This window comes from Anser anser (assembly GCF_964211835.1).
Source record: "Anser anser genome assembly, chromosome: 4".
Lineage (NCBI taxonomy): Eukaryota > Metazoa > Chordata > Aves > Anseriformes > Anatidae > Anser > Anser anser.
Window position 1 is genome coordinate 55665372 of NC_139724.1, and position 72089 is coordinate 55737460.

A 72089-nucleotide genomic window follows, 5' to 3' on the forward strand; every position below is an offset into this window, starting at 1 on the left:
CCAAATCATTTATAAAAACATTGAAGAGGACTGGCACTAAAATGGAGCCTTGAGGGACCCCACTAGTGACCGTCCGCCAGCCAGATGTGGCCCCATTTACCACAACCCTTTGAGCCCTGCCCATCAGCCAATTGCTCACCCATCATACGATGTTTTTGTTTAGCTGTATGCTGGACATTTTGTCCAGTAGGATCCTATGGGAAACCGTGTCAAAAGCTTTGCTGAAGTCCAAAAGGATCACATCAGCTGGTTTCCCTTGATTGACTAGGTGGGTGATCTTATCATAAAAGGAAATCAAATTTGTTAGGCAGGACCTACCCCTCATGAGCCCATGTTGGCTGGGACCAATGACTGCATTGTCCCCCAGGTGCGCTTCAATAACTTCAAGGATCATCCTCTCCATAATTTTACCAGGCACTGACGTGAGGCCTGTAATTGCTAGGGTCTTCTTTCTTACCCTTCTTGAAAATTGGCACATTTGCCAGCTTCCAGTCCAATGGGACCTCTCCAGATTCCCAAGATCACTGAAAAATAATTGAGAGAGAACCTATCTGTGTATTGAGAAATTATGTTCACTGAGCCCCATCCCTCTTTTGTGAGTTAGCCTCTGTTCAAAATGCAGCATCGTGTGTCCTGTATCTGGCACAGAATTAGTGCTCAGCCACATTCTTCTATTAGAACCAGCATTATTACAGGATGCTTATTCAATAAGAAATCTAATTCTTCAGCCTTCTCTTCATCCTAACTTTCAGTCCAGCTTTAGCAATACTGTTGCCTACCACAGATATACCTACACATAAACCATCATGCCCTCACTTGGCAGCAGCTCTCAGCCAACCCCTCTCAGTCTTGCAGAGCCCTACAATTAGAATAGCCAAACCCCAACTATTCAATTAATTTTACACATAAGCATGAGTGACCATGTATGTTTGAAGTAAAGTTGTTCTTACTTCAGTCTTAGCAGTGTACTTAAATGGTATGTGATCATATTTATGCTCATATTTACTATTGCATGTATGCTCACTGCCCTGCATAACCGATAAGGGGTGTGAACTAAGAGGCATATTCCAACTGCCTTCCCCTCGCTAGGCTTGGAAAATAAAGACATTATGGGCTAGTGTGGGTGAAAAGTCAGTAAAAAATGTAACAGATAGGTGATGAATATCTCCAAGTAGGGAGCCAGATATTGGTCAAAAAGGTATTAATCTTGGTGAAAGCCGCAGTTAAATAGATTACTCCTAAATGAAAAGCTTCACATGAGAAAGAATATGGAAGAATTTGAAATATTGCAGGATATCAAGCAATTTATTAAAGAGTAACTAAAATGTGACAATGATAATCGTGGATGTTATTTTTAAAGCCATTGTTCTGCTGGGAGGAAAGATGAAAAATAGAGATGATGTTGAGCTGACAACACTGGAACAACCTACTGAAAAATAAGACAGAAAGGGATAAAGAAAGATCTTTTAAGGTTAATATCACTTTAGGAAAGGATCAATAAGGACTTTACTTAAAGCTGAGGATTTTCTATGTTTTTCCACTGGCTCATTTGAATATAAGAAATGACTTTGCAGTTCTGTTGGAGAAATATTATCAAGAATGTCTGTGGTATGGCATTGAATAGATAGAATAATTAGTAATACAGTAGTAGGTGTAGATATTAATTGCCACTCTAGCAAAATTCACCTTTAAATGTCACTTAATCCAATGAGGAGAGAACATCACAGGATGGTATGAATATGATTATGACAACAAATTTGTTACATTGAAATGGTAAATGAAAGAAGATCTTTAAGTCTGCGGTACAAATTACTGTGGAGTAAAGTGGGAACTACAAAGTAGTAATTCGTACGTAAGGTCATACTGTTTGTTAGGTAGGATCAGTTTACTTTTCTTTCAGTGAAGGATTAGTCAGGTACAAGGGACTGCACAGGTGGTTACTGTGGAGCAGCTGACATGCTGGATTTCAGTGCGTAATTATCCATGTACTCATTCCATGAAGTTCTCAATTTCAAAAGGCAGCCTTTCGTTCATTAAGGGAACTAATTAGTAGAATTAACTAGATGAAGAAGCCCTGCAAGACTGTAAAAACTGGCAAAACTAAGAGGAATCTGCATCTCAAGCGAAAATAGTGTGGAGGGAACTTACATAACACCAGTCCAAACTAATGAATGAACATCTGTGAAGTGTCAAACAATTAAGCTGATAACATACATGGAACAGAAAAAAACATTTGATCAGAGAAAACATAATCTCTCTCAGAGGTCATATGTAAGGGTAATATGAGAATTGCCAAGATTCAAGGAGAACTGCATCTTGCCAAGATACCAAAATAAAGTAAAAAATAATTAATTTTAAAAAGGCTTTTCGTCTTTATATTAAAACAAATAGAAGCTGTTCACATCCAGTGCCAGAGTCCTATTCCTGCTACACACAGGAGTATCAAAATTGGCAAGGCTTATGTAGGACACAAAAAAATATGTCAAGTCAATATCCTAATATAACAGCTAGGGGTAGGGGAGCATCAACCTTATTGTGAAGCTGTAAAATCCTGGCTAAGGGTAGGGTTCAAAAGTCTTATTATCTGTGCTTTCTCCAGTGAACAGATTTAGTGCCTCAAATCTAGTTTTCAAAGAAAAAATCCAGGCATACAGTTACATGAGAACCAGCACATCCACAAAAGGAATAGCCTACACACCTGCTGCTGACCTTTGCTTATATGAACTCCCAGTCCATCTCCAAAAGACTTCTCTGATCCAATACAACAAAGAAATTGAGTAAATGGCATAATTTACAAGAACCCCTAGTGGCTGCTGCCATGGGAGCAGAGGAGCAAAGCAACATCAAATCTTGACCTCTTTAAAGGTCAGTAAGTAAATAGTAATATAGCATTGTCACAGAGCAGGTCATAAGGCACATTTTGTACTGAGTTTGGGTATTTTAATGTCTGATTCAGGGACTATCTGATGTCAAGCCTGGAAGCCTGGCCAAGTGTGCAGCTGGCAGGCAAGAAACTGAATAGACTGGTTGTGCTGTGGATAATAGGAAAGGCTATCACACACACACACACAACCAAACAAACGTAAATTCCTGAGAACGCAGGCACTTCCTACCCTATTCTGTCACATTGGTTCTGAATAATGGTCTTAACATTTCTACTGAGAATCCAGAACAGAAAAAGTAGAAGTGGACTAATGACTAATACTACTAAGAAAAGGGTGCTGCCAAGAAGGACTGGAGAAGACAGAAATAATACAACTGGGGAAATGCATACAGAATTTCAAAGTACAAAGTGGTGCACTGGCAGGTAGGAGAGGAGCAGCCGTGCCATCATGCTCTCCCAGCTAAACACAGCAGCTGGAAGCATCTCTGTGCACTAATTAGTCTTGGAGTGACTGCTGCTCAGATGCAGCTGTGAAAAAGAAGGCTTAGGTATTTCAGGTGAAGTATTTAGCAGTGCCAGGAATAATCTAATTAAAGTCAGGCAATTTTAAACAGTGTAGGCTTGATGAAATTTACTCAGGATATTTAAAGAATGGATGAAGTGCTTCTAATGCAGTTACAGGTCATTCATGAGGGGGGCTTTCCAGATTGAGATGTGTTTTGAAGACCAGTGAAGTCATAGCCTCACTAAAAATTAAATCTGGTGGATGGAAGAAATAGGGATGGTGTTTGAATTCATGCTGTTGAAAAATAACAAAATAACCAAATTGCATAAGCCTCTGGATTTCTGTAGGTAGCAGATCTGTATTATTTTTTCTAGAGAAAAGTTATGTTAATCTAGCTACTTTGTATGTCAGGCTGACAGGCTTACTGGACAACCAAATCAAGTAGCTTCTGGATATTTTCTACTCCAGGTAACAAATGTTGCTTTGGCAGTCTTTTAACAGTTTATCAAGCAAATCATATTTTCTCCTCCTATATGAAAGTTACTAGATATTCCAGCTTAAAGGAACTGATAATGTTGAGTCAGACATCAGTGTTCTTTGGGTCTAGGAAGACAAACCCTTGTCACTGTAGCTTCAAGTAGGCTTCTCTCGAAAAAGCACGCATTTCTATTTTCCCTGTGGGTTGACTTCTATCTTAGCTTATCAGCTGTGAGTCATGCCTCCCAGATGATTTCCAGCATCTGTGGACTGTTTGTTCATACAGCATAGCAGATGCTTGTTTAGATCCTTAGAAGTGTGCAGTTAGATGTGGTTTTGCCACACAATTTGAGTTAGAAATACTTCTCAAGTATCACATTTGTGCTTGCTCCTGGGAGAAATTCATCTATGGATGTGGTCCAGGCAGATGGTGTATGCATAGGACTGAAGCTCAAGATACCAGTTGATGAGTCTTGTGTTCATCTTCTGCTTGATCTCCAACAACTTTAAAGGAGAATGGTTAGTCACTTGAGAGAAAAGAACATTGGAAAGTTTGGATTAAATGCATTTAATTTCTTTTGTTGCAAAGCACTTCATTTCATTGTACTTCTGCTCTTGAAGGCTTTAGCTGCTACATAAAACACTGTGCATGCTGCTGTAGAAGTTCTTCCCCAAGGTTTTGTGCAGAGCATCTATAAACAATTCTTTTTCAAATCTAATTTTTAGACAACAAAGTATCATAAAGAATTTATTATAATTACTATTAATCTTGGCAAATGTGCTTGTGTAGGCAATTTAAATGTAATCCCTGTAAAATGGGGTTGGGAAGAAGGAAAGTATTGTGAAACTCAAAACACAGATATAAAACACTGGTAACATCTGAACTGAGAAGGAATTTATCTGGTTCTTGGTAGTGCCTTCTCTGCATTTTAATCTTTTTGCTTCATTTTAGTTCCTTAATTATTGTACGCCCTGTTTGGCATTAATCTGTTTCAAAAGTGATATCTGCTGCCTTAAGTGACTCAGGACTACTTGAGCCTGAGTCAACAGAGCTGTCAACAGCTGAGCTGTCTGTCAACACAAACAGAAATATGATCAAAACACACTGATATCTTCCTCCCCACCTTCCCCAGTGTATTAACTTAATTAAAATTATTACAACAGCAAGAATAAAACCGTAAGTAGGCTGCATCTTGTTGAAATAGCATTTGCATTTTGAAAAAAAATGAAACTACCACCACCAACAGCCTGTCAGAGGAGGTAAAAGCCTCCACCACAATTAGCAAGTTCCAGCATTAAGACTTAAGCACAAGCCAACAGTGAAAGTGTGCATTACAATATTGTTCTAAAATAATGCTTTCTATTTTTGTAATGTTCTTGTTCATAGTTCAGTTGTCTCTTAAGCAGCTATTCTATACTTTACATTGTTTATTCTTCAGTCTGTGATCCTATCCTTATCACATATTGTTCAACATCTGCATCAGACAGAGCTATTGGAGCTATTCATAACTTTGTTTTCTATGAATCGCTAGAGAATGTGTGTTTCTTGAATGATCACATAGAATGGTAAAGGAAGGAAGTATTTTACAGGTGTAAAATGCAAGACACAAAGGCATTAGTATTAAGTCTTCTTGGTGAAGGAATGCTTAGTTTGAGATATCTGGGACGTAATTTTCTTGGAGTATGTAGTAATTCAGTAAATCCAAAATGGAAATGTCTTTGGCTTCAGGTGCATTTCTAGCTTTCTGGGCAATCCTGTAAGCTTAACTATGGTTGTTATTCAAGCAGCATAAAATGAACACAGCCTAGAACAGCCTAATCTAAATAAACTGCTTAGCATCATTTGAGAACCACTCTGATGCAAACAGACTCTGAAATTGCCAGTAAAACACTTTAAACATTTACAGTTCATTCCAAGCTAACTCCTACTTCATAGGGGATCCCTCATACCTAATACTGCAACAAATATTTTATTTATTTAATGCCAGAAAAGCTCCAGTCTGTCCTTTGTCCTTAACACCTTTGACAACTTGCCTCACAGTGTCAATGTTCACAACTCAACTCTATAGTTTAATGTGGTATTACTGTGGCAGCTTAGAACCACTGAGCAATGTGGATGACATCTTCACTGCAGCTAAGCACACCCAGCTAAACTGGGTGATATGGGCCTGCTCTTGGGCTGTCTGTAGCTTTAAGCATTGAGTCCAGCTGCCACTTAACCACCCTGCCTGACTTCATTTCCCACGTTTTTTAGTACATGAGATTTCATAACGCATTACTGTTTCGGTTGAAACAGTATATATATATTTTTTGGTCCAAGACAGAACTGCAGACATCCAAGTTCTTTCCTCCAAAGCATAGTGCTTCAGCCATTTCAAAGAAAAGGTTATCTGAATTTGTTTTATTCTCTAAATTCTTCCAAATGGCAACTATTTTTTGCAACAACCAGGAACTCTCAGATAAGTTGGCCAGACAACATAGAATACCTTTGAACAACACTATCAGTGACAGATCTCTAACAAGCAGAATATTGTCTCATTCAGTTCTGGAGTATGGCAATTTTATAAATGAGGAAGGTTGGATAACCTTAATGATAAACAGTGGTATCAGTCCTAGATGTAACTATTCAACATGACTCCTTGTATTCGGATCCCACCTCCTAACGGGAGCACTTTCTACATTAGGACCTTTGATAAACAAATGTCACTTGAACTCAGCCTCTTGTATGTGGACCTAAACTTTCAATTTCTTACTTCTGTCATCAGTGTCATGACCTCAACAAAATACTGAAAAGATAAAAACAACAACAGACCAAAGAGTTGAAAAGAAGGAAAAGAAGGAAGGGAAGGAAGGAAAGGGAAGAAAAGGAAGAAAAGAAAGAAAAGAAATTCCTTTATAGGAGACAGGAAAAGCTTCATGCTGCAATTCCCATGCAATTGTTACCCAGATAAGCCGCCTATGCTAAAGATTGCAAAATGGCAGTAGAGCTGCTCACCTCTTTCTACAGCCTAAGCAAACATTTGTACAGGAAATCAGTGTTAGGGCCCTGAGGGATTTTTTTTCCTCTGACCTTCTTGGGGTTTTGGCCACCTGGGCTCAGGGCAAACATGGACAGAGTGCAGCTGATGGCTTTGAAATAAAGAACAAGCAAAAACCTCCTTCGAGGGGACCTCCATGCAGCTCTGCAGCTGGAGCTCCTTCCTCCTCTGCTTGGGGCTCCTGAAGCTCTTGTGGTTGGTCACTGCTTGAGCTGCTCTGTGGCAATGTTGTGCCTGTGCCTTGTTGATCCAGATCCTGACCTGCTGGCTCGATGTCCCTGCTGGAGCCAGGCCCTTGCCCTGCCACCCCAAACATGGGGTTGTGGGACAGGCCCTATCCTGCCAGTGCTGCTGCTTGACAATCTAAAAGTCAGGGAGACATTATACCTGTTGGTGCCAGTGCATGTGCACATCTCTGGGGGATTGTGCAGGAGGTAGGGGTGTTTCTCATGTTACAGAAAAGCCTTTGATATCGTGGACACCCAAAACCTCAGTGATTATAAAACTACCAAAACTGTAGATGTTGTACAACTTCAGTTTTAGAAGCTATACAACTTCAGTTTTATCGGCTCATGACAACATCAGCCTTGTGATAGATTTGCTTCCTAGCATGTTTTCATAATCTTGATTTATTATTATTATTATTATTATTATTATTATTTAGTATTCATATGGCTGGAAAATTCCACATCCATCTTTCAATGTTGTTTTCCACTCCACACATTGCCTTGTACTATGATTATATTTCCTAATTCATAGATAATAATTTTAATGCTTTAAGAAAGACCAAAGTGTTTGTATGAAAGAGTGTATTTGCCCACTTCCCCTCGAAAATAGATCCAGATTGTATTCATCGATACAGCTTGTGGACATCCTCAAGGATATCTCCCACAGGAAGAGGAATGTCTGAGAACTGCCATTACAGAGAAAAATAAACCATTAGCTCTGCTCTGTTCCAGGGAGTGAGCTGTGGTTAAACAGAATTAAAGTCTAATCATAAAGCTGTCTCTTCTACAAAACAAAATTAATATTCCCTTAAAGCAATGAATTTCCACAATACATCCATCACATCCAGCTCTTCCAAAATACAGATGTGGGTGTGCAGCTGCAAATCTTCTTTTCTACTGAGATATTTCAGCCCTTCAGGAGTGCTTGAAGGCAACAGGATACACTTCACATTTTCAGAAGGTCCCATTTCCTGTAATATCTGTGCTTTCCAGAGGTCAGGTTAGTAAAGAAAGAATTAGAATCCAGATTACTCGTATACATTGTGAAAATGAGAGTTGAAATCATCAGGAAGTTTTATTCCCTTTTCAACAGAAGAGAAATCTTTGAAGGCTATATACTACTGAAATCAAATATTGAAAAGTTCTTTTAAAACTGTTTTTAATTAGTAGTAAAATATTTGCATCCAAGGGTCTGGCATTACTTTGTAATTTAGAAATGCTTAACAAATTGTTAAGTTTCTCTAAGTTGTTCTGTATTTTGGTGATAAGTATGTCAGGTCTGTGTTTTTGGTGGTTTAGATATGTTAGTAGAAGACGGTGTCACAATCTAGAGGATCACCTGATCCACTGGTATATAAAGATCACAACTGTGGGTTTGTAGGATTCTGGAATACAAAAAGAAATGGAGGCTTTATTTTCTAGGGATTTCTGTTTATTCCAGATCACCACAAATCACTACTAGAAAGTATACTGTGATTAATAAGGCACACACATATATACATACAGATGCATAGAGAGAGACAATAAGCTATTACAGATGTTACTAGGAAGCAAACACTTGTAAAGACTTTTTTTTTCTTTCTCTGAATTTTTGTGTTCATCTGTAGTCAATTACACTGAAGAGCCGTATAAGCACTCTTTTAGCTTCTCAACTCATCTCCATCCTTTAAGATAAACAGACAAAGCTTCTTGAGGTTTTTCGTTGTTGTTATAATACATTTTATGTCTTTTACTGCTTTGAATAACTTTTAGTCACTCATTCAGTGCTTCTTTCATCTCTCATCCTTATAACTGTAGCTTACCCAGAATTAAAGATTTGAGCTCAGTTTAGTGCTATAGCAGCTTCTGCAGTTGGGCATGGGAGTACCACAACTGCATGCTTCTGGACTCTCAGCTTCATGGAACTGCCCTGCAGCATTGGTGGGTCACCTCTTTCCTTGACACTCGATATTGCATCCCCTTCTGTTATTGTAATCGGGAGTAGGGCCTGGGTGGGTTTCTGTTTACTGCTCTTGTGCACCGTGCATAGAGATCTCTGGAGAGTTACTCAGATGTTGAGGCTGATTTCAGAGAAGAGTCTGAGTTGTGCCCCCTTTACCTGTGAGTCCTGCATAGGGAATCTCAAATTCTTACTTTCATACTAAGAGTAACTTCCATCCACTCCTCCTGAATGCAGCTATTGCCATGTTGAGTTTTTCCTTCATTGATTGACCCTGCTTTCCTCGGTCACTCATTGAATCAACAGCAAACTAACAGCATTGACTGAACTACTTTTCTCCCCAACTGCGTAAAATATACACAAATGTAAAATCAATCCTTGAAAAGTGTGATGAAAAAAAAAAAGCCACTTGTCCATATTCCCTGTTTACATTACATGTTCATATATATTTGTTACTCAGCTTTTAATCCCAGTAGTATGTGCCTTGATGATTTTTATCAACTGAATTTATAATTTTGTAAAAAATTATATCAACTTAATTTGACAAGATCTATTTTCAGTGTACCCATGTTGATTAGCAGTAATTATATTATCTTCCTTTAGTTGCTTATTACTTGAATCCCATGTCAGTCTTTACATAATTACAACAATCTCTTAATAGTGGCAGCATGAGACCTTTTGCTGATGACACTTAGATTATCTTCCTCATGATAATGCAAGGGTTTTTTCTTTCCCCCTCTAAATATTCCAGATAGATGCTTAAACACCTATTTATCCTGTTTGCTAAAATATAAAGATAGTGTGAACATAATAATGAACTGCATAATATTCTTTCTGAAAGATTTGAGCAGAAGGTTCAGAGCTACTTTAGTCTGAGTTGTTACTTCCATGGAAACCTGGAGCTTTTCATATTCAAAAATCTGTCTACAAGATTTCCTTACATTATACATTTTTTTTCCTAACAAAAGAATAGATTCCAGGCCTTATCCTTTGCTCTTGAGGATTCTTACATTGTTGTACTGGAGGCTACAATCTGATAGTCAGCAACTAGATTTTTTGTAGTCTATATATTACCACATTTCACATAACGAAAAAAAGAGCCTCACTTGTGGTGCAAAGGCCAAAGGACCAAACTGTCCCTTCATGAATATTTTTCAGATGATTCTCCCAGAAGAAGCAGTTGGCCTTGATGTGAGCTGGGCCAGGAGTGAAATCTTGGGTATTTGTCACCTCCTTGTATCTTTTTATACTTAAGGTTTATTATACTTTCAATATTGAACTTCATATACAGTTGAATATCTTTATGCATTAAGTAGCTTGAACATACTTTGAAAGCTTGATTTTATTTATCTAAAAAGTGTCAGGTCCCCAGTACATGATGCCTACAAAATATAGTTCAGTGAATGTGTTTGCATCAGCTGTAAAACTGAAAAGAAGAAATCCTTATATTTTCATACCTAGATTAGATAGAAATATATTTTTATATATCTTTTTGTACGCAGACCCCCATTCCTGACATTCAAAATTCTGAAGACACACTTGTGTAAATAACACAATAAAGAACAAATATATAAATTAAAGAACAAGGTTGGTGGGACATTTTTATCCTCCATGTAATCGTCGAGATTAAGTTGGTCCAACAACTTTGTCATTTTGTTTCTAATTAGTAAATTGGTTTGCAATAGCCTAGGTCCTCAGATTACTGAAGAGCTCATGTTAAAGTGAATTTATATTTCTGCTTCTGATTTCGTTTTTCTTTGATTTTATTTTAATAATAAAATATGATTAATTTTGCTTTGTTTATCGCATTCCTTCATTAATTTTAATTAGTGAAGTCATAGCATTTTAATAGTAAGAAGCCTTTGAACACAGTGGAAAATCAGCATTGATAGGATAAATGAAAGGCTTTGCAAAGTTCAGAGGCTCTAATTAGAAGATTGAATCTAATACCTCTCTTTCCCTAAGTGATATTGGATTTTATACATGATTTATAAGATCTGAAAGACCAAAATAAATGTAAGACACTTACTATTGAAACTATAGATTCCCCTGACTTATGAGAAGACTATCTGAATTTATGTGAATATATATTAGCTTATCTGGACCTTTGCTGCTGTTTCTGGAATACTTTTTTTTTTTTTTTTTCTGAACAACTACTTTTTAAGGATGAAATATTGATGAATATTTAATATTCTTTTCTAAGTAGCTTCTCTCCTTTGGAAGATTCTCTTGAATAAGGATCTTTTTGCTGAGGAAGGTCTTAAGTATGTGATTAAAGGAATGAAAGGACATCCATACTCCTGTCATGAGGTTGTCACTGGCCAGGCTGGTACTGTTTTATTGATTATGACTTTCTCAAATGAAGTTTTTGGTACTTCTACCTGGGGAATGATATATCTGGAAGAAATGAATTTGATAATTTATACCACGTTTGCATTCACTGAGTAGGACTATAAACTTCTTTGTAACTTCTGCATTTCAGTGGAAAGATTATTTGGAAAGATTTTATTTTTCATGTAATTGTTTGAGAAGACAGTGGGAAGGGCATTAGTCTTTCTAAATTCTGAATCCAGACTAGCTCACCTATTCAGGGTGCTTCCAAAAGGGAAAAGGAAAATGTCTATGCATGCTAGAATGGTTAGTACAGAAAGTTATGTAGTAGTTAATATGTTCTTTTTCTCATTTTTTTCTCTGCTGTAAAACTTCTAAAGGGAAAATGAGTGGTAGGAACAAAGAAAATTGTTGATTAGAAAATTATTGAACTTTTGCAATATCTGTTGAAATCCAATACTTCAGTTCAAGCTGGACTGTCATTGAATAACCCATGAAGCATCTTAATAAGAAGCATCCTTCATATGTACATTGAACATCCCTTTAACAGTGTGGCAGAATTGGTGTATGGAGAGGATTCATACCATGCAATAGAACCCTATATAAAGATGCAAGGTACCTGTTGCTGACACAGAGGTTTACGCATACTGGAATAAAAAAGGGTTGAACTGGCAAAGGTACAGCATCATACCGTCAGAAAATATCTGTATGTCAACAATGATGTCAAACTTCCCCATGTATAGCATTACGCCAGTCTTGGCATAGAGGGTAATTGAGAGTGTTCAAAATGGAAATATTTGGTGTTTATACTGCAGCATAGTGGATAAACAGATCTCCAGACACAATCTTTAGTTTATACCCCTTAATTACCAGCGGTAGTAAGTTAAGAGCAACACTGTAGGAAGAGATGTTGTACCAGATGGGACTGATATTCAGAGAAGCCTTTTTCACTGAATTTTTTGGTAAAGATGCTACATGTTCAAAGAGAAAATTCTACAGGAAGAAAGACTTTGTTTCAGGGGCACAAAACTTGTACTCTACAGCAGTGTCATAAGATGACCTGCTTACAGTTGTCATCTGTGTGAACATATATGTTTAAATTAAGTTTTGAACTAGTTTTTGAGACTAGGTTGAATGAGAGAATTTGAAGATAAGATATAAAATTGGGCTGAAGTCATTATTACCATCAGAAAGTGGCAGAATTAGACTTCCTCGTGGAATTCTCCATAAAGCAAGTTCTTTTTCTACATTAACAAGGAAACATTACCTTAACTGCTTTGTTCATTTCTCTCAAAGGAGGAGACTTTTATTTTTGATTTACTCAGAATAAAAATGCAAAGAATTGCTTGCCTTAGATAAGATTTGAAATTTAAAATGCTTCCCTTCAACATTCAAAATTTAAAATGGCAAACACAAAAATATAGTTTTTAAAATGCTTATGCTTAATCATTTATTCTCCCATTCTTAAAGTTTTGCATTTTATTTTTTCCCAAACGTCATACTTCTATATTGAATTCCGTCATTGCTTTTCCAAGGCCATTTTTTGATTCTGTTGCTGTGCTTATAACCTTTCCAGTCTTGGTGTCATGTACTATTTTTAGAGCACATTCTTTATTATATATTTTACAACACTAATGAAAGTGTTTAATAAATTTGATCCTTGATTTTTTTCTGTTCTTGCTCTGGCACATTCCATTTGCGTTGTCATCTTCCTTTGTATTTATGCTCCTTGAGTTTCCTTCTTGCCTTAGGGATTTTTTCCAATCCTGTCATTATCCCCTAGGCAGTTCCTATTCTCCTGAGGATTTTCCTTCTTTTCTTCAGAGTCCTCCCGTCTAGCTTTATGTTAACACACTACAGTGGAAACTCTTTGCACTGTTTTCTTTAATGATAGTATTTTGTATATGATATACTTAGCATTTCATGACAAGCATTCAATCCAGAAGGTGACAAAGCTAAGGTTTTACAGACAGCCTTTGCTGTTTTCAAGCATATCCAGTATTATGCAATCCTGAGCAAGACCATACTGTTGTTTTTGTACTGGTTCTGTGAAGCGCAACGTGGGCAAAGTATTCAGCAAAGGAAAAAAAATAAATAAATCAGTGTAGATGACAAGGACCCAGCGATACAGGACAGACTTGATGATATGGCAGATACTATGCATTAGTTTATTCCATGAATAGTATCCCACTTCCCTGGGAGAAATGATGAACTGAAATGTATTTGCCTGGCTGTGCGAGACGTTGTACAAAATACAGTGGAATTCAGCTTTGTGTTTAGAATATTTGAATCTACAGGTTCGCTAAGTTTTTTGGACCTCAGAAATGTCAGACATACAATACAAGATCAACATCCTTCTGGTCTAATTTGATGTGGCCATAATCTGTTGCTTCAGGAAAACAGGCGAGAATTGGTTTAGCGGCAATGAAACGTATTTTCCTATTGCAAAGCCGTGAGTGGTATGGTTTATTCTTGGATGCGTGAAACCTGCCCATGTTCTGGTCTATGTTATTTTATCCTAATGTAACCTTGGATGTTCTTCTTATTCACGTGGACATCTTAGGCCTGTAAAGCTTCACTGTTGTTTATGGCAGAGTCCTATTTTGGCAGGAATAACTTAGTTTTTCTTCCATTTTTTCCCATCTTTCTATTAACAAAAAATACTCATCTTAAAATGTTGCCTTCTTACTACCAGTAGTGCTGTGAGTACATAAAAGAAATAAAACACCGGTTTACTTTGCAGGGGCTAAGTTTGCCAGGCTTCTAAGCAACATCATGGGAGTGTAAGCAAATATGATTCCAACTTGCACTAGCACATGGAGTTTGTCCAGGCATTGTAAGAGACTGAGATCATGTTCCACAGCATCGCCACTCACCTGTGACCATGAGGCTTGGGTGGACAAAGACTGACAAGAAAGGAACACTTGGTCTCTAAGTACCAAGTGTCTTCAGTGTATTGGAAAAATCAAATTCCATAACCTCTAAATCTCAAATTTCTTATGTGATACTGTGTTTTTTGTTTTTGTTTTTAAGTCCCACAACTGCTCTATCATCTTACAGCTTCAGTGCCATATCTACAAGACTTAGAATGGCTTTGTTATATTTGAGATCCATCAAATGCTGGTGCTTAAATTGCAAATATAGCTTACAAAGAGAAAGTCCATTGCAGAGAAATGAAGTTGGCTGCAATCCCATCTTGATTTTGAGTATAGTAAAAGAAGGAAGTCTGCAACAGATTTTGAAGCATCAACAGCGTCACTTATGAGAACAAAAAATAAGTCAAAATTGTACTTTAAGAGACTACAAAAATAATTGCAAGTATAAAAATTGCTAGAATAAGCCTTCCGCTGTGGTTTTTGAGCTCATTTGAAAGATTTTACTTGAACATCGTTGTCACTGAGATTATATGCTAGAATATAATTTTTTTTTTTTTTTTCCCCCTCAAGGAAAAGGGGAGAGTTGCATGCTTTGAGTCTTTTTCTTGATTTAAGTTCAAAATACTTCTGGAAGATAAATTCACCTTTCAAATCATACAGACCTTTGTGTCAATTTATTATACATCTGTGTTTTTTCCTGTTATAATTTATTTCGTAATAAGAATCCCTCCTGTTGCCTAAAGGTAGACTTAGAGGCTCACGGAGACTCAGTGTCTTAAAACCTCTTACTGCACTGTAATAATATAGTGACGAAGAGGAAAAAATAAATACTTGCCATCCCATTGCATGCTATCATTCTGTTTTTATTCTAAAACCATTATAACAACATATGTATATTTGAAGCATCTCACAAAACCATGTTGTTAAGACATTTTTTTCTGTTAATTTATAATCTCTAGTCTCCCTTACCCAAGAGAAGACTACTAAATTATCTGTGGAGGAGTTCTTGTTCCCATATCTATTTTTAGGTAACAGAATGTTACCTAAACTCTGAAATGGATCAATTCTTACATTAAACAGCTGAATTATCTAATCCAAACTAGATCACATTTCAGCAGGAGGCATATTCCCATTCCCTTTCGATGTACCAGTAGTAATACTTTTACTTTCTGCTCGTTACATTTCTAAACAGAACTGCTACAATTAGTTCATAAACACAGTTTTTGTATCTTTTATATCAGAGTTTGATCCTGGTAGTTACCCAGGTAACTATCAAATTAAAGGTTTGCTGGTAAATAATTATGTTCCAAGAGGTCCAATATAAATGCAGTGAAGAAGGCGTTGATGGAAAGGAGTAAATTGGCATGATGGTAGTTTGGGTTTCTATACTTATTGTTGATCGATAGTTCAAATGAATGTTAATGATTAAAGCAGCTGAAAGTAGAGAATCACTGGATGGAAGCATAAACAGCTACAAAAGGAGAAACAGAAGAAAAATATGCACATCAAATGTGGCCCAGCCTGTTCCGAAGGAGGTGAATATGTTTAGCTACCTTGAGTTTAAAAACAGGAAAAATATCATGCAAATACAAATATTACCTCTGCAGAGCAAAACTTGTCATTGAAATGCTTCTTTTAGCCTTGGAGAGTTTACTAGAAATCTACTTCCTCCTACCCCAAATTCTGACTTATTTTTTCCTGCGGTGGAAAACTTTACATTAGTATGGAAATATAAAATGTAATGTAGAGACTCAAAACATTACCGATATTTGTTTGAACTATATTTCTTCATCTTTAAGTTAAAGAAAATGAAACAGCTGTTTGGTATCAAACAGATTTTTACGTCTGAACCAAGGGGTTAAAATATTACCTCCACTATATTAAACATAGAATGTCTTTGACAAGCTCATTAAAATTAATACGAACATTTCAATAGTACAGACTGGCTGCCATAAATTATTCAGGAAAAGAAATTATGACATTCAACAAAGCATGCATTTTTTATTAAGATGGAAAACCAGGAAAACTTTAACTAGTAGCTAATTTCAGTTACAATGAACACACCCTGTATTAGAGCAGTGTGGATCTCTTAACTTCATTACAAGGTGTAGCCATGGTTACCAGTCCCTGATAGGAAAGAGACAAAGACTTGACAGCAGTTTGTTGTCAGCCATGAAACCACAAATCAAATCAATTTCATCTCTTTTCAGACATGAGCTGGAGCTACTCGTTGCTTGTCAGGTTTAGGTGTGTGCATGTGCATAGGCAGTGCGTAGCATGATGGAGTGATGTGAACCTTCTTGCTATTATTTTGTTGTTCCTTATTGGAACGAAGACAAGCCATACCATACAGGCAGTGTACATAGGGAATCCAATGGGTTTAGTTGACCTTCATTGAAATTTGCTGGGACACCCCAACTCTGGATGGCAGACACGTAAGCGATAGAAGAATGCTATAACCAAAGAACAAAAGATTTGTAGATCCATAATGTCCCATTTGAGATCCCCTCTGGCTTGATCAGCGTTTGTAGTTTTATGCTCATCATAATCTATGATGATGCTCAGTGAGTCATCTGCAAACCACATAAAGACACATAGAAACAGAACTTGATATTAGACTTGAACTAGATATTAAACTGAACTAGATATTAAACTTGACATGATCACCAGCTGCAACTTGGGGCTTATAAACCTAGGTGCTGTCACTGATTTTTTGCCCTGTTCAAATATGCAGTAGATGTGGTTTGTTTCAGGGGTGCATAGCTAATGCATATCCCCAAGCCCATGAAGATGCATTGAGCAACTGGTATAAAGTATATATTGATAATCCCCGTCCAGTCTGTATAATCTAGGAACACAGAAGTGGACAGGGAATTCCCTTTGTGAATTCAGTGCTCCATAGTTGGAGATTCCTGTTATAAAATCTTTAATGAAATTTAAAAATTGCATTTCAACATGCATAGACATTTTTTCCTATTAATCCTGCTGGCAGGTTGTAATGTTTAGGAAAATACTTCTAATTACAAATCTATATTTTTGTATATGTTTGGGAACCAGTACTGTGTTCATCATTTCAAAGTAATTTTCTTTTTTTTTCTTTTTTTTTTTTTGACTAGACAAGCTTATACTTCTTCTCCTTTTCCATGATCAGTTAGCTCTTCCTTCTCTACAGATGGACTTAGCAAAGAGATTCAGCAATTCGCATTCATCCTTGTTGAATAAACATGAGCAGAAATGTACACAATCAGAAGAGGTCTCCTCCATCTGTTCTAGACTGGCATTCACAGTTTGCTGCCCTTCCTAAGAAGGTTTATTTGGCATATACGAGGATTGCATTTACATATAGCATGGCAATGACGAGTAAAATGTACAGCTCTTGACTAAAACTCACAGTCCTTGTACAGTGCATAGCCTGTGAGTTAAAAGGACTCCTAAGCAAAGCCTAAGGGAATAATGAGTCGAGTAGAAATGATTCAGTAAACCCATGGCAGCCTTGCCGACTTTGCATGCTTCTGTCCTTCCTTATTTTCTTCCAAACAATTCAGTTCAATGCACAGCTCTCAGTAGGATTAGTTTCTGAAAGATTGCAGAAGATGTCCGCATAGGTTAAAAAAATAAATAACAGAAGGCTTTCACTTTTTACTTGCACACAGACATAAGTCTGAGGCTCTTAGGAGCTTCCATATGTATAAACAGTATTTTTCAAGCTACTTGGATTTAGTTTTAAAAGTACCATAAAATCTGTTATTTTATCAACTTAATGCTTAAAAGACATTCTCAGAAAACTTCCTCTACTGCCTTGTTTTCTCCAGGGAATGATATTTCAGCAAAACTTCATGGGGGGGGCGAGGGGGGTGTGTGAATCTGTGGTAGTAATTATTCATTTACCCCCCAAATTTTTCTAGTTTATTTAAATGTTTGGAAGTATACAAAGCAGCAAACTCTTCTGATAATGTTGTCAGTTTCTTCATTACAGAATCACTGTCTCTTCCTTTCTGGAAATAGAATACTCCTGAATATTTTTAGGTGTTTGCTCCTTCAACTGTTTTCTGCTCCTTTCCTCAGAAAGCAAGCTTTCCTATTTCTAATTGCATAATATCTGCATCTTAAACAACTTGCATCCCTTCATCTCAAAAGGCTCTAAAAGGGGGGTAAGTATCATTGAGAGACAAGTGAATAATGCACAGTTTTTCAGGAAATTCTCTTCTGTTATCTTAGTGAGGTAACATATATTGATTTCAGGCTTGAAATTTTCTGAAAGGTAAAACAGTGTATTTGTAGCAGTTCTTCTACGACACCTACTGGTTAAATTGGCACTTGCATTATAATGCTAGCCTGTGATGATAATCCTAGCTGGAATCCTTCCAATTCTATTAAACTGTTCCAGATTCTCAAATTTAATTATTCTCCACTGGACATAATCTGACCAAAGACCAAAATTAAAATAGGTGATAAAATTTCTGGAAGTCATATTATCAAAACTGGACTCCTAAATAGATTGCAATAATGATAAAGGTTATGCATGGATTTGAAAGTATTTTAACACGTTGAAAAGCCACCATTTTTTCATTTGGGAAGCCACAGCACAAAACATCTTGATAGGAACAATGAAGTGGTAGGTACTCAATGGACAATAACGTCAATGATCTGTAGGCATGTAAGGTTCTGTATATGCCTTGGAAAAATCTTCCACCAAGGTGATATACCCAGGATAACATAAAGTATTTATATATGTACCAGGGAGTCAAAAAGCAAATGATTTTTTTTTTTTTGAAATACTAAGTATAGGGTTGTAATAGTGATGACTAAGGGTAGTTTTTCACTTTGACCTTAGATAAAGACAAAGTCTTACATTTGCATTCTGTATTATAAAATCGTTTTTCTTATGTTTATGATACTTTCATTGTTCAGGGAGAAAGGATGAAACATGGGTACTGCTTTTCTATTCTTGTAAGATATGCTATGATTTATTACAATATTACTGTAGATTATTAATTTATAACAAGTCTTTTCTTAACCTCTAATATTATATGAGAAAATTGTTTTATGTCAGTCAATATTAACAATGGGAGCTCTTTAAATTAGCATTATAAATGAATTCTTCTTAAGATAAGAACAAACAACAGAAGTACTAAGGCAATGCTTTTCAATTTATCAGGATCTTGTAATGATACAAACTGTTCCAAAAAGCAACTCAGGTATTTGGGAGGATGATTATTATTATTGCTTAATAATAATTATTATTAATATATTTGTTTACTATAGATTTGATAGGTTTTCTATGTATTTACTGTAGATTATGTAGACCTTAATTTCAAGCTCCTCTACTGCTTAGAACCGGAGGAACTGCAGGGTTTCTTTTGTTGACACCTTTTCTGAGATGTTATCAGAGATGCTCAAGGACTTTGTTTTGTCTTACGGTAAAGTGTAGAGTTATATGGAAATAAAGGAGTAATTTCAACTGGTGTCTTTTATGCCATGGCCCTGAGTGGTCCTGCCCTTTTGGGTATTTAGTTCACTGCATGTAAGACCAGCGTACTGACACGAGTTGTCTAGAAGAGCCAGCAGAAGCCTCTGCTGAGGTTCTGCTTCATATGATCCCCCAACTCCTTTGCTTGGGAGCAGCTTTTAAGCTGAAGTTCTAGTTCTTGAAAATGACTTGCTACACAGTTATTTCTGTAAAAGCAGTACTTCTTCCAGGCTTTTTTGAAAGGATAAAATAGCTGCCATTAAAAAGGGGATTGGATGGAATATTGATTAAATGCTGTCTCTCTCTCTCTTTTTTTTTTTTTTTAATTTAAAACCAAGAGCTTACTGATCCTACTTATTGAGCCCTGTTTCACTAGTTAAAGAGAATTTGTATTTTAAATGTTGAAAATGCGAAGTCTGCTTTATACCTTTATATTTCATCAGTCTCATATACAGCTGGTAACCTGTCCTGTAACAGTGCTACAAAAGGAATACACATTTCTTTCTTTCTTTTTTGCTTAACTGCTCAGTATTTAAATAATTAGCTTCTGCATTCAGTCAACCATATTACAGCTCTCTAGGTGGTTTCTTTATGAGCAAGTGGCTTCCAGTCTTAGCTCATTTTCTGTTCAGTTGTCTCCACGGTTCAGCTGAAATCTGCAGCATCAACTTTTACTTAGGGGTAGAAAGCACATTCATTCTGAGCAATAAAGCTCAGGGTTTGCTCTCAGTCCCATATAGTTTTTATAGCCAATAAAAAACATGGCACAGAGCAGATTTGTTCCTTACAGACTGCATTCTTTACTACATTTTATTTTCAGTTCAGTGAATCTCAGTGAGAGAAACATTTCATTTAGGAGACAATGTTCAATTGAATGAAAAGTAAATCACAGTTTTGATGCTAGATGAGAAACTGGATTTTCCACAGCAATAATTCACTGATGTCAGCCTATGACTGCATGCACTGTTTGGAAAGAAGCAAAATAGTCAGACATTCTTCCATAAGACTGGAGATCTGCCTTGGCTGATGTTCCACTGCTCCTCCCTTTTCAATGAAATTTCTTTAGATTCTGTTACAACTTAATTTTAATTTATCTCAACTGTAAAGAACTGTATTTTGGGGTCTGATTGCTGCTGATGTCACTGTTCTGTTGCACAGAAGGACATGATTTGGTCTAAAACCTCATTTGTTTGTGGTTTTATTTACAGGCTGTGAACTTTGAAGGGGGAAGAATCTCTTCTCTGACACAAATTGTAGTTAAAAAAAATTGTAGTTAAAAAATGTATCTATATGTGAATATGCTGGTTAAGACCTAACAAGAAAGCACATATTCTCTGTATTTCCTCCTCTTGCCTGGAGACCCTGGGGTCAGGAAGACCTAGAGAAGGAGCGTGCTTCTGTGGATGTATGTTAGAGGAAAGGAGAAGAAGTGGGCAGACATAATAAGCATGTTTGTGTGATTAGTTCATATAATTTGTTATTAAAATCTGTACTTTAACTATGCTGTTATGATACAATGTTTTGTGACCTGAGAAAGCGTGTGCTTCGTGCTACCCGTGCTCTTCCAAGAGCTGAAATAACAAAAAATTGGGAAAAACTACTATGAAAGTTACCTAGAGCAGGTAGGATGCTGTACATTGGTTTGATACAACTAACATATTGACTGTACACTGAGCTGTGGAGGATCTCCAAATCCATGTCAGTCAGTGTAAAACATAATCTTAAATTCCAAGGAAGAAGAGACTGAATGCAGCTGGCCCTGTTGTGTAGATGCTCCTGAAATTCCCACAGTTGCTGCTTCACACTCATGTTGATACTGTAAGGTACAGTGGGGGTATCCAGGTCTTTATAGGTGGCTAGTTTTTATTTTTTTATTTTTTTTAATTTTGTTTTATTCACATTTTTTTCTAGCATTATTTCTAGCAAATACAAGCATTATGTTTTTTGCTGGACACAGAGGCCATCTTGTGGCAGGATGATGGTAGTTGAATTAAAATACTAATTTAGATGGAAAAATTAAATCCAATTTCTTGAAACATTTCCAGTATTATTTGTAGTACCCTTATACATTGAAGCATAATTATGATATATATATGTACTGACAGCATCTGCTGGGCCTGCAGCAGAATATTCATTCCTAAATAGCAGGTACTGATGACAAAAGATCTGAAGACAAAATATGCTAGCAAGAAAACTGCAATAACATTTTCTGGTAACAGAACATCAGGCTACATTTAAAAGACATATTTCTTTAAGGAAAAAAATAAAAAAGGGAAGGATGATTATGTCACTGTGAAGGGGTCAAGCTCCTCATATTTCTATCTTACAACTGAAAAATGATAATTCTGCAGGACAAGACATTACTGAATAGAATAATGAAACTAATGAATGCTATTTTTCTTTATCTTTTCTTTTGTAATGTGATTTTCATATTTATTGTAGTGATTTGGAAATGTTGCAAATGAAAATTTGTAACCCCCTGAAAATAAAAGATTCAGGCTAACAATGTGTATCACAATTAAGTTTTGTCAGCAAGATGTACAGAGATTCTAAATAGTTTAAATATTAATAAATCTTAGATTAATAACTTTTAGATTTAGATTAACGTTTAAAGTTTGTATTATATTATTAATTAAATAATTAAAGTGGCTGGGAGGTAGGGGTTGGAGGAGTAAAGGAATTGCTGATTTGAAACTGTAATAATAATTATAATAATAACTGAAAAATAAGTATGTACCAGTGGACTTTAAGAAAGAGCTGCATCTACTGCACATTGCTAGTGCATTAGGGAAACTGCACAGATGTGACAGCCTGTGCAATCAGAAATTGATATTTGCATATGCAAATACCAAGCAGCTTTCCCCAGAACTCTGTGATTCACTGGACTTGTCAGCTACTTTGAGACTTGTAACAGAAATGTCAAAGTTCATCTTCTAGAGACATCTGTGGTATGTTGTATGAGGTGGATTGCAGTACAATGGCAACTAACAGAAGACCATCAATTAGGATATTATTTCAGCAGAAACATAGTAATAAAAGGCCAAATCTGCTAGTGCTCTGACTTTTGAAAAATAGGTTAATCTTACTTTGCATTCTGAAAAGAAATGAGTTTTTAGAGTTTAAAATGCATGGCTAAAGAATGGTACAAATACATATGTTTTATTATCTACACTTTCAATACAAGAGGTCAATATAATGAACAAAATTACAAGGCAAAAAATTTTTTAATTTACAAGAAGAAATACTTCTTCCAAATTTGATTGTAGCGTGAAAAACAAAGACAAAAACAAAACCTGAAACATTACCGTGATAGATAATAGTGAGGCACCAAATCTGTTAATTTCTTGAAACAGATTAGATATTGAAATGTGGTAATGCTGAAAGTTTTGATGACATTCACAAGGATAATAAACATTCACAGAGAACATAAAAGTCAGGAATAGTTACAAACAGCCTTACATTAAGAAGAAATTTCTTCTATTATTTTAATGATCCATTATGGTTTCCTCTGAAGAATCTGATAGCTATTATTATTGGACATACAGTAGTCCATATATCAAGGAATGATGCATAAGACTTTTGATAAAGTATAATGAATAATTCCTATTTTTTAGGAGCATTTACAAACACGATCCTCTGTCAACTGAGTATGGTATGTTTAATTAGAGCCCTTAGGCATGTGTGCGCACCAGTCCATAATTCCTCATACCTGTATTTTCAGTACATCACTTTTCCACATGGTAAATACTCACTTCTAGCAAGCAAGGGCATTGTTATCATTCTTTGTTTTAGTAAAGAGTTTGCAAAGTGACAAATAAAACAGTGGTCTGTCGCTTCATCAGATGATACATATCCTGAAAACATTCACTCTTCTCAACAAGAAAGAAGAGAAATTGGGCTGTTAGTTGCCAGTGACTCTGTCAAGTGAACACTTTATTTTGCCACTTACAACGAAGTCCTTCTGAAAGATCCTTTCTGCCGCTCTTCTGCAAATAGCGAGACAGGAGCTGCTGTTTATCAGCTGACCTCGGAAGGGTCTTTTGCCAGCAGCAAAGAAGCTCATAGATCTGGTGTGTTAAATTATCGGGGCACTTCAGCCTAACAAGCTGAAGTACGCTCCGCCGAACAGGGAGGCGTAAAGCAAGCAGTGATGTATTATCTTCTGCAAGCTCTTCTGCAAGCCAAAAGAGCAAGCTGTCCCATAGGGCCTCTGAAGGGCAAAAATTAGTAAAGCAATGCTATTATTTTTCTGTTATGTAAATCTTTCTTTCAAAAAGCTTTCTAAAGCTGCAGGCTCAGTGGGTGACCTCCCAAACTAAACGTGGTTTGTTTTTTACTGTAATGGAAACATCATCACTTCTTCTTTCTAATGTAATTTTTGGTAACTGCACTGAGACGTGAAGTGGATATAGTCAAAAGCAGATTCAGTAATGATCTATAGCTCTTGGAACAGCATGGGGAAAGATAGCAATAAAATAAAAGGCATTTCCTATAACTGATACATTAGTTACACTGGAGCTTTCCAGTACAAACTGAATCTTATCATACAGAAAATTGTATGCTGCTCAAGTACCACCCCCCCCCCCCCCCCCCCCCCCGTTATCTTTAAAGAGCTTTTACATCTCCTGGTAACCAAATCACCTTTTGCTTTAAATAACTTTTAATGCATTAACTACTTTGGTTCCTGATTATGGCATTTTAAAATGTCAGTTACAACAGAAATAAATCTTGCCATTTAAAAAATAAATAGCTAATATAACTATTATTTATATTGATGTTAATGTGTCATGTAAATGTTCTTACCTGATGAATCAGAAGAAATTCTTTTTGTGCTTCGTGGACGGTTGACCAACTTTTCATGCTATCAAACAAAATGTGTTGAAGAAAGAGAAATGACTAGCTGAGCACGGGATGAAGCACAGGGATGGGTCATAGTACTGAAGACTGGTCCTACCTACACAGGGCATTTGAGTCACTACTGAAAGTGAAGCAACACCATCAGCTGGTATAGATCAGTAAACAGCTATCGAACTAATGAAATGAAGTCTGTTTACACAAAATGAATGTTTATTGCATCTTATTAACAAGATTGATTTACGCAATTTAATAAAAGTTTCTTCAGTAGCATTATGTTGTGATAGGTGTATAGAAACTGGGGATATAGAAAATCTGTAGGGAAACTTTGTACACAAGATGTATTCTAATTTCAAATGCTGCATTAACTTTTCCTTCCTGTCCCTGTGTACTTATTATAACTGTGTGCATAACATACTGTTTCAAGGAAAGTAACAATACATACTGCATACTTAGAAACTGTTAGGTCTAGAAATTATACTATGTGTGTAGCTATAGTTATTTTACATTGTTCAACTTTTAATTATAAATCGCTAAAAATCATCATAATTCAAAAGGCAAGTTTCATTAGCAAATACAGAGTTCTTCCTCTTTCTTCCTTTTAACACTGGAGAGAAGGACAAAAACCTGTCTTTTTTCCTTATGACTGAGAAAAAGGAAAGTCTTGTGGGCCTTAATCTTGTTTCCTACTCCATATAGAACAAGAAATTATTTACAAAAACACTGAGCACAAGAAAAGACTAAATTGCATCAAGTCAAGTGGGGCTCCTTTTTTGTTAAAACCTGAAATTGTCCTCTTTTAGTGCCCACATTAAAAGTACTTTCATCACGCATTCAGTTGCATTACCTGGCTGTTTATGCTTTCCCTATGAGACTTGCTCCAGGTTTATTCGTGGAGCTTCCCTTTTCCATTTATGAATTAATAGCATGAAACTCTCACTGAATAAATTACTCTCATTTGTGTGCTTCTACAGCAATTCTGACATGCACCAAGTGTGAAGGTAGCATAACATGGCTGAAAAACCCCTCAGAGTAAGGGGAATATAAAGCTCTTCCAGAAGGGGGCATTGTTTTTCTTCCAAGACAGGAATTTCTTTGGCTTCCTTTTATTATGCGTTTATATTTGAATGTATTTTTATTCATTAATGAGAATTTAGCACCTCAAAGCTCTGTATGATATTTTCAAAGTTATTACGGATGAACTCAATCACCCATGGACTGACTTTAATCTGAACTACTTTAAGCTATTTAATTTTAAAACAGTTGTAAAAATGGTAAGAATTGAAAATTAGTATTGTCTAGAAATAGTGCGATAATATACAAGGCATTAGACCTAAAACATTAAATCTGCCTTTAAAGATTAAATATCTCTGGTGAAGAGCTCAATTCATCCATGGTTCAGCTGCACTGGCATGTGGCCCCGCTGTTTTGGTTGACAGTGTAAGTAAAATACTCTTAGCGGTCAAAGCAGTTTTTTAGTCTGGAAGGCCCTAAAATTAGCTAAGCAACTGCCTTTCTGAAGCAGAGGATCACATACTATTTTGCTGTTAGGCAGTCATTAAACGTGAAACTTCAGCAGAATAGTAATTTGATAATGCTTGAATGGATTACACCACTATTTTCTGCAAAGCGCTCTGATTTCAGTCAGTAATACTGAAGTGCCCTGCAAAATGGACCTTCAGACATGGCCAGACTCTGCTTGCATATCAAACAGGACAGACAGAAAAGGAGAAATTAACCTTTTAAACTCTTCAGCCCAGCTTTACAATCATACAACTCCTTTGAAATCAGTAGGAAAATCACTGATATGCTCACACATACTTGACATTAGAACCTGATCCACTGCATTTCCTTATGTTGAAAATAACAGGTTTGACCAACCAGTGTTTTTGAATGCTGAGGAAATGAAAGCCCTATAAATAGGGCTTAGTTAATGGTTAGTTAATCTGTTATTACATTTACACTAAATTTAAGATATTTATGAAAGTAGCAGAAATGTAAGTAGTCTTTGCTGTTCTGACCCTGTATTTCAGGGATTTTATTCCCAAACCCTGAAAGGGTTCCCCAATATACTGAGAGCAAGTGAGAAATCCTTCATCAGCACTACAGTTTAGAGTCAATTAATTCATTTTAAGAGACAAGAGCCTTACTGTGACAACTGGGAATGTGTAAGCAGCTGTTAGTGTAAGAGCAATATTATTAACAAAACAGCATTATCAATAGGAGAGAGATGAAAACTGAGAACTATGTTTTAATATGCTTGAGAGAGATGTGGTAGCTAAATTGCTGTATTGTAGTAGTATGCATGTGGTAGAAACTGGCAGAACTGAAGAATCATTGCTTGAGTATATCTGTCATCATCAGGGCAATGTCTATTATTAATGCTCAAATTGTACTAAATAAGCAGATAAACAGGAGTTATACATGGAATCAAAGCACCACAAACAATCAAACCCCTTACTGTTAGAAAATTGTTAGTCTATACACATGAATGTGGTCAGATAGTTCTAGGTGCTTTGGCAATATACATTAATGGCATCAGCATATGACTAATTATGGACAGTGTTAGTCTTTGTTCATATTATATGAACATTAATGCTAGACTTGTTCTTTTATGAAGTGGTAAATAGCAGTTGCATTTGACAGATGGTTGGTGTAGTTGCTTGTATAATTAGTGTGTTCAATTTCTCCACGAGTGTGTTTTCTCATCCAATTTTAACAATTTCCTTCTATTTCTTTTATTCATTAGGAACCAAAATGTGCATATATATCTGATTAAAAATTGTTGATCACATCATAGAGAGTAAAGATAAGATAAAATTCCTAAGTTAATTTTACTGTCAGTGCTTTCTTCACTAATAACAATTTTAGAACATACAATAAGAAATGGTAAGTAATTAGAATTACATTTTTGTTGCCCTATCATTCAATTGCGTCTGGATCATTATGTTTAATAAAAGGTTCTGTCTCTCTTCCAGTCAATTCGTTCCTCAAACACATTTTTAACTGCTGCAATATCCTGTGAAAATGAGTTCATCTTTTGATTATTTTTGCATGCAAAAAGTATGTTCTTTTGTATCATTAGTTATACCTGTCACTTACCAATATCATTGTTCTTGTATCCTGCAAAGGGGGCTGTAACCATTCCATTTTCTCTTCCTGAGTATACAACATTTCCACTAATACTAAAACTGCCTGAAGAGTTACCATTAATGTATTGTCTTTCTACATGGAACCACTGCAGAGTGTAGTCATAATATGGATGCCTCATGGATAAATGGCATAACCCTTTTTTAATTATTATTATTTATTTATTAGTAGCAGTATTTATTTATTATTTTGTGTGTGTGTGTGTTTAATTTTGTGTGTGCTAACATGTCTAGTCAGGTGAAAGTCCTGTACCAGGATTCTCCCATCATTTACTGTCCACCTGCAGAGCTAGGGTACTCCTAGTTTATATAATTCCTGACATGTGAATGTATCTGTCAAAGGCTGAAAGGACAGAAGATAATCTGCATTCCTGATGTTAGACTTCCTTTCCAATAAAATTTACAATTTAACAACCATAACCATGTAATACAGTTCTTCTGCTTCTTTTACACAAGTAGGCAGCCTGAGTGTTCTTGCATGTCAACATATATTACGTATTCTCATACACTTACACAGAGTGACCAGATTTTAAGATCTCAGCCACACTGGGAAAGAGAAAATGTGGCCTTAACTCAGTAGGAGAAAAAGGTTAGCCAGAAATAATTGTTTTGAAAAATCTGAGTTGGACATTTTAAGACTAGTGTGTATAGCACGAGACTATATACACCAAAACAAATCTGAAACACTTGATAATTATCTGTGGTTTAATAAAAATGCATCTCCTTTCACTAAATCTTATTCTTAATACACAGTAAGATTAACTAAAGAGGAAAAATGGGATGGAAGAGAAGAAAGTGGATGGAAGAAAACTAATTGATACCTAGGCTGTGTCACTGGTTCCTGTTTTTTTTGTTTATGGGTTTAGGTTTTTGTTTGTTTGATTGTGATCTTCCCCAGTGAAGCCTCAAGAGTTTGTATTTCTCTCTCTCTGAGTACTATACATGGGATGCGACCTCTGTGGAAAAGCAAAGAGGGTGAAAGTATGCGATTCCCCCCCTGCCAAATTTACATTTTATATGTATTTTATCACTAAAAGAAGCCTCCTCTCAAAATCTTCTACACTTAACTTTTCTTATTTTTTGCTTGGGAGAATGGAGATGAGAGAGAAACCAAGAGCTATGCTTACAGAATAGAAGATGTATTTGCAGGTAATACTTTAAGAAGAGTGAGTTCAATTAAATTCAAAAAGAAACAGGTGCTACTATATGCCACTAGAGGTTCAGACCAGTCTTACCTGCACAGATTTTGAGATTAAAATGTATGTAAACTTGATAAAAGTAGTCAGTCTAGTGGCAGCATTTTATACAATACAGGATGTTGATATCTGGGATCTTTGAAAAGATTACAATTTGATTTCTTTCCATTAAAGGTTAATTTATGTAGGAATAGCTTTCACCAGAGATGAAGCCAAATGCCCACATGGCTGTACAGCAGAGGCTAATCAAGTATAATAGGAAAATCAGGTGATAGGAGAAAGGTTACGTTGACCATTTATGCACCTACAATTTGCAATTCTGCACTGCCTAGACAAGGTTACAGAGAGTATTTAACTGACACTTAAGTAATAATTTCTCAGGGCCATACAAGCTGGAAAGGGCAAATCTGTGAAAAACTTCTGCTAAGTACAATTTTTCTATGCTGGTCCTTGGATGAGAGTCTCTCACCTGCTAAGAGAAATTCTGAGGGTGTTTGTACATTGCTGATGGATCAGAACTGCTCCATCAGCAACTCTTTGGCTTATCTGTAATGGAAAGAAATTTACCAAGATCCTTTTGCCTTACAAATACATGGTAAGGGAGAATGGGAAAGATCTCTAGCATTATCAAGTGAGAAACTCACCTTTGGTAATGTTAGTGCTAATTTGCACAGTGCTGACTGGTGCTGGTAATCAGCACATGGCAAGGGCTGTTTCCATTCCTTGGTTATCATCTCTCTGGTAATTTTATAAAAAACAGCTGTTCCTTTGTAATGAGGTGAGCTGTGGTTACCAAACTCATCCACTTCTTTAATTTGGAGCTCTAGCTTGGGCTTTCTTTGTGAATGAAAAGTCAGCCTGTAGGCTTTTCCAAAATCTTTTCCATTTTCTGCAGACCATACAACAACAACAAAAAAGATGAACAAAAAAATGCAACAAAAACAAACAGAACACCATTTTATATGTTGTATTTGGATGTGTAGTATTTAAAATAATTAATTGAGTCAAATGGAACTAATCACATAAGAATCTTTGCCATTGTTTTTACTTTATATTGGACACCTGAAGCTCAAACCCTCCTGCTAGCCTGCCTCAGTAGTTGGAATATCTTCATAGTTAGCTGTCTTAGCCCCTGAATTGTTGGCTTGGGGAACAAGTGGTGAAGGCTGTGCTACAAGTTGAAAAGTAAGGAAAATGGAAGGTGATAAAGTATATAACAGAGAGAAATAAAAATAATGCTGAGAATTGAATTAGAAATACATGTTTTCTAGTTACTCATGATGGATGTCTGCCTATCTGTAACAGCAACTGGAATGAGTTCAGAGGGGTACGTGCATTTTTAGGATTTGTAGCTTCATTTTATGTGATACATCTCTAACACTATCCTTTCCACAGATAAGCAGGCAACCGGGAGGATTCTCTTTTGGGAGAATTTCTTTAGCATAAATGGAGTTTTCAATGGGAGAGTTTATATAAGATGTACAAAATGTTCAGGGAGCTACATACATGTCAATAGGTAATTTCCAAAGCCGACAGAAGAAACTGTATGTAACTTTGTGTGAATTTTTTTCTGAGGTTTCTTATCTCATGTCCCTTTAAGTAAGCTGAATGGTGGAAGCCAGTGCATGTAATGCTCAAGACTGCTAATGTGAACAGCATAATAACTCTCTCATCGCCTCAGTTTATGATGCAACTCACAATAACCACCATTTTGCCCTGGATTTCAGTATTAAACCTCGCTCACTTTAAGTGAATCTACACAGATAAAATAGCAGACTCTTTATTTTTATTTGGAATCTGTTTAATTCCTATCAAAGGCTCATTAAGTTACAAAGACATTATTTCATTGATAGAATTCTGCCATTTTAAAATAAAAGAAAAACCAGCTGCTTCCAAGGAACCAGGTTTCACAGAATGTCAGAGGTTGGAAGAAATCTCTAAAGATCATCTCATAGGGTAGTCCTGCTCAAAGCAGTGTCACCGTAGTGGGCTTACATGGCAAGGTTTTGGTAGTGGGGGGCTGTAGGGATGGCTTCTGTGAGAAGAATTCAGAAGCTGCCCCATGTTAGATAAGGGCCCTGCTCCTGGCCAGAGCCAAGCCAAGAAGCGATGTTGTTTGCTCCTCTGTGAGAGCATATTTAAGAAAGGAAAAACAACTGCTGTAGAACAGCAGCTGGGAGCGAGAGAGGAGTGAGAAACAGCCTTGCAGATGCCAGGGTCGGTGAAGAAGGAGGGGAGGAGGTGCTCCAGGTGCCGGAGCAGAAGGCCCTTGTGGCCTGTGGTGAGGACCATTGTGGAGCAGGCTATCCCCCTGCAGCCCATGGAGCAGATCTCCACACTGCAGCCCGAGGAGGAGACCGTGGTGGAGCAGGTGGATGTGGCCTGGAGGAGGCTGCGACCCATGGAGGACCCCTGCAGGAGCAGGCCCCGGGCCGGAGTTGCAGCCTGTGGAGGACCCAGGTTGGAGCAGTTTGCTCCTGATGGATGGACCCGGTGGCACAGACCCATATCTGGAGCAGTTCTTGAAGAGCTCCTGCCTGTGGGAAGCCCACGCAGGATCAGTTTGGGAAGGACAGCATCCCATGGGAGGGACCCCACATTGGAGCAGGGACAGAGAGTGTCTGAGAAAGAGTGGTGGAGACGAAGCGCTGGGGACTGACCACAGCCCCCATTCCCCCCTTTCCCCTGCACAGCTCGGGGGGAGGAGGTGGAAGCGGTAGACGGGGGGAAGGTGTTTTTGGTTTCTTTCCTTTGTTTCTCACTTCTCTAGCCTGTTAGTAATAGGCAATAAATCTTACTATCTCCCTGCTCTGAGTCTGTTTTGCCTGTCATGATAATTGTTGAGTGATCTCCCCATCCTTATCTCAACCCTTGAGCCCTTTGTGTTGTATTTTCTCTCCTCCTTCCCCCTTGAGGGGAGGGAGTGAGAGAGCAGCCGTGGTGGAGCTCGGCTGCCCACCCGAGTAAAACCACCACAGAGCAGGTTGCTCAGGATATTGTTCATCTAGCACATTTTATTTGTCAGTTAGAGCAGTTTCCTCCGCAGTTCTATGCGCCTGTCATTTATAAGCTATAAAACAGTGAAATAACTAAATATGATGTGACTAACCACAATCTATTGTTGTTCACATACAGTATTTCTGAACAGCTGAGCTGACTGATAAAGTACATCCAGAAGCATCAATTAATTACCTTACCTGAAGCAAATATATTGCCTGTAAATTGAAAATGAATCTGTTCTCCTTCTCTTAATGGAAACTGCTGCGTAGGTTCTGGGGGACCAAAGTAGCCCTCCTCATGGAGATTTTGTAGCTCCCAGGACAATTCTTTGGATGCACATAGTAAGACTACTATTTGATTTGGGTTTTCTCTTTTCCGATACAATATCACATTAGACATTGTGCTACAAACAGCTTCTTCCAGAGCCTGAGCAAAAAGGAGAAGATACGTAGTTTCCAAGAGGAATGAAAGCCGAATGACCACAAAGCTGTATTAAAAAAGGTAAGAAGGTAGACAGTTCTATAAGTTCAACATCTAACAAATCATTATGTAAAATAACACAGGGCTCAGTCTTTAATAGACATTTTGCTATCTCTTTTTATTCTGTTTTCCAACAAATGAAAGGGTGAAAATCTACCTCTTCTGTAGAGTATATTGGCTCTATATCTATGAATTAAAATATATATGAATTTTAGAGGAAATTAAGAAACTATTTCTTAATAAGAAATTTACAAAAATATAATGGTTTTGTAGTTAGAGAGCTAAATCACATTGCCAAATTTAGATTAATATCTGTATTTTCTCCCTCAATTTTTGGATATGTTACATTGTGCACAATCAATAGATGAAAAAATAATTAAATTTATATTTTCTGTACATATGCATATCAAGTCTGAATGACCTGATACTACAAACTGAAAGAAAGAAGTGCTGGCAAGTTAATAATTTACAGTGAATGACTTCTTGATTCTACTAATTTACATTGACCCATACACTTGGAAGTAAATAGTAAATAAAAATGTATTAAATTATCAGTACATTACCTTTCTAAATGTTCATTTAGTTCAAATGATACAAGCCCATTCCGTGCATTCTGGATATTAATATCATCAAACACCATCCATTCCCGTTCTTTGTTTCTATGACCTAATAATTTCAAAGAATCGCTGAGATTCTCTCCATTCTTTCTCACAGAAGCACTTGTAGCCCTGGAAAGCCAAGAAATGATACAAAACAAAACCACAGCTGCAGAAAGAGTAAGAGTAAGGCTTGAGTAAGGCTTGTATTTGTACCACTGCTTTCCCTTCTGCTTTCCTTGATGACTACGCATTTTTTTCCACCTTGTAGAAAATCTACTTCTGAAAAAATACTCCAGAGCACATAAGGGATATAATTGTTAGCCTCAGCCTATATGCAAATGAAGGAAAATGTTGGCATCATTTTCTAAGGAATTTGTATAGAAACAACCAATTCGTAGTCTTTTCTAGTAGTGCTTTGACTGAGAATCTAAAATACTATTTAAACTAGTATTAAGAACTGATAAGTGCCACAGGGGTACTGCTGCACAATGAAGTGCTTCTGGTATGAGAAATGCATTTTGAATCTCCTATTAACTGCCATGGGCAACCTTCCCAAATCTGAAGCTTGTGATAAAAATGGATGTCTAGTCAAGGAGATCAATGTGACTGTAAACTCTTTAAAATATGATGTGACAAGTGTTTCAGAAATGGAAAGCTGGAACACTGTCTTCCTTCTCCATCTGTACCCTGCTTACTTTGAAGATAATCATAAATGTTATTACACTGCCAGTTAACAACTGAAATTTAGAGAATTTTTTTTTAGGTGTCCCCATGTTTTCATGGTTTTTTTTTTGTTTTGTTTTTGTTTGTTTGTTTTTAGAAAAAAAAAAGGTGTTTCAAGGTCTAATTTTTACAAATCTTGTAGCATGTGCTTTGGAAAAATCTGACCCTTTCTCTAGTGCTGCAGGTACCAAAAAACTGACATGCTCTAAATCATTATTTCAGAAATTTTGACTCAAGTAGCCATTGGAATGTGTAGAAGTAGAGATCAGAAAATTCAGTGCATTTCTCATCCTCATTCCTGCTAGAAAGAAAGTGGTCAGCAGCGGTTAGCATATTTACGTGATACATCAACATGTTATATGGATTTTCCTTGTGAAGTGATAACATGAGAATTGTGTGGATCTGCTCTAGTGTTTCTAACAACGTTTGTAACTGTAGCAGACTGTATTAGGGAAGGAACACATTTTTAATACAAAAATTATTAATGAACATCTGTTAAAATTAATTCATTTTAATGCTTTTAGAATGCTGAATTTGTAATGGAGTTGTTCTTACCGAGGATGGTATGCTGCAGCAACCCTCTTCACTGTAGCACTGATGGCTCTCACTTGTTCTGTCTCATCTCCTTGCCTTTTTTTTTCTGGGTTTGGAGGACAGGGTAGAGTAATAGTGACTGAGTTATTAAACGGTTGAGCTGAAGGATGCTGGACATAAACCAGTGCACTGGTGGATACCACTGAGTAGTACATATCATTTCTTGCTTTCAGTGTGGAAATCAGTGATGGTTCAATTGGCTGAACCTAAATATGGAAAGCAATTGTACAAGTAATTTGTAAATGAATAAATCTTCCCTTACATGCCTTCATTTTCTATTTGTATTATCTTTTGAAATCAGATTAGAAGGGCTTTAGGCTCCTCTCTATAACCCAGGAACAACCCTAGTAATGTACAAGGAATTTATACAATACACAGCCAAGTGCTTGAAAGTAATCAAAAACTGGAAACTTTACTGAGTTAAATATTTGACTGTTAACTTGAGCTTCTCTGCATGTAGTACTTTGGTTGTTATGGGGGAAGGGAGAAACACAGTATAACTGAAGCAAATTTTGAGATTGTTCCTAGCCTAACACTAAGTGGTGGCAAAAGCTGTTGCAGCACATGGCAGAAATGAACAAGGTCATGTGAGAAAAATTGTTCCCCTAGCTTAAAAACTGGGCCATACAGTGGAAGTTTGGTGTTGATGCTTAAATCATTGTGGAAAGCAATTGTTTTTTTTTCCTGAAGTATATTGAACAGAGGTTGATTGATCTTTTTAGGTGCAGATACCATACTGACTACTAGCAGTATCATGTGGTTTTAACAATGCTGACAGGAAGCCATTTGCTATGAATACAGGATGTGGAGGTGCCACTCACGACTTTTCATAGACATCTAATAATGGAACAGGTTGCCCTTTAACATTGTTATCATCGGTACTTCAGAACTGATCAGATAACACAGAGTTGTGGAACAAGTACTGCGTATTTCAGTCTCACCTTTAACTGCATGGCTGCTGGAGAACTGAACGTTTCCGGAGGATAATAGAAAGAGATTCTAGAATCCATGCTCAGCTTTTGTGAGAGTCCTACCTTTGGAACAGTAAAAGTTTCTCTCTTTAAGCATGACAACACAGAAAAAACACCCAGCTGGTAAACTTTCACTTCCGCAAATGTTTCCTGTGTAAAGAGAAAGTGGGGTAGAGTACATCAGAGGGAAAGGAAGCTGTGTTCTGCAGCACATTAGCATTTTGAGAGGGCAACATTAATTATAGAGCAAAGTATGAAACAAAAAGAAATGAAGTATTATTGTGAAGTATTATTGCCACTTGGATGCTCAGTTATCTGGTGATTTCTAGTCATCATGTAATGTCATTCATATTCCAGTGTGTGACTGGCATGAAATGAGATGAGCTCATCAACTGGGTGATGAATCTTACCCAATGTGACTACTTCTGCAGTTAAAAGAAGAACTGAGTTTGGACTTGTACACACAGAACTGTGTTACTTCTTTGTGATCTGAATGCAAACCAATTCCCCTTAAGATTTTACTTTTATCAAAGAATGCAACATATCACACGTATTTACAAAAATCATAAATTACTACTCAGTCATTAGTATTGTGGAACCAAGCACTTCCCTTATGACTACTAGTGAAAAAAGGACCTTGTTAAATACCAGCTTTCAAATAGAATTCATGCTTGAGGGAGTAGGAAGGAAAGTTCAGTTTAACCCTATGTAATGGGCAATATGGCTTAATAAGGACAACTTTACTTGTATAACTCCACACAGGCTAATCTGAGCAACTGTACTGATGTTTTCACAGTGTTTAGATAAGAGGTTACCAACCTTATGGTTTCCTTGGTATCCCTCCAAAGAAATGGGAGTTAAGTAATTTGATTGAAAGTTCACTTCTGTCACCTTCACCATAATCTCCCGATAATTTCCTCTGAAGCATGAAGTAAACGGGATTGCAATGTTGATAGGGAAAGGGATTGTTTTCTCATTATCAGAGCATTCGATACTGATAACATTGCTGACCAGCTCCTCGGAATCATCAACCACCAAGGAACTCGTGTCATTGACTATCTTACATGTCAGATTCTCCAGAGCAGTTGCAGGGGCTTTAATAAAACAAACTACTTTACGTTCATTCTTACCACTCTCTTCCACTAGAAATCTGGAGAAAAAGAATAAAAAATATTAGTTTTTGTATTTTGAGTGTGGTGGTGTCTTGCTATAATCATTGCTTCATTATAGTAAAAACAGATCTTTCATAAGAACATACATATATGAATAGATAAGAAGATCATGAAAAATTTTATGTTGAGCTTGTCTGAGCAGTTTACAAATTATTACAGAACAGACTAACTGGGGTCCTTTTCTACTGATTTCCAGCAATTTTGGAATTACTGACTTTACTGTCTGTGACTCAGTTCCTCACTGGTTTAAAAAATAAAAATCTGTGCAATCAATTAGAAAGCTTCAGTTTACTTTAGACCAAATTGAGGATCTTCATTTTGCATGTTATAAACTGCACACAGTAAACTTAAATTGTAAACTGGTATGAGCATGGCCAGCAGCTGTTTGATATGTGCATATGGAGCTTGTGGGCCCACAGATGTTTATATATATGCTAATAAGCAATATCAAAGTATGTCTGAAAGAAGAATGAGCTTACTCTTTGTTCATCCAGTGCCTAGATTTTTCCACTTCTGAATCATTTGTAGAAGGATTCACAGCAGCAAGATCACATGTTTGTGCTAAAGATGTGAAGGTAATTAGATCATTTGTACAAATCTCATAATTTGTTTTCATTTTACTGTCTTCCATTTGCTCTGACAGTCTGTGTTCTTCACTTTCCACCTCTTTTGGCGGTTCTATGACTACTGCCTTTTTTTCCTTTTCACAAGGACTTGTGACAATTTTGTCATAAATATCTGCCAATGTCTGAGATGGAAGGCCTTCTCGAGTACCCTTAAGAGCATCTTGACAAGCCAGTTCTGAATATTTTTCTGTAAGAGCGTTGTCTCTGAGAGGTTTATCTTTCCCATTATTATCCTTTTTCTCTGGAGTGGAGGTCATTAGCACTCTGTATTCACCATCTTCCTTTTTCATTGGAGGTTCTCTGCTAATGTCCTGTTCTTGAGCAGATACATTTTCAGCTGATGATACAAATATTTCTTTTGCCATAGTTTTAGTGTCACTTGGCTGTATTTGATTAATGTTCTGACTTTCTGTCTTGTTTGGCGAAGGAGTTTTTTGGGATTGCTGACTGGGACTAGAAGATGCTTGCACAGACTCCATTGCTTCTCCTTCAGAACAACACACACTTGTTTCTCCAGAAGTATTTTTAGCAGTCTGGATCTGAGAATCATCTGGTTTGCAGCTAGCAGCATAAAGTTTATTTTTGGCCTTTTGAAGGTGTGAGACTGTGTTTGTCAAATAATCCTTCATTTTCTGCAGACAATCTATAATGTCATTGTACTCTGAGGGGGAAAAAAAAAAAGTAACCGATTAAATTTTGCTATGAAAGCTAGCCAAAAATGTGAAGACTTTTACATGTATATGTAGTGAATTGCACCTAATTCCATAATGCCATGCAATACGTGAAGCAAAATATATTTCCTGGCTTTCATTTAATGTTTTTGCACTTTCTGCTATTCAGTTTGAGTGAATTTCTGAGGAACTGAAGTACAACTGTGTGCTTGTCCAAGTACTATTGTGGCAGCTCTAATGAACCCCATTCTAATGATCAGACACAAGCTAAATTCTTAATGACAATTGATCTACAGCAGGGAATTGGTAAATAATAGTCGAATCAGCTTGGGAACAGCTTGAAAACTAAACATTAATTACATATATTTCCCAGAATTGAATCTTGCAAGATTCTAACATATAGGTCTCCAACAAAGCTATTATACGTGACCTTAGTATTAAACATGCTTAGCAGCTTTGAATTTTTGCTCTAAAGAACAGAGGATAATGCAAGAATACCAGCACATTTACAATGCTGAAGTTCAGCAGTTTGTAGCATCCTGTTATAGGAATGGTAGAAGTTTGCCTTGCATATAACTAAAAGCACTGGGTGGAGAAGCATGTAACAAAAGCAACATTCCCTGCCATTCCTTTAATATTTTGTCTTTAATGAAAGTATTTATTTTATGATCCCTCACTTGTCTTATCTTATACCTTTTCTTAGAAAGCCTCCCAGGTATTATCTCCAGAGGTTTCATTGTATTACTTTCAGCTCTCCCCTCACCTTACGTTGTCAATCTCTCTATAACTGGAACTATGCCTTCATTAATTAGGTATATTACAAACCTCTGGGAGAAATTCTTACTTTCTTTTTGCTGCATAAACACCTAGAAAGCTTTGTTTTGCTTGTTAAATTTAGTGGAAGTCAACACAAATAAGAAAATTGTGTAGATGAAACATGGTATAGTGTGCTCTTCCCTAGAGAGACAGGGAGGGAGGGAGGGAGGGAGGGAGGGAGAGGGAGAGAATAGAATGGCAACAGATGGGATTTGACACTTTTGCTACCTTTGATACCAGTGGGGAAAATGGTGATTTTTGTTAACTTTATTCAGTAATGTCATATGAAGTAAATCAGTTTCTCAAGGTTTTCAAGTTCAAAAAGTAATTGTATCGAGTAAGATTTTCATAGCTATATTTCATGGTTTAGATAGGCCTTTCACTTTCATCTCTATTTGCACCTGATTGAGTTAAAAACTACAGAGTACAGTTCAGTATAATTTTTTTTTATTCCTGATCCCAGTCTAAAAATTATTCTTTTGCAATACTTTTTCAGTTTCCAAATGATTTGGTTTAGGAGCTTGACTGTATCTAGAAAAAAAAAAAAGCCAACACATTTTAAATGTATTTTTTTTCCACTGGCAGTTCAAGGAGAAAATGAGTTTGTTCTAAGACACTGCTGTTTTTCCAATGGTACTTTTACAATGGTGAAGAACTTCCAAATAGTTTAACAGGCATGAGATAAACAAAAGGACTGGAAATAACAGAGCTTGCACAGCTTAGTTTACATAAGAGATTGTAAAAAAAAAACATTTCCCAGTGTCACTAATGCAAACCTCATGCTTTGGCAGTGCAAACTATCCTGTTTACTACCGGAAGTTTGCATTCTCTAAACAACAACAACAAAACCTACAGCAACTTTAACTTTCTTAAAATCAAACATATAGATTATAGTGTCTTTCTGAACAATAGTATTTTCCTACATTGTGAACTTTAAAATAATATTTAAATAAAATATTTAAATTTAAAATTAAAAGAATAAATTAATACTTCCGCACTTGGCTTAAAGCCAACCAAAGACACTGCCGTGTAACTTTAGACTTTAGGTAGTCTATATGCAAAGTGTCTTCAAACGTTTTGCCAACTGATTATTTTATGGGAAAGCAAGACAGTTAATTCTTAGAAAGCTCGAACAAAAGAGGTCATATAGATCACGAGGCCAACAGGGCAAAACTAGCTTGATCCTGGAGTCCAGAAGCAGGTCCTGTCATAGAATCATGCAATTATTAAGGTTGGAAAAGACCTCCAAGATCATCTGGTCCAACCGTCCCCCTACCACCACTATCACCCACTAAGCCATGTCCCTAAGCGCCAGGTCCAACCTTTCCTTAAAGACCCCCAGGGATGTTGATGCCACCCTGGGCAACCTGTTCCAATGCCTAACCACTCTTTCTGAGAAGAAATTTCTCCTGATTTCCAACCTGAACCTCCTCAGCACTACTTGAGGCCATTCCCTCTTGTCCTGTCAAAAATGTTGTTTTATTACTGTTTTATTACATTACAAACCTTCAGGACACAGACTCATAAATACGGGCATGGCTGAAGATTTTTGTCTGGAGTCTCCCCCTCTTGTCTTAGAATCATGCCCTTAGACCACTATTAAATGTTAAATTTTCTTCTCTACCATGACAAATGTTTATTAAGATGCTATTTCTGAGGAAAGAGATTTGCTTCATTTGTCACGAAACCTGCATTTCATTTTTCAGGAATAAAATCCAGATTTAGTTCTCACAATACATAACATGCTTAGAGATTTTAAAATACAAACAGGCGCCGGAGCTGAGGTTCCCCTGCAGCCTGTGGGGAGGACCATGGTGGAGCAGATCTCCACGCTGCAGACCATGCAGGACCCACGCCGGAGCAGGTATTCCCTGAAGGAACTGCAGCCTGTGGAGAGCCCAGGCTGGAGCAGGGGCCTGGCAGGAGCTGTGAGCTATATCCCATGCTGGAACAGGAGTAAGTGTGAGGAGGAAAGGAGGGGCAGAGAGGAGGTGTTGGGGACTGACCACAAGCCCATCCCCATGCCCCCAGTGCTCTGGGTCGTGGGAGGAGCGGCGAAACGAGTGAAGTTGAGCCTGGAAAAAAGGAGGGGTAGGGGAAGGTATTTTGATTTTTGCCAATAAATTTAATAAATTAAAAATATTTAATAAAATATTTAATAACATATTTAATAAATTAAATTTATTTTCCCCTCCTTGAGTCTGTTCTGCCCATGATTGGAATTGGTAAGTTATCTCCCTGTCCTTATCTCGACTCTCGAGCTCTGCCATCATGTTTTTTCCTCATGTCCCGTTGAGGAGGGGGAGTGAGAGAGTGGCTGCGTGGGTGGCAGGCATCTGTCCAAGGTCCATCCAGCACATCATAATATAAATAAAACTGTGAAAGAACTGCTTAGTTCATTATATGTGCGTATGTATACTCTTCTCACATAATGAGAATTTATGAGTCTTATATGGAGTCATATAATACACCATGATTTCACTGTTGAAATATTAATTCATTTAGTCTAACAAGTGGCCAAATACTGAAATACTAACAAATGAAAGGTGAGGTCCCTGAGCATCATTACATGTCAGAACTTAGCATCCGATACACCCAGTCCATTCTCTTTGTGGGGAGGTTGCTCTATACTTGCCTGGACTTGCAGTCAATTCCTTCTGTTTGTCATGGAGAACACTCAGCAAGTGGCAAGTGTCTTGAAGGCTTTCTGTAATGCTCCCCAGATGTTGGCTGAGAGATCCGCTCAGCTCTCTTGTCGAAGAGATCAGTCTTAGCACATACTCCACTCTCTCTTCATTATCACTTCTCAGAAGCACATCTCTTGCTAGCAGGTTCAGTTGCCAGATCTTTTCCAGTTGTTCTGATTTGTCTGCAGAAGGTGTAAACCTACCTTCAGCCATTTCCATCTTATATTCAGAATATATATGTCCTACCACAATTATTTTCTGGTGTTCAGACACTTCCACAAGATGATGTCCTTTGTTCAGACTGCGCTGTTTATTGTTTATAACTTAAACAGCATATAAAAAGGTACTATATTCGACACACACTGCAAAAATCAAGCTCTAGCTCAGCAACTCTGAGTTGATGTTGACTATTAAAAAGTTACTAGGTGACAAAAAGGTGTGGCTCTGGTGTGACTAAGGGCAAGAAATGCCAAGAGATGCCAATGTACAGCACACACATTTAAGAGCATAAATAGGGAGGTTATATAACTTGGTTATGTAACAGTGACTTACACTGCAGGAACTATGAGCAGTTTCTTATTTCAATGGCTGCAAATGATCAGTACCTATGAAATCAAGCCCTAACTAAGAATTCATAATTATATAGTCACCACCAACAAGGAAGTGCAGCTTTTCATTGCAAGCTAGCATTAAGTGCAGTAGGTTGCTAGACGTCGTTTTCTAACAACTGTATTTTCTTTGTTGTTCAGAGACATCAAGTAGGTGGGACAGATCCAAGCTGCTACGCATGCTGGATGATGTGTTTGAATTATATGTCTCAGCAATACAAGAATTTACAAATCTGATTTTGTGACAATGGACATGTAAAGACACATGCAGTGTTTTCTGGGGTGCATTAACATAACAGGGGAAGAAAGGTAAAGAAAAGACAGTAACAGCTCAAAAGTTCAAACAATGAATGCCTAACATTTCATATGACATTTTGGATGTTAAGAAGCAAACTTATGAGAAAAGCATGAGCTCACTAAACTTAAATGTGATGTAAAGAATTGACTGTAGGTTTCTCATGGGAAAAAAATAAAAAAGACCGTCCTCAAGAGTACTCCCATGAAAACTGGCAGCTCTTCTTTTGCAGGGCCTCGTGACCACCTGCTCCTGGAAGCAGCTTTGTTTAGCAAGACTCCTGTGCTGTTTATTCATTGACTCCAGTGGGTGAAATTTGAGTGCTGATACCTCAATGACAGTATTTGCATTGATTTCCATCTCATCCAGCATGTTCAGGAATAAAAGTCTCACCAGTATGGCAATGAAAACAGATGGAGCAGACTGGTCTGAAATCTTCATAGGCAGAGTTCAATACTGGTCTAAATTTGAAGTGTCATATACACCAAAAATGTTTTATAGTTTAAGAAATGTGCTATACAAATTGTCAACACGGTGGCTTTCCTACTAAACATTCCTCTTTATGGTCCATTATAAATAATGCAGCTTTTAATAGCAATTAAAATAGGACCAGGATGTAAAAGCACACTGAAAATAGCATAGGAGCATTGTAAGGACTAATAAGGTAATGTCAGCAGAGTGCTTTGAAGATGTAAAGCACTGTATAAGTGTTAAAAATAACTAGGAAAGATAAAAAGTGTTTTTAATCAGTGTATGAGCTGAAACCAGCTGTAATTATTAAATTCAAAAGGAAAGTTCCTTTTGACTCATTATAGTTTGCTTGATCACACTGAGTGTACTGCACAGCTAACACAAAAGGGTAGGTGAATCACTAACCTATTTACCATTTCTGATGGTCCAGCAGCACTACATTCTTCTAAGTTATTTCTAGGAGAAAGGGAACTCTGAAAAGAACATATACTTTCATGTACAAGAAGTGAAAAATCTAATCTTCTCACTCAATTTTTTGAGGATGTGTAAGGAAAATATACGAAGGGGAACAAAAATACTTTATTATGTATTTACTATATACTATTGCATACACCACTTTCTTGGTGTGCTTCTATATTACTCCTCTAACCATAGTATAGTAGGATTCGTCCGCTCTGGATCTTTTCCAGTACATGTATTTGCTTAGAATACATCAGACTATCTAAATCAATTAGCATATGTGGGTTTAGAAAAGAAAAAAAAATAAAAAGGAAAAAAAAAGTTAGTTTGAATAATGGTCAAATAAGATCTGGTTTTTATTTATTTATTTTTTTAAAGTAAATTTTGTGTGTGAAATAGCTAATAATAAATGGCCCCTTACCAGAATATGACTATTCATCAGATGTTGCAGAGATTTCTAGAAGCTACTACTACAACACATTTTTATAAACTTGAGTTTAGAAGATATGACAGGAACTGATCTATATTCATGTTCTTTGCCATAAGCAAACTGTTTTGATGAGTTAAAGAATTAAATATGTAACTCCTGCTTCAGTTAATCCATGCTATCTCTATAAATTTTCTATGCATTTTTGAAAGGGAAGATTAGTTAGTTTAGAAAAGACATTTATCTAAATTGCATTCAATAGGAGATGAGAAACTATTTTGAGTTTTTAATGTGTAGTTTAAGAAACAATACCAATCCTTTGAGATAAAAATTTATATCGATCTTCTCTGAACTTGAGTGAAACGTTCAAAAAGCTTCTGTAAAAATATGAAGTACTGCATGGTATAATTGTCTGTCATACAGCGGTCTGTATAAGAATTTATTGTAGAGGTAATTAGGTGAGCTACATACTTGTTGAAGCAGTTATTACACAAGCACTGCTATTGGGAGACATTTGAATTTTATACACATGATTATACATCAAATCTCTAGAAGGAAAATGAAGTAGTAATGGCCACTCATATTACAGTTGACTCTTCCAGCTTTTTTACTCTTCAACAGTAGTAAAGAGCATATATAGTTAGATTGTTTGATGGTCTGTTTGAAGGTTCAGCTATTTATATAGCAGAAACATAGTTTCAGTCAAACAAAAATAGGTCTCTATTAGAATTTCAATTGTGCTAACCATGGTGCTAACTATGATCTATGCCTATGGTCACTGAAAGCCTGTTTGTGGTATCTTACTAATAATTTACCATTTTCTCCTTACTTGAAGAATGATGAAAAATTATGTATCTGGAATTTATTAGTTATCTTTGATGCTGTCTAATGGATAGTATTACAACTTAAGGCTTGTGTTTATGTACTGAACTGGCAGGTATTGAGCAATATAAATATATTTGAGAACAATTAGACTTCAATTACTTGGCACAAGGTCTTGCCCAAAGCAATCCAATCTGGTCGTAGCAATCAGAGCCCTACAAGCCTTTGTGGCCCAGACCAGCCTCACCGGGTGAGATCAGGTGATAGCTGGGCCATGTCTGAAGCTTTCTGAGCATGCTGAAAATGTTACTGAAATGAGTAAAATAGCCTCAGCCTCACTGGAAGTTCCTGAAAAAAAATAATAAAAAAATCTTTTAGCTGAAAAAGAATCAAGCTCTTAGGGGTAAGATGAAGACACAGTTGTGTTTACCATTACATGTGGATAGTGTTACAACAGACTCACAGAGAAAGAGATGTGTGGGTGTCCTCCTGCAACCCCATTGTCAAAACAGGGCCCTGTGCTGGGGTAGGTAATATAAAGGGCAGAAAATTCAAACAATCATGAGACAATGTGCAAGAAGTAAGTGCAAGAAATATTGTGGTAGATGTAAAATTGTTTCTAAATTGTGTATTTTCAGCTCTTGGGTTCTTTATTATTTGCATTTTGTGAAAGAACCAGTAACAAGAGAGCTGTGCACTCAACCTGAGAGCTTAGTTCTCCATTGAATTTTGCTATTTTGAAGACTGATACTACTCTTTAGCAAATCTACATCAGCAAGATAGAAATATAGTAGAAAATTGGCTCCATGCTGGACTTTGTTTTAAAACAATTTATATACCTTAGTTACTTTCACTTTTAACTATACTTTTAACTGTTCGAAGAGTCCTTAAAAGAGCTTTCACATCCATTTTAAATAATGGCCTTGGATGTATGAGGAGAAACATATACAATTTAGAAAAATAGGGATCAAAGTATAGAGTTAAATACAGTTATTATTGTTTAGCAGATGCACATACATGTTCTTTTCAGAGTACCTTAACAATGTTGCATAGCTGATAACAAAGTGGACTTTGCTCTGCTAGGAAAAGAGATTAGAGTGTGTGATGCAGACAAAGTAAATTCTATCTTTATATTCTGTGTATAATACAAAGTTCAGTACGTAACAATAGATGGATTTTGCTGCGTTTATTGATCTTTTCATACTTTAAAATATGTATAAAGGTTTATTTTTTCTTTTTCCTGTCTTTCGTATTCTAAGGCCCAAGTGAGAAGATAATTACAATGTAAGAGAAACAAAGATGGTGCCATAGATGTACTGTGCCATAGGAATTATATTATTTGCTCTTGTGGGTGGTCCATTTAGCACTATACCATAATGACCAGTGCTGGATGCTTTGAAGGAAGTCATAATCACATTGGAATATGTAATTACAGAAAAAAAGTATGATTAGAAAGCTATATCTCTCCTAGTGCTGTCCCAGTACTTGATGTTTAGTCATCATGCCAGTGATTCAGTGTGCATGAGCCTAATGGTATGAAAGGCAAAGCTCCAGCGTGTAGTAGGTAGGAAAGTCTGAGCCTGTGCTAAATGATGCTGTGGGCTCTGAATTTGCCTTTACATTTATGTTAGCTTCTGTGGAGGTTTCAAGTAAACAATGTAGAGAAAGCCATCCTTAGCTATGCTTGGGTAGAGTTAACATGCAGAACATGGGATCATGTTCTAGAACATGCTAACTATGCCAAACCGTGCATAGGCATGGTCGTAGGTTAGCTTTGTGATATGGAAATCAGAACAAAACAATCATATATTCTTTTTGCAATGTCTTTTAGATTAATTGTTGATAACTGTTGATCAGTAGTTTGAATAATATGCCGTGGTAACAAATACTGTCTATTTACAGACCAAAGACAAATAGGTTTGTTGTGGTTTACTCTGGAAGGCACCACACAGCCGTTCACTCACTCCTTGCCCATAGGATGGGGGAGAGAGCTGCAAAAGGTAAAACTGTAAATGGGTTAACATAAGGACAGTTTAGAAAGGAGGAAAGGAGGAAAAAAAAATATTAATGTAAACAAGAAAAGCAATTGATGCACAATGCAATTGTTCACTACCTGCTGACTGATGATGCCCAGTAGGAACGGCCTCCCCAGCCAACTCCCCCCAGTTTTATTGTACAGCATGAGGCCATATGGTATGAAATGTCCCTTCGGCCAGTTTGGGTCAGCTGTCCTGGTTCCATCCCCCCCACCTTCTTGTGCACTCCCAGCCTCCACGCTGGCAGGGCAATGTGAGAAGCTGAAAAGCTCTTGGCTCTGTGTAAGAACTGCTCTGCAACAGCTAAAACATTGGTGTTTCATTGTAAATCAAAAACACAGCATCATACCAGCTACTATGAGAAGAATTAACTCTCCCAGCAAAACCAGGACAAGATTGCAGACTGGGACTCAGCATTAAGAGTCCTCACCATCTTTGGTGACTTCTGAGTGGGAAGAGGAACTTTTATTCCATCTAATTTGTCCTTTAGTACTTGAACATAGACCTACAAAATCTGAGAAGAATGAAGGGGAAGATAAAAATAGCAATATATAACTCTGAGTTGCAAGAGGAACTTCTATTCCATCTAATCTGTCCTTCAGTACTTGAAAAATATAAGAATGAAAGGGAAGATAAAAATAGCAATACATACTTCTCAAATCCATACACTATATTGTCTTATTTGCATTCTTCTACAGGAGATAATCTTGACTTAGCTGGAAACGTACTCTGCCTGGAATCCAGCATGAACTGTAATATGCATTTCCTGTACCTCAGTTTTGTGAAAGAAATACAAACCGCTTTTACTGATGATTCACTTACAATGGACAATTTCTTCAAAGTGCAAGACAAGTGAGTTTAGATGGCAGATAAGAAGAAAAAGTGGCCTTTCCCTAGCTATAGAATGAAATAGTCTAATCAGTTCTCATTACATCTTTTTTTGTGCTCACGTAGACCTTTGGTGTACTGTAGAAATGGCAATGAATGGTTTTAGTGCATTAATTTAAACTAGAATTTTCTTTATTTTTGAATGTATTTCCTTTTCATTTTGCTCTGTGCACAAGAACTGATAAGGCCTCCAGAATTCTAAGCATTCGTAAGCAAGGGGTAAGTTTTGTACTGCAGTAGCTGAGCAGAATATGTAATTTGATTTCCATAACGGTGTGCATAAAGCAAAAAGATTTAGTCAAGGTTTTGATCTTGTATAGCTCTTTTATTTGTGCATACAAAACTGAATTATCTTAAATCCAGCCTTTGTGTGATACGTTAGCTTTCCACTTATTTCATAAGGAAAGTACAAGATTACCAGCGTCTCTGAGGGGCCAGAAGCGTGATTAACTGTTTACCTGGAGAAGCTCATAATTTCCACAGCCTCTTTGCTGTTTGTCTCATTTTATAAGATCAAGTAATAACTTGATTATAACCTTTGGGAAAAATTAATTCTTGAAAGAAAAATGCATTTTGATGTGATCAGCAATAATATTTTGCAGTTATTAAACATGATTGATGTTGTTTTAATGTTAATATTTAATTATATAAGAAAAACTGTAGTTGTTTCTATCCAATATTGAGGTGACACTTATTTAATTGCAATTTTAATTAAATTTTAGAAAGGGAAAGATCATAGAAACATGACATGAAACTGTTGTTTTCACTTGATGCTGTTTCTTTTCCTAATGACAAAGTCTTAGTCTTAGTTAATACTGCTCTCCTCAACAATGGAGTTAAGCCCTCATTGCTCCCTTGATACCCTTGGTACAATGCAGTCCTTAAAAGAAGTATGAAATTTTCTGAGCACACGAAGGTGAAAAAGTAGTGAGGTCAATCTGGATGTAAGTGGCTTAGTGTGACCTATTTCAGCAGAGCTCGTTTTATAAGATATTTGATTGAGATTTCCAACCCAAACCATTCTGTGATTCTTAAATAGCAACCTAATTCAAGATTTTAGGCAGAATACTTATGCCATCCTTTGTTTGCCTGAAACAACTGGGGTTTGGTCTCACAGTTTTGCGTAACATTCTTCACAGTAAAGTGATCAAAGCAATGGGAGCAACATCTCGGACCAGTCACTGCTGCAACACAACCTCTCCAGCATGCTGTGAGTAGTACTCCCCATCTTGGCTTGGCTACTTTTAGCATTTTGTGTTTGAGCTTGTCACTCAATTTGTTATTTAGGAAAGAGACTGAAAGTCAAAGGACTTTAACTACCTAAAGCCCATTTCACATAATGTCCTGATACTTCTCAGCCTTCTAACTTAACCTAGTAACTTCACAGGAAATTATTCTTGCGCAGATGGGGTATCTTCATTAAGAGTTTTCTATTAAAGTATTATTTATACATACAGTGAACCTCCAGTTTAGTCTCTTTAATAGCATCAGAATCCTGGAAGTGAGCCAACTATCATGAAGTGTGTGTGTGTGGAGGGGTTGTCTGTTTATTTGTTTGTTTGTCTGGGAGGAAAGAGAAAACATAAGAGATACAATGTGTTTCACCAGACCTAAAGAAAAATGTGAAATTATACTGAAGTATATGCAATTTTAACTGTGATTGTACTTTGGAAAGTTTTTCTCTAAAAATAGTTCTGTGATGTCTAGTATGCTTCATTACTTTCCATGCCAAATTTGTGCAAGCAACAAGTAAAATAAAAGTGGGAAGGAGGTATTTGAAAGAGTGACCTTTAAAACTAACAGGATCTTTAAATGTGTCATATGTGGTTTCTGTAGAATGCGAGCAAACCAGTGCTGTGTAGATAAAACCTCATGATTCATTACAATTCAGTCAACAGCACAAAAGTTGAATATGGGAGAAGTTAGCGCTCTGATGTGTAGGAAAGTTTCTCAGAGGGATTCATTTTCAAATAAATTTAAGAATGCTCCATTAGATTTTTCAAAGATGACAGGAAGTTATGTCAAGGTAACAAGATCCCGTAAATGAGAACAATAGCAAAGAAATAAAAAGAACTTACCACATGCTTTGAAGCTGCATTTGTATTCAAAAGCCACTAGAAAACTGTTAAATATAAATGAGAGACAGAAGTGGCAGGATGAGGTCCCACACCGAACACAGGCACTCTGAAAACAAAGTGTTGAAGCTGCCCCTGCAGCTTTTCTAGTGAGAGATGTCTTGGAGAAACCCTAAGTGACAACTAGAGTGAGAGATCGATGTCAGGTATTTTTTAAATTTGATTTTTTTTATATGTCTTTCATTTGAAGCAAGAGCTTAACCCTCTTGCTTTGCTAGAATAAATCTGCTGTTTTCATTTTCAGGCTTGTGAACTCAGGTGAGTCTTATACATAGAAGATGATTTTACTTCCCCGTAAGCAATGAATTTAAATAAAGCAGTACTGCAGGCAAAATTCTCAGGTTGCCTGCAGATTGAAGCACATAAAAATGTCTGTGAAAGTGGGGGTCACCAACCCACGGGGCAGTATCTGCAAGTTTGGGTGCTGGCTTAAGAGCTGCGACATAGAGGGTATTAGTCCAGGGAAGTGCTGTAGGGTGTGCTTTCACCAAAGGCAGTGGGTGGACCTTCCAGAAATCTCACATTGTAGCAGGGATGTATTTTGAATTGCCATCTTTGCAGACTCCCATTGAGAGAGGTCAAATTCAATATTTCTGACTAACTCCTCGCCACAATACGAGAGGTGCTTTTGGAGCAAACCTAATTACTGTTTTTGTTATTCTCAGAGTATTTCAGTTGATCCAAATAGCTTCTTACCTTTAGGGGACTTTGCGTGTGCACTCGAGTGCGATATACAATACATGAGACAGAAAATTAGTTCTAACATAACTGCCACCTGCATTGGTGAGGGAAAGAAAAAAAAATCAGTATGCTGTAAAACTAGTCAGTAAACAGTATGCTTACTGGTGTTATGTCATTAGTTTCAAAAGCAGCATTATCAATATCAGAACAACTTAAAGGGACTACTGCATGAGTCCATCGGTAGTTTTAAGAAAACAGTGACTGCATAAAGGTCAAATGTAAATGAAATAAGATGTCTAAAACCACAATGACTATGTTTTCACACCTGTGAGGAATAACACCAACTAGTTTATAAATTGATAGTCTGAAAATACAAATGTGTCATATGATGTATCTATGATGCTGCTTGGAAATCAGATTGACTATTACACAGTTACATTTGAAAAATGTGGTATGTGTTGAACTAGTTTATAGGTCTAAGTTGAAATGCAGGTTGGTGTCCAGCGAGACATACAAAAGTTAAAAGTTATAATGCACTGAACAATTGGACAATATAAATCCCAAAGCCACAGAAACAGTTGAGAACAGATACAAAAACTGGACCTAGATTTCTCAAAACCTGCGCTCATTCTTAACTACAGTCCTATCATTTTTTTTTTCTGAGTCTTTACAGGTTTTTTTTTGTCTTATCCTGTGTGAAATGTTACCTCACGCTAGAGCTCTGCTTTTGATAATTACAGCGCATGATTTAATTTCCAAGGTTAGTTTTCATGATATTTTATTAACAATAGTATAACAATAGTACTGAATTTCCAATCATAAAAGAGCTGGTTGGCATTCATCTGCTGGTTGTTTGAGATGTAGGTAACATTTAATTTCTTATAATGCTTAAAAGCTCCAAAAACCAAATACGTTTAATCTTCTCAACACCTTGAGGGACTGGTGGATGAGTTTTATTACTTCTGCTTTAAAGGTAATGAGACTGAAAAGATTGCAGAAGACCAAGTTTAGAAAGTAATTCTTTGTGTCTTGTTCAGCCTGTACTCAATGGGAGTATGTGCTGTTTTTACAGCAGAGTTAAATAATCTTATAAAAAATCACAAACTCAGTTTTTCTGTATATTTTTAGATAGCTGCCAAACCTCAAATACAGTATCAGAGCTACTTGTACACAATCAATAAAAGAAGCCCTAGTTATCTCAGCAGCTTGCTGTTTGTGCAGTTAGAGTACTTAAATTCAAAATACATGGCAAACGGAACTGATCAGTTTTAAAGATAGATCCAAAAATGACAATATCTGGAAAACTGGAAAATGGCTGACGAGTTTGAATTAGTTGCATTACCAGCTTGATGAACAATATTGAAGCAAATATATACTTTAATTTATGACAGACCACACAGATGGAGTGTGGAAGTCTGGGGTTGATTCATATTCTATGGATGAACTCCTGTACAATTTAGATGATATTCCATCTTCAGTTAAACACAGACTTACTTGGTTATTCTTATGGACTGATCATATTAAAAATAATCAGGTGAATCTCTATTGCTGGAAAACAAAATTATCTTGAAGGTTTATGTAATCATAATTCTGAATGGGAAAGCAAACTTAATGTGTCCACTATGAATGACCTTCTTGTATGGCCATATGTATTTTAGGATACGAAAGGCACTAATAACTTCTAAAGGGCATAGCAAAAGTATTGCAACTTCCACTTAAAATGAATTTCTAAACCAAAACTTTATCTTCACCTACTTAAAAAACATTACCGACCTAAAAAATTTTCATGATAGCAACACAGAAATTCATAGGCCAAGGAAATTATCAGATAATAAAATCTCTGCAGTTGTTAAACCTGTCAACAGATTTACAAAACTCAAGAATATCAACAAGCCTTAGAATAGTACTGTGCTTTATGTTATATCTGAATTACATCAGAATTAAGAAGTTGTGGTTTCCTTTTAGATATGCGAAGGGTTATTTAGTTAGTTTTTGTTTTGCTTTACCACAATGGTAGAAAGCTGACATTTCGTGCTCCATTACAGAGAGCTGTATGCCATAGATAAACCAGAGACTTGAGAACTTTCTTAGAATCTGAATCCCCCCCCAACAACAAAAATCTCAGATCTTGTGTTCTCATCTAGTGATCAAGAAAAGAAAAGTGGCTAGTTCTGGTTGAAACACAGAGTGTCAGGGTGCAGAGCGCCATGTTATGCTTTGAGGGAAGATGCTATTAATGCATAAATGTAAATATGCTGAGGACAGCCTCTTTTAGTGAGTTCTGTATGAGAGTGAAAGCTGTTTTAAAAACCGAGGGGCCTGTCATCTGTAGTCTCTGCTGCTCGTCCACTTACATGGGCAAATCACATGGGTCTCCTGGAAGAGAAGGAGAGGTGGGCTTTATAGAAGGACTTGGACTTTCTTGACAGAGAAGAGTTCAAGGGTATGAATCAACTGCCATACCTAAAAACTTGCAGGAAAGAGAAATTCAGCCTAATGAAGCTAATTCAGCTAATGAAGTGGATACTTGCATGGCAAGGTAAGCCTTGCAAAGAAGGCAAGTCTTTTGTTGTTTACAAGATATGAATCTTTCAAATATTTTAAATTTCTGTGGTTAAAATTCCTTTTCTAAGTCAGCATTCATTGGCATTCTTACTGTTCTGAAAGGAAGCTAGGCTTAGCTCGGGATCTTAGGCAAATCTGTGATCGGATGAGTCTGTGAGCCCTTAGATTACAATCCAGAAAGGCTATGGCCAAAAAGGGTGTTTGTGTACCTACCTGGGTCAGATCCGTGCAGCAACTCAGTTTGGAAACATGGGTCCATGTGCAAATGATTGGGAATGACATTGAGCCAAGCTCAGCAAAATGATTAATAGAAAGTCAGTCAAGAAAATAATGAATTTCTTTAGGTCACCTAGAAAAAGCAAAAACAAAAGTTTGCACTCGTGTAGGGCTTTTTTACCATAAAATTTGCTTGTGTAATACAAGTTTGGGAGATTAAATTAACTGCATTTTTTAGTAGACTGGTATTTAGACATTTAATAGCTAGGGTGCGCAGCAGGATTTTCAGAAGTGCTTGGGCACAGGTGGGATTGACTCTGTAATGCTGAACTTCACTCCTTCCACTTGTTTCAGCGGGGAACTGGAGAATGAAAAAGTTGCTTACGTTCGAAGTTGTGATCTGAAACCTCATTTTACTACCATGGCACTCTTCAGCCTCTGACGGTCTTTAACAGTCTCGGTGTAAGTCAGGCTATGTAGTAAGGCTGTATTTAGCATGCAATAAGCAATTTTGCAGCAGCCAGAAGAACGCAGGTTTACTCACTCCCAAGGAGGGCTTTATTGGCCTGTTTTTCGGGGTAGACCTCGGCTATTTCAGCAGAGGCTCCCGGGGCATCCCCAGCCTCACCTCGAGGAGTTCAGGGCCCACACGGTGCGAGGGGGGCGGCCGCCGGAGCGCGTCAAAGCACTTTTCGGTCTCGTTTTGTGTAATAAAAAGCGACTTTCAGCAGCGCGTCAGCACCTCACGGGTGCGGGCGAGTTCCTAGAAGCGGGGCAAGTGACACGCGTTACTTAAAGCTTCCTAATTTCATCCAGCCAAGCGAGGCGGGAGGGCGCTGCGCCCTTCGCGGGGCTCCGCTGGGGGGCAGCGGGGAGCCCGGGGGGAGCCCCGCGGCTATCTCGCCCTACGCCCCGGGGGAGGAAAGGAGGACCCCGGGGTCGTGCTCCGGGGCCGTGCTGTGGGGCAGGCAGCCCTCCCCGAGCCCCCGGCCGGGCTCCTGAGGCAGCACGCCGCCCCGCCAGCCCAGGTGCGGCCGCCTCCGGAGGGAGGGAAGGGGAGGGAAGGGAGCGGAGCGCCGCGGGCGCGGCTCGCCGGGGAGCAGCGCGGGGGTGGGGTGGGGTGTGGAGGCAGGCAGGAAGGAAGGAGAAAACGAGCGAGCAGGGGGAGAGGAGGGAGCCCAAGCGGCCAGCAGGCCCTCTCCTCCTTCCCCTCCGCGGCTGCTCGTCGCCAGGAGGTAAGCCAGCCGCCGAGGGGCGCAAGGCGGGGAGCGCTCGGCTCGGCTCGGCTCGACCCGGCCTGCTCTCGCTGAGCGACCCGGCCTGCTCGGGAGGCTCCCCGGGGTGGGCCGGCGGTGCCGCCGGAGGGTGCCGCCGGAGGGTGCCGGGGCGGATGCGGGAGCTGGAGCCTGGGGAGCAGGTCGGCAGGTAGCGTGCGTTTCCCCGCCTGCGTGCTTCTCGGCTTAACCGTTTTAACGGTCCGTAAGTAAATGCCAGCCGAGGTAGGGCGCTTTGCGGTGTATTTATTTACTCCGAGTACTTTCTGTGAAGTTAGGCACGGGCTTCTCGTTAAGCTGCCTGCGAGTTTTACCGGACGGTGCGTGAAGCTCGCTGTGGCGGAGTGTAACAGCGCTGGGATGCCCTTACTGATCGGAGAGGCAGAGCCGGGACGTGGCACCCCCGTGTTGCCGCAGCAACTCGCCGCAGTGCGCCCGGCCGGTGCCGCCCCGGTGCGCGCCGCGCTCCCGGCGCCGCGAGTTGCTCCACAGGAATTTCTGGCGGCGTGAGCCTCCGCTCCCAGGCGGCGAAGGTGGCTGAGCTTTCCTCTGAAACAGAAGCCTTCCGAAATAAAAAAAATAATAATAATAAAAAAAAAAAAAAAACGAGGAAACTATTTGAGCGGAGGATGTGCTCGAAGGTATTTCGTAATCGTGTTGAACTAAGTCACTTCGCTGCTTTTGGGCAAGGAACTGTGCTGGTTGCCATTGGTTACCTTGCTCTGTGTTGACCCAAATGCTAATTCAATAAGTGACACCTTTAAAATGGTCACTTCAGAGGACTTTTTTTTTTTTTGAGCAAGCCGAAAAGAAAGATCTGTAATGATCTACAGCGCTTCCTAAGCCTGCTAATCTTGCCAGTTTGTATGCAGTCAAGCCCAGTGGGAGGGTGAAACTGACCACTAACAGATGTAAGGCTGCTCCTTGGTAAATCTTAGAGTAGTTTTTTTAATTTATTTATTTTTTCCCCCACATTTATTTGGAACTTAGTGTAGCGTGTGGTTTAGCAGAAGTTGGGAGCAAGCCTGAACTTCCTTGTATTTGTTGAACTCATCACTGGAAGTGTGACTGGCTTGCTGTGCACTTCAGAAGATTTCTTTAGGCGGGTATCAGTAGTTTTCTTTAAAAGGAAGAAGAAAGTCTCATTTGAGTGTTGAGTAATGAGAAACACTCATTTGAGTACTTCTATATTCAGCTATATCCTTCTGTTTGTGCATTTCGTTAAAAGTTGGCTGGCTTGCTTCAACATAGATTGGTTTATCTGCACACATCTTCCAATCAGTGATGTCTCGCAGATTTCCCCAACTTGAAAATCATGGAATGGAGGCCGTATCAAGTGGCACAGTTTTTTACAATGTTAGGTACAAGAACATATCCTCCATGTGAGGAAGCGTCCTGAAAATTATATATTTTTTTTCCATGCCAATATTGTTGTGTTTCCTTGGGGCTATATAGCTGCTCTTTTCGGCAAAACAGAAAGAACTGGTATGCTACTCTGAGTCCTTCTACCCCATGTCTAAGTCCCTTCTGCAAGAGGAGAAAAGGAAGGATGGGAAAATCATTTTGAAAAGAGTTTGAGAAACATCGTCATCTGGGGAAGAAAGTTGGATGATCCCATGTAAGGCTTATGATGTGCAAAACAAATGGCAACTTATCACATGCCAAAAGCATATTTTCTTAGAAGAGAAGCCCAGATGGATTCCCTTGTATTGCTTTTTACACATAGCAATTTGGACACCGTACACATATTTCTGTAAAATTGAATAGTCAAGTGTCTTCCAAGATGCTCTATTTCATATAGCATTCTTCCCACTTCTGTGAATGTGTTGAATGAATGGCTTTTGTCTGTGTGACTCTACATCAGAGGATGTGACAGTGCACTTAGAATCAGTTTTATTTAAGAAAGAAAAAAATGAGGGAAGCTTGATTATTTTTTTAATGCTTATTTCTGTCTAAGGCTATGGGACAATCTATTTTGCCCTGCTACTGAGAGTAAAAGCTTTGTTTTGCAGGATGTATGTGAACTAACCTTTAAGACTTCTTTCTACTTAAATTTCTGTAGTGGTACAATTACTGACGTGAAAGTCAATGTACAAACAGGTATATATCATTTATATATGATCACTGCATCATCATATGTAATATTGTACAAACTGTGTGAATTATTCTACGGTTAAAGTTGCAGAGTTTTATTGATATTTATTTTAAATAGTTTACTATTTTGGATAAGGTGGTCCTTGAGTTCTATTTTTCTGTACACTTCTTGAGCTTAAGACTGTAGTAAGGATAAAACATTACAACGTAAGACATGATGTAGTATTTATCTTCTAGCCTGTGTTACAAATATTCACTGATTGTGTATATCATAGAATCATATTTACCTAGTTGTGCTTTATTTAAAGCGTCATCCGAGCATTCAAACCAAAATAAGCAAAACCCTCAGATCCACAAATACCAGTAAGTTTCACAATCAATATTTGTATATCATTTACTGAGTTGTGTAGGTGGGTCAGATCTGTAGCATGTCTTTAGAAGTGCTTCAACTCCAGCAACTGTTAGCAACTATTGAAACAAAAAATGGCTTTGGCTTCAGCTCCCAGCATTGCTGGCATTTTGTGGTCAAAACATCGTCTTAGTGAGCAGTTTCTTCCTTTCTTGGTCTGCTGTGTATTATGCTGGAAAATATGCAACAAAAAGAAATTATGTTCTTCGTTCTGTGCTTGATAATCCTGTGCATAGTGTTGTGGTTCATACAGAGATGGGTTAGGATCCAAATAACCGATAATACATGGCTATTGGAGTTCCTGAAGTAGCAGAATGGAGGTTTTCCAGATTAAGGTGTTGGCAAAGCTGTTGCATGTAGAAAAAACAATATTTAGATATGGAAGAGTGTGTGTCAGTAAATAGAAGCTACTTACTTAAGTGCCTTTTTTGTTACTGTAGGAGGTGGAGAGATTGGGAGAATGATACTGTTTGAAAATAAACGCTAACACCTCAGGGTTAAGACCCTATATAGCACCACAAAACCCCAAGGAAGTTCTGGAAACAGCAGAGATAAAGTATTCCAAAATTGAAGTTGAAATTGGTTAACTGATAGGCTAACACTGGAGGTGGTTTTTCGTATGTGAGTGTGTGTACTTTTTTTTTTGTAATGGGTACATGAAGCAGTGCCTGCTTGATATTTTTTGCTCCCATTAGTTATTTCTGTAGTAATTAGAAAAACTAAGGAAAAAAGATTCAACTTAACACAATATGTATTTATATATGTATTTTGGTGGGATTTAGAGATAGCTGAGGGGCAATGCTATTGAATTATATCTTTTGAGAAAGGGGGGCTTAGGTTTTTAAAGAAATGATGAGTGTTTAGATAGGTGCTCAGGTTGAGGAAGGACAAAGTTAAATCTAATTCCTATTCTAAAAGTTGATTGTTAATCGGTTTAGCTCAATCCAGGCCTCTTTGAATTTAAATGACTTAAGAATCTTTCAGTGAGTTAACTCCCGAACAGACTTCATCTCTCGAGAGGCTGGTATGTGGCCTATGGAGTTCTCTCTCCAAAAATCTCTAATTGAATGCCTTTCATATTGAAGGTGGTAAGTCACTGCTTGGCAGACTTGCAAGCAGTGATCAAAGCTATAAAAATGCATCACAAAAAATGAAGCTGAATATATTGGCAAGAATCTAAAGAGTTCTTGTAAATAATGGAACTTTTGTGATAAATGTGCTGATTTGTATGTCTTCCAGAAGAGTGTGGGTTTATTCAACTTCTTTTTCTCCTTACTGTGCCATACATACACACGCATATATGATGTAAGTGCAAAGTTTTTTCCTGTTTTCGATTAGTTCTTTCTGAAAGTGGGAGTAATAAAGGTAGTTACAAAACTGCAAGAGGAAACTTCTAGTGATTAAACTAGTTATTTTATAGTAATATTAGAGTACAATTACTCATAGCAGTGATAACAATTGTGCTCCATTGATTACGTGATTTTAAATTTATATTTGTTTGTATGTGTCTTTGGGGAATGAGGCAGGGCATGAAGATTTATTTATGACTGCTTGGCTGAATAATGATTTACTTATTCAAAAGGCATTAGGGAAATTGTATAGGAACACATTTTATCCTTTATTGGAGCAACTGATATAGTACAAAAGCAGTCAATCTTTCATGCTTCAGTTCTACGTCATAAGTAGTGCCCTTTTAGTTAGCAGATACCTTGAAGAATAAGGTGTACCTTAATATCTGCTACCTTGGGTGTATGCTGGGTGTGTGAATCCTTTTCTTTCAGGCTGTTGTTTAGGTCCTACACTGTCCTACCGAAGCTGTTCTTTCTTTTCCAGGCTGCTCCAGGCTAGTACCTGCATGCCAGGGCAGCTGCTACAGAGTCAGCAGCTTTCCCTAAAGCCAAATGACTCTTTGTACAGGAAGAGGGAGGAGTAAAAAAAAAAAAACCTGTTGTCTGCTGCTGGTCTTAAACCTTCTTTAAAGACACGATTTCAGGTTGTCTCAAACACCTTCCGAACAGTAGCTTCTCCAACTGCTTTGGATTTTGTAAACCATGGATTTGGATATGGCCACAGAGGAAGGAAGAGCTGAAATGGGTGAAATTGGGGGCATGCAAGAGCTGAGTTGGAAAATACCGAGGAGAAACTGTCATGGTCGCTTGAGGTACCAAAGGTCCCTAGCATGGAGGCCAGAACTTGCCTCTGGTTATGCCTCTGATAGTTTGTGACCACAGGAGGTGCTTCCTTGCCAGAGCCGAGAAGCTACCACTTAGCTGTTTCCTGCGTTCCCGTCTGACAGTTCTTTGAAGAACACGTGCCTGATCTGTGAGGCATATTTTGATCACCTCCACAGCTTTCTGGCTGTGGTTCTTTAAATAATTTAAGCTACTACTTCTTTCATTCTTTTTTCTTTTTCTTTCTCCAGACATTCTCAGAAGTGGCTCTACCTTTGCAAACCGTTGTATTGGTTATGGCACTTGGTGGGAACGCTCTAGCCAGTGATTTATTTTTTTTTCTTTTCCCTTCTGAAAGTCTGTTTCTGTGCTAAAAAGCTTAAGGCTCAGAAGATAAAGGAGTGGAAGCTGCACTCTGTAGTTAGTTGGTGCCAGCAGGGGAATGGGAAAGCTTTGAGTTCCAGCTCTGGTCTTAGTTTGTTTTTTCTGATATTTATATCCAAGTACTGTATAATAAGTGCATGTGTGTGGAGATAAGTGGTTCACATCTTGTAACTACTAGGATTATATGTTTTAAAACTATTACTTGTGCTAAGGCTTTGATTTTGGTCTTCTCTTTGTACAGGAGAAGATAAAAGGATGGAGAGGTTATGCTGTTTACCCTGCTTGAAATTTTCATATATACACAATTTAAAAATTGTAGTGTACAAATGACAGGGAGCCTTTCAGAATTTTATTTAAGATTCAAGTAAATTCAGACCTCTGAATTGGGTTTTCTTTCTTTTTCAATACCCTTTTTCTTTTCTATAGGTTTGCGGTCTTAAAAAATAAATAAAATCAGCGTGAACTAAAGAAACTTGAAGTGTCTCAAAGAAACTGGTATTTTCCATTGGCTGACTGACGACAAATACAGAGAGCTTTGTTGCCTCTGAGTATGCATGCATCTTGACTGTATTTCTACATGACCGTGAGGGGCACTGTTCGGAATGAAGCTGCCATCATGTCATCCACAGGCAACGGCACCGATATTGAAGAATTCCTAGTCAACATTAACTTGGGGCAGTATCTTCCTAACTTTAAAGAATATGGCTATAACATTGTGACAGATTGCACGGGCATAAACAACAGCGTGCTTCAGCAAATGGGAGTGTTGCCTACAGGGCACCGCAGAAGGATACTTAAGCAGTTAGACACTGCTCTTTCAAAAACGCAAGGACATTCGCTTCTACATGAAAATGCAAAACTCAAAGACTCGACAGGTTTAGAAAAGAAGCAATATTTGCTCGTGGATGAGGATTCTCCAGTAAGCAATTTAAACGTAGATGAGACTGACTTGATACCTGCAACATCGTCAGTGCAACTTCCTCATGAAGCTTACTTCAGTGAAGAAAGGTTCAAACTTGGAGAGCAAAACGTATCGGAGGCAAGTGATGATAGCATTACGAATTTGGATTTTTCTGGTTTATACCAGAATTCAGATAGCATACTAAAAGCTGTCAGTCTAAGTGGAAGTATTAAGATGAATGCTCAGCCGGATACATCATTGGAAGAAGCTGCTGCATACCAAACTGATGAGCACTTGGCTGGCCGTTTGGCATTTTGTGATCCTCCTCCTTCATTTGCTCATTCATGTGAGACAAAATACAGTGAAAACAAACATCTGATGCTTGCAGATGAGGATGATCTATCTGATTGTGAGCCAAATTCTCCATTCTTTAAGTTTAAAGGAGAAATGATAAACAATGACTTATATGATTCCTGTACACAAAACTGCACAATGGTATTTCCAAGAGCAAGCCGGTCTTTTATGTTAAGACATCGACCTGTGCCAGAAATCCCTGAATCAAGCAAAGTTGAAACTTCAACAAGGTAATTGTGGTTTCTTTTTAGTGAAGAATTGTTGTAGAAATTATGGGACTTTTTTTTTTTTTGGGGGGGGGGGGAGGGGCAGGGAAGAGGGCATTATGGGCTAAGGGTGTCTTTTTCTGGGGATTTTTCTTTTATATGTGTTGTAAATAGCTTGGCTCTGACATGAGTAATGCCAAATTAACCTAAGAAGGATTAAGCAAGTCAAAAGTGCAAATGGGAGTATAAAGGGAAATTCTAGAATAGTGTCTCATTATAATCTCTGCATCTACTTACTTTCAAAGGAATGAATCTTCATTGCTTTCGGAATAGCCTGTGTTTAAAAACAACTATTTCAAGTATTTTTTAAAACTTTATCTGTATGCTCTTCAGATGAAGAATGAAAATACATGTTATAAAAACAAGATTTAAAAAGAAAAAGCTGTTGAATCTATTCCAAACCAAAATGTTACTGATGTGCTGGGGCTAGCATCTCATTAATAGCATCTAAGGAAATTCTGATCCATGGCAGGAAAATGGTTATAAAACAGTAATTTCAGGAGGATAAAAATTCTTAAGTATAAAAATGTGTTTTTGTTAGGGAGACAGGTGTTATAATTGTGTATCCAGGTTATATTTTAGTACCTTTTAAGGTCAGAAAATACTGTTCTTAGAAAACAAAGGTTTATTATTTTCTTGTAAGTCTTGTATTCAAAAAGATCTAGGAAATTTTATACAACTGTGTATATTAAGCTACCCTCATCTGAAAAGTGAGGGAAAACTTAAAAAAGCCTTCTTGCCTGTTAAATGTGCTGTATGGTGTACCCATCCTGTAAGGATGTATCTGTACGAAGGAGGATTTATCTGACAGGATCGCATATGTGGACGTAGGAAGATGATTTTAAGTCTTAGCCTTAAAGCATACAACTCTGCAGTAGAATTTATATTGTTTTAAATTAGAATAGGATGCTTCATGGAGGAGGAAATTATACTGTCAATCTAAAGCAATGATTTTCTTCAGGATGGCTCTTGGACTGATTTCTAAACTGGTTGTCATCTAACTGTTAATTCAGAGAATGAATGCAACAGGTTTGTCATGTTAGGTGTTGGCTTCTGCTGGTATTCATAGAGCAACAGAAACTTTGGCTTCTGCTGGTATTCATAGAGCAACAGAAACTTGGATTTTAATGATGCTTGTAGCATATTTTCTTTTCTTTTTTTTTTTTAGGCATTCCAGGAGGAAGAAATAGGGGAAAAAAAGAAAACCATTTTTTTTTAATTTAATTTAATTTTATTTTAACTAGATACAACTTAAATGGAATTTTGTAGGATGACAAAAGGATGTGTCTTCAGTCAAAGGACATTTTATTTGTCAGTTGGAAAGACTTTTTCTAGAGGATGGAGGTGGAAGGTTTTCAGAGTTCATGCAATCTTTGTAAGGATTCTGTGCAGCACTGGTGAAAATTGGATTGGAGAGCATCCAGTAAAGGTTGTTACTTTATGATAAATTGCATAGTTCGCATTCATTTCAAAATATTCATGTGATGTGGGTGTAGATTTTTATTCCTTCAAAATAGCAGAGTTTGCAATTAGTCTACAAACTAGTAAGGAACACTTGCTGTCTGGAACAAACATTAGTTTTTGTAGCTTGTTTTGCAAAAAGGCAATGGAATGTAGGGGAAAAGATCTGATGTTACAACTTAACTCCAGACCTCTCTTAATAACATTCAAATGTTATCATACTTTAAAAATATGAGGCAGTGAATGTGCAGTTGATCACAATATTACGGGCTGTATACACGAAGAGTATCTTCCCCCAGATTTAATCATGATATTTTTGATTTTGTTAATTGTAAGGTTTTACTCGTCATGCTTGATAAATGTCTTAGGGAGAAGAAAAACTCTTGCAAAGACACATGCAAAGTTTTGTCACTGTAGCCATATCCAAATCATCAGGTTGTGCTTTTTTTAGCCTTTTTTTTTTTTTTAAACCACTAGCCGTGCCTGGAAGGGACGTGTCTGAGAATGTTTTGTATTTGTCTTTTTCATCTGCATATCTCAGCAGTTAGAAACATCATTAGCGAGTTTATACATGCCCTAAGTGCAGAGTTTTCCCAAGCATTTATAAGTTTCTTTTAGATTAATGTAAGATGTTAATATTAAATGCTGTATTACAGTCGTCTGGTTGAACAGGTGGAGAGGCAACAATTCTTTGCAACAAGGAAAAGATTTGCATGCTCTACTTAAAAAAAAGATATATATATATATATATGATCAGTGTCTTCTAAAACACCAAGAAATTGTGCTTTTTGAAACTGAAGTATAAACGTTTTTCAATGGGGAGAGGCTTTACATTAACTTTTGTGGGGTGATCATCCCCACTGCATATAACAAAGCTACTCCTGCTGAGCTGAAACGGGAGTCTAATGCTAAAAGATAACAATGACTAGCTACTAAAAGAATACTCTTATCTCTTCTAAGAAACAGTCACCCAGTAGAGATAACATGCTATGTTTATGGTGTTCCCACCATGACAGTAAATCCTTCAAATCCCAGTGTCTTAGAGACTGATGTGTGACTGGGTCACTAACATCGATACCCACATTCTGATTTGTGAACTCCAGCTTTTCTTCTTCGTCGCTATGCTCCAGTTATAACCATGTAGAAATCATGAAGGACCAGCAGCAAGTCTGTCTGATGAAGATCAAGAGTAAACCAGAGCTTCTAAACAGAACTTAAACTTCACAGAAACGTTCATGATTAACCTTGCTGAGTATTTTTTTAGAGGCAAAGAATTAATACACAACTTTAAAGTGGTGCCTTGCAGTGTCTTTAGCCTCAGGAAAGATCATGCCTTTCCTATAGGATTGCATAGACAAACATTCTCAGCTGATTTTTGTTGATAGACGCTGGTTTCATCCTTATTATATAGTGTGAAGGCTTTTTGCATAGAGGCACAGAATTCCAACTGAAATCTACTGGGAAACCCAGCATCTCCTTCTTGTCATGCGTGGATGTTGGCCTTAAAGCTTTATGCAAGGAAATGCTTTTCTCATGATCTCCTAAGTGCCTTCTAACATTAAAAGCTTGTACGGTAGGTCTCCTTGTGGCCCTTTGCACTGTTGTGACTCTGTCACTTTTTATTACTAATAATGTGCCTGCATCTCTTGTAATTCTGTCTACTTCCCTGTGCCTCGCTTGTGCTCCTAGCTCTTACCTGTAACAAAACATGCTGTCAGCTGCTAGGACACCGTGACGTTTTAGAAGTTGGAAATACCTTGCTTTTCTTTCTTTTTGCAAGTATACTTGGCACCACTGCAGTACTGAGGGGTGTGGAATTAAAAACAAACAAACAAAAACTTATACAATGTTCCTGACAAATCATTGTGAAGATTTTCCTAGCTCTTTCAGATAATCAGCACTGAAGCAATGTGTAACTGTGTTGGGTTCTTGCCAGCTAGATTTTTTCTTATCACAGCATTATGAGCTCACTATTGATACAGAATTAGTAAACATCGCTCTAAAGGCCTTCAAAAACTTCTGAAGGAGTTCTGAAACTAGGAGGTTGTGAATTATCTTCCAAGACTGAAATAATCTGTCTCAACAGGTCTTGATAAGGCAGTCAGAACCCTTTGCAATGAATTTCTGAGATATTTTATGCTTAAGTGCCTAGTCTTAAATTTTTAGTATAGTTTCCCAATAATGTGTTGGAACAGAATAATGGGTTAGACAGAGGAGGATACAAGTTTTGTGGCCTCTCTTGATACTTTTCGTTACTTCTTCCACCATGAAAAACTGATGCCTCTAAGACGAAGTGAAAGTGTTGCAATGGATGGAGTTAACCACATACATGCCTTTAGCCCGAGATTAAAGATAAGCGCAGAGATATGGAAACCTCTGAAGCTGCCTTGGACCATGTTGTTTAGCAGTTGCTCCGTAGCTCTGGTTGCACCCTTTGGAACAGCAGTGCCTTTAAAGGGAAAGCTAAGCAGGTGTATGAAGTGGCAGAGCTGATTGTTGCAGAGTGCCACCCAGGTAACGTTTCAGACTGGCCAATTCCGTATACATCCAGACCTTTTCCACATCCTCCAGCTCTGTCGCTTGTGTTGTTCAGTGCTGATTGCTTACTGCAGGAGAGAAGAAATAGTCCAGAAATAAATCTGGAAAAACTGCTGCACTGGTGGAGGGGCAGGAGGAGGGAGGGCAAGAGGACTTCAGTGTATGTCTGTGTACAGAGGTGCTATGTGCTTGTCCTGGTGCTGTCCATTTCGTGCAAACAGCCACTGCTGTAGTGGAAAGTTAGCAGTGCTGGTATTCTTCACACTCTGTTGCGGACATGTAAGTAATCAAGACTGCTAATGAGATTTCCAGGCTGGTGCTGCTGCCTCCCTCTACTCTTTTTTTGGCCACGCAGAACAGCTTTTAGGAGCGAGAAGCTGCTCTCTCTCTTCCTACGGCCAAGTATCTCCCTTAATTTACCTCTGCAAGCAGCCTGTGAAGCCCAAGGCTCAAACACAGCACAGTAGAGCACTTTGGACTTATTCGTGTAAAGGGAGGGCTAGGTCTTGAGCTGGGTAGAAAATGCGATGATTGAAAACAAAAGCTTCATTCAGTTAAAAGCACTCAGCAGACAAATGCCGGTGAAGACTTTGAAGCACTGACTGCTTGCACTGAGCTCTCTCCCTCGCTTTATTTGCGAGATGGCAGGCCTATATAGAACAAATTGGCTCAGCTCGGCCCAGTGCTCAGCTCTCACCTTTCCAGTCTCAGCCTTCAGCAAGACAAGTTGCTGCCTCATCACACCCTTTCATCCTGTTTATGCACAAGGAAAGGGTGGTGGGGAAGAATATGCAGCCCGAACCACATCCTGTATCTCTTAATTTATGAAAATAGTCGGTCTTAATCTCCACAGTTGTAACAAAGAGATAATATAATTGAAATTATGTTTATCTGTGTATAATTGGTACTTTGTGATTTGCAGGCTACTTGCACTAACAGTCCTATAAAGAGCAAAACAAAGATGATGGTAATCTCATGAAGTATGAGGTTTTGGAAATGGTTAAGGAGAGTCATATTTATGTAGATAAGTTTTTTGGTGATGGTGGCTTTGTTTGATTTTGTTTGGTTTTGGTCTTTCTTGTTTGTTTGTTTGTTTTGGTCTTATTTGTCCCAAAATAAGTCGTCTTTATTTTTCTGTCATTTAATGTAAGAATTTATTTTGTGCAACAATTGACAAGAATGACAAATATTGTCATCTTGCACTTTTTTTTGTATTTAATCTCTCAAGCAGATATTCAGAGTAAGCTATTTTAAGTATTTATTGAGGTAGTTTTTACTTGACATAAGGTAAAACTTTCCATTCCTAAAATGACCAAAACAATTTTTACTTTGTGAGGAAAAACCTACAGATTACTTTTTTTTTTAAAGCAGGTTTCCATACTTTGTATGGAGCACATACATGTAGACACTTAATACAAACAAATCAAAAAAATGCAATGCCTGAAAAATACATGAACTAAAAAAATGCAGGTCTTTATAAGTTGTTTTTCTATTTCTCATTTCCTGGTGAGTTTACCAGTATTACTTTTGACTCATTGCAATTACCATTGCCCACTTTTAAATCCTTCCACTCTGAAACTAAGCCTTTCGCGCACTGTTTTACATAGGGAAGAAAACCATCAGTTTAAAAGCTCTTCTAGTCAAAGCTGATTATCGGTCCCTCTCAAATTTATATTGATGCTATTATTACCCTTAAAAACAACAAACAAATCCTGTCTCTGTTGAAAAACATTATTTCTATTTATGTATTTATTTCTAAGCATTCCAGGTTAGTACAAATGCATGAAGTTAATATGCTAATGTAACTTCAAAAGATTGTAGCTACATCAATTTTAGCAAGACATATGAAGGAACACAGTGCTATGTATTTTTTGTAATTAGAAGAGTGAGCAATTACTATGTATGGAGCTAGGCCATGGCACACTTCAACTGGGCATATTCATCCTATGTTTTCTAAGAACATGATCTCACAAAATGCCATCAAGAAACATAATTTATATAAGTGGGTAAAATTTGTACAGGTACTTGTTATTTCGAAGTGTAGCTTCCATATTGAACTTAATTCAGTAATTTCCTTGGGGCAAATAGAGGCATAGACTGAAAATGATACAAAATGGTAGTTCATAAACATATGCTTTCTTGTCATAGGAAAACATCAGCCTGTAATGTAGAGTTATTCAATTTGGATGTCATGGGGTGGTATTTCTGAAGTCTTGAGCATAACTAACCTTAAAAGCATAAAATTAATCAATAAGTCTAATGGGGAAATGAAAATCAGATATATTGATATTTTTATTAAAACATTTATCTTTGGCTTTGAAGGTTGGAGGATCTGCAAGCTCTTAGCAAAAGCTTAAAGGATCTTTTATAGCGCTTATGAGTCAATGAGTATTCTGTAATGATGCACAAGGATCTGTATCACTGATATTTCAAGCAGAGAAAGTGATATAAAGAAGAGAAATTACTAATTACTTGTGTTAACAGGTGAAATCAGAGCTTGGTTGAAAGCAGACTGAAAACAGACTGCTGCAGCAGTGAAGATGGGTTAGAAATGTACTACTTCAGTTGTATTTTCCCCTACTCTGTTATTCTAAAGCTGCTGCATGAGCCTGAAATCTCAGTAATAATAATAAAAACATGATCTTTACCAGCAGGAACGTACCACTGTATGTGAAATCCCTGAAATAATTAGGGGCTAGCACTACACCAATAATAAAGTAATTTTTCTCCTGTGTATGGGAATACATTCTTGCATATCTACAGAATGCACAGTTGTAGGCACAGGTGGTATAAAAGAAATGTCATTTATGTCTCAGATTGAAAACTTATTGGTGGGGGGGAATCATCATTGGGAATTAAAAATTTTCAGCACTTTTTTTTCAGTGGTTCAAAGCATCTGCTTTGTCTGGATTTTCATGCCTAGGCTCCGTGCTGAGAGCTCAGTGTTGAAGATTTGGCTTTGATACTATGCTGTTTTTTTTCAATGCATTTGTTGGTATTGAATGTGAAGTAGAAGGGAGAGTAGAGGATGGGGAAAGAATGGGGGATCCCCATGCTTCCCAGAGGTATAAATGTATGGTAAGGCATTCAAAACAAACGAAAAAAAAATTCTGAAGATGTGTGTTAGGATCAGTGAAGTATTCAGCATCATGAAGAGAGAAAAGAAAGAACGTTGGGTAATTTAAATTCAGTCAGAAGACTTTTCCAAGACTTAAAATTGACTATTTCTACATTTGCATGTAGTTGTAATACTTTGTTTACCTGTATAAGATGCCTGTGCTCCATTTCTGGGAAATTTCACTTAATATTTTCATTTTGTGCTCTGTTTTGTTCAAGCTCCCTTCAGAAAAGAAGAAACGTGGATCTTACGAATGTATCTTGTGCTGGGAGGCAAGTTTCACAAAAAAGTGAGTTAAGCATGCTGGTACTTACATCTTGAATATTCAGACAAAGAAACCTCAAACCAAAAACTGAGGTCCAACATGAGTGTTGACTTGCTATTTTAAGAAATACTGGGTATCTGGAAAGTATGAAAAAAGTGTGATATACATAATAGCAGAGCACGTAACCACTTTTATGTTTTACTTAGTTTTTGTTTACGAGCTAATTGCATGAAAATTACAAAATATTGTCTGTAAACATAATCTAACATTTTTTTTAGACTACAATATGTTGAATTTTCAAGATTGTATGCATTTTTTTAAAGCAAAATCTGCTTTTTCTTGAAAACTATAAGAAGAGTATTTCTGACTAATGCAGCTTCATTTGTTAGTGAATACTCAGAGCTTCAGGAAATAACAGGAAATAAATTGGTAACTTCTTCCAGTAAACTATTTAATACAGTCTTGCACAGTCAGTTGCATTTAAAAAATAAAAATAAAATTCTTTCAAACGCTAGAAGTTTGAAGTTATACTATTAATTTCAAGCAAATAATTGGTGACAAAATGAAAATTGAGCAGAAATTTGGTGGTTTTATTTTGTTTCCTTTGCTTTTGTTTTTTAAGTCAGAATAAAAGACAGTGAAACTATTTATCCCAAGAGTATACGACGTTTTTGTTTTTTTTTAACTTGATGTGCAGATTAGGAAAGAAGATGATAGCTATATGCAAGCTATATCCAAATAAGATGCTAGTGAAAAGATGCAGTATAAAACTGTAACTAGATATAGTTAAACTACAAACTAGATATACTATGCTAGATATAGTAAAAACTATAACTAGATAAAACTATATAAACAGATGCAGTATAGAAGTATATATTTTCTGAGAAAGTGTGTTTCAGTTATGAGAAATTGTTTCTTGTTCTTCAGTATTTATTCTGAGGAGGACAGAGAAGTCAGAAACAGAAAACTTGTATCCCTTGTTGATTATATCAGTACCTTAATGGAGTATGGCAGTATGTGACTGTGTTTATTTTTTACTTTAAGAAACTTTCACAGAAGAAAAGCCACCCATCATATCTCCATATGGAGAAACCTTTTTCTGGGACAACCTTAAAGATGCTAAGGTAAGTTGAGAAGTCTGGATATAAATGGTTTATATCTTCATGTTATGTATTGTGTACTGCCATTAATTCTTTTTTCTTCTCTTTCAGTTCTCAGTATCTTTCCTGTCTTAGGTATATGCACAAGTTTTATAATTGTGATTTAATCCCGGCAGGCAGCTAAGCACTGCAGTTACCTACTCTCTGTAGGTGGCATAGGGAACAGAATTGAAAAGGTAAAAAAGTGTGAGAACTCACTTTACCACTTATAGCAAAAGCTTCATGTGTGAGCAAAGCAAAACAAGGAATTCATTCACTACTTGCCATCAGCAGGCAGATGTTCAGCCATTTCCGGGAAAGCAGAGCTCATAATGCTTTTTGGAGAGATAAATGCCGTGGTTCTGAATGTCTGCCTCTTTCTCCCTCTTCCCCCAACTGTTATTGCTGAGCATGACACCATATGGTACGGAATATCGCTTTGGTCAGTCTGGGCCAGCTGTCTTGGCCATGTCCCTTCCCAGCTCCTGGTGCACCCCCAGCCTCCTTGCTGGCAGGGTAGCATGAGAAGCAGAAAAGACCTTGGCTCTGTGTGAGCACTGCTCTGCAACAACTAAAAACATTCCTGTGTTATCACTACTGTTTTCATCAAAAGTCCAAAACACAGCATCGTATGAGCCTCTACAAAGAAAATTAACCCTATCCTAGCCAAAACCATGACAATAGTGTAAATATGTATGGACTAGTGACTTTTCTTAATCTAGAGATATGCTTTGTACTGTTCAATAGTAATAGGAATCTCTGCTTTTTTCTGTTTTTTTTTTTTTTTAAAACATAGGAGAGAGAATTGACTTTTCTGCCCAGAGCTAGATGCTGCCATATCAAATGGAAAACAGTCAGTTATAGGCATTTGCAGACTACCTTGACGCCTTCCTTGTACCTTCTTAAGTACAGTGGTGTATTGTAATACTTTGTGTCTAAACGAGGTTAAGTGGGGTTATAACCATTAAAACTGACTAGTAAAGGGAAAAGTGGCTTTTCTCTCTTCTGATAATTCAATATAAAGACTGGGCATCTGGCTGGTGGACAACCAAAGAAAGCAGTTTGTATGTTAGCTTAGCTGATCTAATAGTCGCTTTCGGCCATACACTTTTAAAAATTCCTGTCTATGTAGGTTCTCAGGAATGCTGATGTTTTTCATACATCCCAGACTTGCTATATACACAGTAAGTCACTTTTGTTGCAGGATTCTCTGACGTGAACACTTTTGTTGAGGTCGGTAATTGAACTGTGAATGTCTTAGATGGTATGTGGACAGACTTCTGAATCATGTGGAGGTCCGAGAGGTGAAGTAGCTTAGTGAGGCATCCACCAAATGTTGTGAATCCCAGCTCCTGCTTCTCACTCAGGAATTGTTGCTTCTTTGTTTGCTTATCCTTGTTCCACCTGATCTCAAGCCACTGACTTAGGGAAAACAATAGGTAATTCTTAGTTTCTTTTCTGGTCTTCACTCTAATGTTTCTCCTTTTCAACTACTCTAAATTATTCACTAAAATGAAAACTATTCAACTATTAACTTTCAAAACAGTTGCCTATAATATTTTTCTCCAGTATGAATTTGTTAAGAATTGTGCATTGAAAATAAATGGTTCAAATTGCATCTTCTAGTGGGAGTGCTTTTAGAAGCATAAAAATTAACTTTTATTTTTCATGTGTACTGTCTTCTCTTTGGAATCAAGGCTTTTTGTTTTTCGTCATTGACTTTTTAAGGAGATGGGCATAAATTCATGATGTTTCTCCTTCTATTTCTTGTTAACGTAATCTGTACACAAAAGGTACTTCTGAGCTCCTTTTCTTTCCTATTGCATAGTCTTGTCTGTGCCAATTATTAAAATGTCTTTACAAATTCAAAGTTGAGCTGCTTTGCAATTAGTACAATGGCATAAGCAGGTTTTTCCAGAAAAAGTTTTCTGTCCTTTTTGTTACTTCTTAAAGTTTTTCTATATATTTTATTGGAGTTGCTGCTTATAATACAGCATACCCAGGAAGTTTGTTTGCAATCTTATCTTATAAAGGCACCCAACAGAAAAAATACCATGCTGTTAAGCTAGATTAACTGCTTGAAACAGAATTATTATTTCTGCTGGCTGTAGAATCTCAATAAAAGCAGTATATTACAACATGCTTTCTCTGATCTGAAGATTTAGATTTTAATTATCATGTTCATGTAAGTAAAAAATTTTTTTTTCATTTGTTAAATCACATGCTGGTTGGAAACTTCATAGTTTGCTTCCATTAGAACATAATTGCAGACAAAGGTCATAAAGCAGCACTGTAAAACAAAGGTCCCAAGATATTTCATTTTCAGATTTTTTTCCCCAGTATCAGGTATCCTAGGAACAAATAAGGAAGTTTAGATAACACTGTGAAGTGTTTGAGACTTTAGTAACTGTTGCTTCCTTTTAGAAATAACCGCATATGAGAATATAGTTCATCTGTATTTAAGAAAACAGCAAGTTGTAATGCTGACTAAATGAAGCTTGTTCTAAGTGGTTAGAAGTTGGCCATTCACCTTCTTCCTGTTTCATTGGTGTAACAAAGTAAAAGCTTCTACAGGCTTTTATAAAGGGAGTGTCTAGAAACAGGTAATGAGTCACTACAGACTTAAAGGTAAGTCAGCATGAGAGAATGGGGAATTAAGGGCATAAAAAAAGTATGCCTTAGACTTAAGTGAGGAAGGAAGACAGCTAGAAGCAGAAACCTCTAAAGGGCAACCCGAAGAAGGAACATTTTTCTTTTCCATTGATTCAAAAATAGCACAAATAAAAATCCTAACATTTCACAGCTGATATATTGCTGTGTCCAGCTG

General features: G+C 37.4%; 2 protein-coding genes and 2 long non-coding RNA genes across 10 annotated transcripts in view; 2 read left to right on the top strand and 2 right to left on the bottom strand.

Moving 5' to 3' along the window:
- Positions 1-22893: 22893 nt before the first annotated feature.
- On the bottom strand, positions 22894-41933 carry DTHD1 (death domain containing 1). Of its 2 annotated transcripts, XM_083835702.1 has the most exons (11): positions 41234-41933; positions 36965-37772; positions 36133-36463; positions 35284-35463; positions 34304-34548; positions 32990-33154; positions 32144-32433; positions 29591-29835; positions 29416-29492; positions 24551-24608; positions 23702-23957 (listed from the first exon to the last, which is right to left on the bottom strand). In XM_083835702.1, the coding sequence occupies exons 1-11, from the start codon at positions 41502-41504 to the stop codon at positions 23841-23843; spliced, it is 2787 nt and encodes a 928-aa protein (XP_083691828.1). In that variant the 5' UTR covers positions 41505-41933; the 3' UTR covers positions 23702-23840. The 2 variants fall into 2 exon arrangements, with proteins under 2 accessions (XP_083691827.1, XP_083691828.1); XM_083835701.1 differs by lacking the exon at positions 29416-29492 and having other exon boundaries at positions 22894-23957; positions 41234-41932.
- On the top strand, positions 29844-33274 carry LOC310899388. Of its 2 annotated transcripts, XR_014584253.1 has the most exons (4): positions 29844-30131; positions 30218-30273; positions 32360-32447; positions 33141-33274. It is a non-coding gene; the product is annotated as an uncharacterized lncRNA (long non-coding RNA). The 2 variants fall into 2 exon arrangements; XR_014584254.1 differs by lacking the exons at positions 29844-30131; positions 30218-30273 and adding an exon at positions 32170-32287.
- Positions 41934-50943: 9010 nt separating the features above from the next.
- LOC310898669 lies at positions 50944-56550 on the bottom strand. The gene is made up of 4 exons (XR_014583519.1): positions 54477-56550; positions 53517-53651; positions 52886-53021; positions 50944-52483 (listed from the first exon to the last, which is right to left on the bottom strand). It is a non-coding gene; the product is annotated as an uncharacterized lncRNA (long non-coding RNA).
- The window catches only part of ARAP2 (ArfGAP with RhoGAP domain, ankyrin repeat and PH domain 2), a 129539-nt gene continuing 111226 nt past the window's right edge, over positions 53777-72089 (top strand). For 3 of the 5 annotated variants that reach the window (XR_014583518.1, XM_083834043.1, XM_083834046.1), the window contains exons 1-4: positions 53987-54123; positions 59647-60705; positions 68077-68147; positions 69168-69247. Coding sequence is in view for 4 of the 5 variants with exons in the window: in XM_083834043.1 (XP_083690169.1) it covers positions 59798-60705; positions 68077-68147; positions 69168-69247 (1059 nt within the window). In the remaining variant the exon portion in view is untranslated. Of the gene's footprint in view, positions 53917-53986; positions 54124-56564; positions 56620-59646; positions 60706-68076; positions 68148-69167; positions 69248-72089 lie in introns of those variants that run through there. The other 2 variants (XM_083834045.1, XM_083834044.1) reach the window with 2 other exon arrangements.

What these genes read in the sequence shown, in the direction of transcription:
- DTHD1 (XM_083835701.1), bottom strand. Translation starts at nt 41,504, where the DNA reads ATGGAAATGGCTGAAGGTAGGTTTACACCTTCTGCAGACAAATCAGAA. An exon ending in CAGCAGCCATGCAGTTAAAG is followed by an intron (nt 34,549 to 35,283) that starts GTGAGACTGAAA and finishes TTCCATATTTAG; the next exon opens with GTTCAGCCAATTGAACCATC. An exon ending in CTAAATGAACATTTAGAAAG is followed by an intron (nt 32,434 to 32,989) that starts GTAATGTACTGA and finishes TTTTTAATACAG; the next exon opens with CTTTGTGGTCATTCGGCTTT.